At 42.2% G+C, this 72,089-nt stretch overlaps 3 protein-coding genes across 3 annotated transcripts; all 3 read left to right on the top strand.

Moving 5' to 3' along the window:
- The first annotated feature begins 21,993 nt into the window (after window positions 1-21,993).
- On the top strand, window positions 21,994-23,577 carry LOC108112994. The gene has a single exon (XM_041819483.1). The coding sequence runs from the start codon at window positions 21,994-21,996 to the stop codon at window positions 23,575-23,577; it is 1,584 nt and encodes a 527-aa protein (XP_041675417.1).
- Window positions 23,578-38,116: 14,539 nt separating this feature from the next.
- Window positions 38,117-38,885, top strand: LOC121530416. The gene is made up of 2 exons (XM_041819481.1): window positions 38,117-38,374; window positions 38,460-38,885. The coding sequence occupies exons 1-2, from the start codon at window positions 38,117-38,119 to the stop codon at window positions 38,883-38,885; spliced, it is 684 nt and encodes a 227-aa protein (XP_041675415.1).
- A 9,483-nt stretch (window positions 38,886-48,368) lies between these two features.
- Window positions 48,369-50,918, top strand: LOC108117582 (60S ribosomal protein L5). The gene is made up of 5 exons (XM_017230084.2): window positions 48,369-48,427; window positions 48,486-48,520; window positions 49,677-49,940; window positions 50,005-50,442; window positions 50,662-50,918. The coding sequence occupies exons 2-5, from the start codon at window positions 48,518-48,520 to the stop codon at window positions 50,851-50,853; spliced, it is 897 nt and encodes a 298-aa protein (XP_017085573.1). The 5' UTR covers window positions 48,369-48,427; window positions 48,486-48,517; the 3' UTR covers window positions 50,854-50,918.
- The last annotated feature ends 21,171 nt before the right edge of the window (window positions 50,919-72,089 follow it).

Genomic DNA, 72,089 nt, shown 5'->3' with positions numbered 1-72,089 from the left:
ACCATATAAATACCCTCAAAGTGTTGATGAAGAAGTTAACAGACAGATAAAAGAGATGATAGAACAGGGAATAATTCGTAAGTCTAAATCTCCTTACTGTTCACCCATCTTGGTTGTGCCCAAAAAAGCCAATGCTTCTGGCAAACAAAAATTCCGACTAGTTGTTGATTATCGAAATCTAAATGAGATAACGATCAATGACAAGTTCCCCATTCCGAGAATGGATGAAATATTAGATAAACTTGGCAGAAGTTAATATTTCGCAACAATTGATCTAGACAAAGGTTTTCATCAAATTCATATGGATAAACCCTCCATAGCTAAAACAGCATTCTCGACTAAGCATGGTCACATGCTCATGTCGCACCAGCGACATTTTAAAGATGTATGAATAATCTTTTAGAAGATTTAATCTAAAGACTGTTTAGTATATTTAGACGACATAATGATTTTTTCCACTTCATTGGAAGAACACATCTTGTCTCTAAAGAAACTTTTTGAAAAACTAAGTAATGCAAATTTAAAGCTACAATTGGATAAATGTCAATTCCTAAAAAAAGAAACAGAATTTTTAGGACATGTAACAACAAATGGTATTAAACCTAATCCTAATAAAACAAGTGCCATAACTAATTTTCTATTACCTAAGACCCCAAAACAAATAAAGTCATTTTTGGGAAAGTCATAGTCATTTCGCCAATGTAGAAAAACCAATGAAACTTAAATTAAAAAAAGGAGCAGTAATAGATAAAAAAATGTAAAAATTATGTAGAGTCCCTAAAAAAATTAAAAGTACTTATTTCTTCAGACCCAATATTTGTGTACCCCGATTTTAATATAACATTTTCTCTAACAACTGAAGCAAGTAATATAGCAATTGGAATCACAAACCACTATGTTATGCAAGTAGAACTTGAAATGAACATGAAATGAATTATGCCACGATAGAAAAGGAACTTTTAGCAATCGTTTGGGCACCAAAATATTTTAGATCCTTTTTATTCGGAAGACCTTTCGAAATACTTAGCGATCATAAACCCCTGGTTTGGTTAAATAACATTAAGGAACCAAATATGAAATTACAACGATGGAAAATAAAATTAAACAAATTTCATTACAAAACAAATACCCTTCTGGAAAAGAGAATTACGTAGCAGACGCCTTATCTCGGACTAGAATGGAAGAAAACATGTTTGGAGAAATAGGTAATGATTCCAACAATGCAACTATACACCGTGCTATGGAAGATAATTAGAAATAGAAATAGAATAGAAAAAATCACGAATTGGTTTAAAGAGAAATACTATTACCCCGATATCATGAAGCTAATTCGAATCATAATCAATGAATGCGAAATTTGTAACGTAGCAAAGACGGGACATAGGACTACAAAAATTTCATTCGAAACAACGCTCTAAATCAATACCGCAAGAGAACGTTACGTTCTAGATTTTTACATTGTCAGTAATCAACAGTTTTTGCCATTAATCGATATGTATTCCAAATTTGCCACATTAATTGAGGTAAAAGGAAGAGATTGGCTAGAAGCGAAAAGAGAATATCATGACGATATTTAATGACAAGGGAAAACCCCAAGAAAAAAAGGCAGACAAGGATTCAGCATTCATGTGCGCGGCCTTAGAAAACTGGTTAAAAACAGAAGGAGTAGAAATATCCATTACAACAAGTAAGAATGGAATATCAATCGTGGAAAGGCTACAAAAAACGATAAATGAAAAATTACGAAATATAAGCAATGTGTAAGACATTGAAAATAAGTATACCAAATTTAAAAAAATCCTGTATAATGCACAAAGCGTCTTTTGTGCTGCATAAGATATCAGGTTGGGGGGTGCATAAACTAATTGCAATCTAAAAACTCAGGCGAGAAAAAGACAACCGTTTTCCAAGATCTAACATCAGCAACTGCCTTTTATTAGCAGCGGCAAAATAACATAATGTTCTAACAGAGTAATTTACAGAGATTGGTTAATACATGTTAATGAGCTTTGTTTACATTTGTATAGGCAAAGAGAAACAGTATGTAAGACGAAAAATATTGTGAGTTTGACCGAACATCCCGGCCGCCTTGAAAGTATCATCTTTCAACAAGATTGAGAATCCGTGGGTAATACTGCCAGCTTATGCACTGGTCGGCAGCACCCCCCAATGCTGGTTCGAATGTGGGCCACTCGAACTAGCCCATCCTTTCCGGGAACAACGGTCTCGACGCGCCCGATCTTCCATCGCTGAGGAGGCAGATTGTCGTCGTGGATGATGACCATGGTGTTAGCCCTGATGTTGGCCGATGGTGTTGTCCATTTGGTGCGCGAGCGTAGTTCCTGTAGGTACTCAAGCGACCACCTTCGCCAAAACTGTTGTTTGCTCGCGGTCACGGCGTCGAATCGTTCCAGGCTGGACGCATGTGTTGATGACACAGTCCGTTCTGGAAGGGCACGAAGAGATTTCTCCACCAGGAAGTGGCCCGGAGTAAGTGCCCCAAAGTCGTTGGGATCTGGAGACAGCGGAGACAATGGGCGCGAGTTGAGAATCGCTTCGACTTCAGTGGTTATGGTGCAGAGCTCCTCGAAGGTGAATCTTGAATTCATCAGTGTTCTGTAGAGTAGACTCTTGGCGCTTTTTACCGCCGCCTCCCAAAGGCCTCCAAAGTGAGCAGCTCTAGGAGGGATGAAATGGAAAGTTATGAAATCAGTTGACAAATAAGACGAAATGACTTCTTGCGTGGCTTTGTCTTGAAGGAACGCTCGTAGTTCTTGAAGATGGTTGGCAGCTACGACGAAATTGGTTCCGTTGTCGCAGAAGATGTCGGTTGGAATTGACCGTCTAGCGATCATCCGTTTAAGTGCTGCAAGAAATGCCTTGGTTGACAAATCCGAGACGACTTCTATATGGACGGCCTTGGATGCCAAACAAATGAAGACGGCGAGGTAGGACTTTGTTGGACCCTTTCCTCTAATGCGAAGATATGTGTTAAACGGTCCGCAGAAGTCGACGCCACACCTTTGGAACGGCTGTTGCGGTAGCACTCGTTCTAGTGGTAGCGATCCCATGAGTTGGTTCTCCAGTTTGGGTCTGAACCGAACGCAGGCGATACAGAACGCACCACTCGACGAACCAGGTCCCTGGCGTTGATGATCCAGTATTCCAGACGGATTAGCGCGACTATAGCTTTCGGGCCTGCGTGACAATTCCTCAGATGCAAGTGTCGTACATAAATCCACGCAAAGTGCGATTTGCTAGGCAGTAGCAGCGGATGCCTTTCAGATTCAGGGATGTCGGCGTTCTGTAATCGTCCTCCAACCCTTATAAGAGCATGTCCTGATGAGCTGTCGAGAAAAGGCGTTAAATACTTTAGGTGACTTGTAAGCGGCTTAGCTTTCTGCAGCGAGTGAAAATCTTCAAGGAACGACTGTTGCTGAATATTGTAGACGATGCTGAACAATGCGCGGCGAAGTTCTTCCGATGTAAGCGATGGATTGACAATTTTGACTCCTCTTGATAAGGTGGCGAAGCGAAAGACGTATGCGATGGTTCGAATGCAGCGAGTGTATGAGCTGATGTGAATCAGCTGCTGGAGAACATGATTGCTGATCACAGCCGTGGTGAATGTGCTCCTTCGTTGCTCTGCTTTGACAATAGTTGGATCGATATCGATGATTTGCGGAGTGGTTGGCCACTGGGACGATGGTTGGGTCAAGAACTGTTGACCTGTGAACCACAGCGATGCTGCCAGCTCAGTTGTAGCAGCTCCGCGCGAAACTATGTCCGCCGGATTGCTCTCACCTGGTACAAATTTCCACTGGCCATCTGCGGTCCATTCTTGAATTTCGGAGATTCGGTTTCCAACGAATGCTGACAGTGTGACTGAGTGCTGTTTTAGCCAGTGAAGCACAATCTTCGAGTCCGTCCAGAAATAGACCGAGAATTTTCTGTCCGCTAATAGAGGCTTCAATTTCGCATACAGTTGGCCCAGCAAATGTGCTCCACACAATTCCAGTTTTGGAAGGGACTTTTTCTTCACAGGAGCCACTCTCGATTTTCCAGTCAATAGCTGCACTGCGACATCTCCCGTCGACGTTTCCGAGCGTAGATACACGCAGCAGCCGTACGCCCTGATTGATGCGTCACAAAATCCATGAAGTTGAAGTGATCGCATCTTGTGTTGGAGGCAATAGCGGGGAATCGATAAAATTGAGACTGTTTGGAATGATTCTAGGCATTTGCTCCAGGCCGTGTGTATGTTTTCTGGAACGCTCTCGTCCCATTGCAGGCCAGCGAGCCAAAGTTCTTGCAGAAGTATTTTTGCGACAACAACAAGCGGTGAGAGCAAACCAAGCGGGTCGAACAAGGCGGATGCGGTGGACAAAATACTTCTTTTGGTGATACGCGTTGCGTGGTTCCTTGGTATGAACTTGAAGAACAGTGTATCCTTGTGCTGGTTCCAGTTCACTCCAAGAGCACTGGCTAGTCCCTCGCCACAGGAACTGAGCTTCTTGGATGCATGATCTTCCATGAATCCAACGTAGTTGAAATGCCATTTGGTGAGTGGGAAATGCCCTCGACGAAGAATTTCTGTGACTTGATCCTTGATAATGTGAAGCGTCTCTAAGTCGTCTGCACCCGTGAGTAGGTCATCAACATAGAAAGACGACTTTATGATAGCGGCGCCGATTGGACAGCCAGCTTGATGAACATCAGCGAGGTGGTTGAGGCTACGTGTTGCCAAAAATGGGGCGGCTGCAGTGCCGTAGGTTACCGTATTCAATTGATACGTGCGCAGCGTGTCTTCTGGAAATGCTCTCCAAAGAATGTACTGGTATTTGCGATCAATAATGTCGAGATTTACTTGCCTATACATCTTGGTCACATCTGCAGTGATGGCGTAACGATGAAGCCTGAACTTTAGAAGCTGCAGGTACAAGTCCTCCTGGAGTGTTGGGCCAACGCATAGCAAGTCGTTGAGTGATAATTGATTTGACGTCCGGCAAGAGGCGTCAAACACCACCCTAAGCTTAGTAGACTCACTGCTGGGTTTGAGGACGCAGTGATGCGGGATGTAGTAGTGCGGCTCGTGCAGTTTAGGATGAATAACTGGGGACATGTGCCCCAATTTCTCATACTCTTCCATGAAGTCGCAGTATTGTTGACGAAGTGCTGGAGATTTCGATAGGCGACGTTCCATGCTTAGGAACCGACGGCGAGCGATATCAAATGAATCTCCCAACCGAGTTGGGTCAGCCTTGAATGGCAGTTTGACGACAATCCTACCAGTGCTGTCGAGACAAGTGGTCTTCTCGTACTGTTCCTCGCAAATAGCATGCTCCGGCTTCTGCAGAGGTGGCGAGTCGACTGCTTCCAGTTCCCACAGACGTTTGAGGTTGACTTCAATTGAACTTGCGTTTAAAGCCATGCAAGTGGAAACTTCTATTGGCGCGGTTTGCTGCAGTCGGCCGGTTACGACCCAGCCAAACTGAGTTTTCTGCAGCAGCGGAGTAGCAGATCGACGTGGCGTGATTGGTAGAATCTTTCATCAGCGAGCAGCGTATTTTCTGGCAGCTTCCAAGTCGAAACGTCGATGGCCAGATCGGGCTGGTATGAGATTTGTGGAATAATACAGAGATCTGCGGAGGGTACGAAAGATGAAATGCGAGATTTGACAGATGCAGTTGTGCAATATTTAATATCTGTTTGCGAATGGCCGATGCTTCGAATTTGGACTGCATGTCTTTCCCTCCGTAAGCGAAGCCGTTGTGCGAAGTCATCCGTCACGAAGTTCACTTGAGAGCAGGAGTCGAGAAGAGCTCTTCCAGGCCAGTAGGTTCCAAACGCATCCTTGACGAGAACCATAGCAGTGGCAAGCAACACCTGAGACTTCTGGCCAGAATGCGAGTGCGCGTGTGTTGCAGCTTCCAATGGCGGTGCGGTTGGATACGGTTGGTGCGAGCGAGATGAATCTAGCGAATGGTTGTTGTGCAACAGGGTATGATGTGCCTTGTTGCAGGTGCGACAGCGATTTCTCGATGGGCAGCTCGACAGTTGGTGACCTCTACACAGACAGTTAAAACACAGACGGTGTGTCTGACGACAGTTTAAAAATCGAGGCTAACGTTTCGACAAAGATTAGGGCAGGCTTGTCATACCGGTCCTTCAGCCGTTCCAGCGCCTTCGCATAATTTTCTCCAGTGACCGGGAAGGCTGCGACAGCTTCCAGTGCAGGTCCCTTTAAACAATTACGGAGATGATTAAATTTGTCTATATTAGATATTTGCTCACGATTGACCAGTGGCAGAAACGACGAGATGAAGTTCTTGTAATCCTTATGATTTCCATCAAAGCTAGGTAGTGCCAATCTTGGCAGTCGAGACGGCGCGCTGTAGCTTGGTGCAGAGATGTGGTCGAAAACTGTGTTGTGCAGATCCTCTCCAAGAAGTTGCTGAATTGCCAACTTTGTAGTTATGTAACTGTCCTCCAGGTCTGCACGTCCACTATCTGTGGATTCCATGGTCTCAATTTCTGATTGTACCGAAAGGGCTTGCTTAAAATATGACTCTAAGATTCCCAAACGGCACTGAAGTTCAGCCGGCGATTTCTGCTCTTCTTCTTCCTTGACATCGACCATTCCTCTTATGCGCGTAATGTTGCGCTTAATATTCGAGCGTTGCCGTTTGAGAGTTTCCAATATAGTCGTTTCCATTGCTGCGACGACGAATGCGAATGCGAGAACGAGAGTAAAGTTGCGGCAACAACAACGCGGAGCGACGAATGTGGCAATGCAATGAATTTAGTTCAAAGCGAAAGCGACTAGAACTCAAAAACTGTACCAGCGACTGCAGTTGGCGATGTAAACAAAACAACAACACTTTGCTGGCGGAATAACGGAGCAAAGGAGAATGAGCGATCGACGCCGAGCTTATAGAGCGGGCGGGCACACACACACAAGCGAAGAGATGTGCGAAGAAGAGCGCGAATAGTTCCGTTATACGAACGACACTTTGCCCTTAGAATTTTCGTGAATAGTTAATAACTTTATTTGTTTATTTATTATTCACTTTCGATGAATGCACTAGGGTTGAATGTTCACCTTTGTATGCGGTTATGACAATGTTGAGTTGCGATGAGCGGGTAGAGCGAATAATTGTTGCGGGCGATACTTCGACAATTGTTTATGAATTAATAAATTGTTAATAATTTGTTTAAACACTGCCCCACGTTGAGCGCCAAAATGTATAATGCACAAAGCGTCTTTTGTGCTGCATAAGATATCAGGTTGGGGGGTGCATAAACTAATTGCAATCTAAAAACTCAGGCGAGAAAAAGACAACCGTTTTCCAAGATCTAACATCAGCAACTGCCTTTTATTAGCAGCGGCAAAATAACATAATGTTCTAACAGAGTAATTTACAGAGATTGGTTAATACATGTTAATGAGCTTTGTTTACATTTGTATAGGCAAAGAGAAACAGTATGTAAGACGAAAAATATTGTGAGTTTGACCGAACAAATCCTATATACTTAAAATCATAATACGAAACATAATACCACCAAGAGAACACCAGCCGATATATTTCTATACGCACAAACACCAGATTTTAACACACAACAAAATAAAATCCGAAAGATTAATAAATTAAATGAACAAAGAAGTGACTACAAAATTGACACCAAGTATAGACAATCTCCTTTCTCTCTCTTTTAAAAGCTAAAATCACTAACCCATTTTGGAAAACTGGTAAAATTTAACAAATAGATGAAATCATTATGAAGAAACTAACAGAGGCAGAAAAATTATACCCTATAAGTCAAAATATAAGAAGAAAAATAAGTTTAATAATAGCAAATATGATAATTCCAGAAGAACTGAAGAAGAACCCGAATCTACTACATGTACTAATCCTAGTAATCAAGCTAACAACAATATCTAATGGACAAAATATGGAGATAAACCCCATCAAAGCGAATAACGGATATTTCATATTCAGATATATTATATGACATCAGATATATAACATAAGATATTCTTTTTATATATGGCATAAATTGAAAAATAAGCGTTGTATGTTAACAAAGTTACCTTTTTTCCTCACTACTACGAACACCCCAATTTCGTCGAATTACAGCTTGTCGTCAACGGACAGCCACAATCGACAGTGGCCTAAACAACCATCGATGTTACAAAGAACAATGAAAACATCAATGTATTGATGCAGGATACATATTCCAAACTGGAACCATAACAATCCCGACAGATTTCGAACATCACTACCAAAGCGTAAATCTAACAACGACACAAAGAACTTATGAAAACCTGTGAGAAGCAAAAACCTTTGAAAATATTCTTCAAATTAAGGACTTAGTTGAAAAATTAAATAGAGAGATAAATGGAATAAAAATAGTAAGACGAAGCAGAAGAGGTCTAATTTACGCAGTTGTCTCAGCTTACAAATATTTATTTGGTACAATAGATCAGGAAGACAGAGCCGACTTAGAAGACAAAATTAAAACTTTATCAGAAAATTCCATCCAAAGTAGCGACTTAAACATGGTATTTAATGTCATTAATAGCGGAATGAACATCATCAAAGAACAACAAGAGGAAACGATACCCGTTACTGTTTTACACAATTTTAAAGTATTCATTTTGCCACCTATTGTCGGCGAAAGCATGTCGAGTAACTGATAGTGACGTCACTGTCCATTTCTTCATAAATACCGAAAAAATGTTCCGATTTGAATAATCTTTGGTAAATCGATAGATATTAATAGAAATAAGTTACACAAGGTCAAACGAAGGCATTCATAATATTATTATAGAGAGTGGACGTGGCCGGATAGAAACTCGTGAGAAATTGCAGTGGCAACCCTAAAATACGTATTCTTGAGCCAAACTTTCTAGCTCTTTTAGTTCCCGACATTTTTGGTTTTTCGGGTTTTGTGGGCGTTAGGGTGAGCGTGGCTAGATGGAAAAAAATCAATTCATTAGAGCGGGCGTGCTGAAATAAACTTGCGCTGTCCCGGGACCTCAAGAATCTTCATGCTTAATCTCAACTTTGTAACTGTATCTATAGTTCCTGAGATCTCAGCGTTCATACGGACGGACGGACGGACGGACAGACGGACATGGCTCAATCGACTTCGTTATTGATCCTGATCAAGGATAGGGTCGGAAACGCTTCCTTTCAACGAATCTAGTATACCCTTTTACTCTACGAGTAACGGGTATAAAAAGAAAAGGATATTAATTTTCAATATCCAGCAATTCACAGAATACATCGAAGATATAGAACTACGAATGCAATTATCTCGTGTAGGTATATTTAACCCAAAACTACTATAACATGACTATTTAGATCACGTGAATTCAGAGAAATTACTTAAAGTAAAAACCTCAACACGGTTAAAATCAGACACAAATGAAATACTGATTATATTTCAAATTCCCAATAAATTTATTGAGACACAAATTTTTAAGATAATTCCATACCCCGACAGATTAGGAAATATATTAACAGAAGATACATCTAAAGAACTTTATATTCATGAAGGAAAAGTTTTTGGGAAAGAAACAGGAATAGAAACATTCGATAAATGCATAAGTGGAATAGTAAAACAGGAAGAAACAAAATGTAAATACACTAATACTAATAAAAATCAACAAATAAGTTAAGAACCGAATATAGTATTAACATGGAATTTACCAAAAACTTTTATAAATCAAAATTGTGTAAGCAATCAAATTTCTATTTACGGAAATAATTTGATTAAAATAGAAATTTGTACCATTCAACTAGATGAATTGATAATATCAAATCCCATAACCGACTATACACAAAGTATTTATGTAAGCAACAACATAACAAAAATTTGAACCAATTTCACACATACAAACAAAAGAAATAATAAAAACTCAGGTTAAATATTGTAGCGGTTGTTGTTAGCCAGATGGAAAATATGGTAAGCGCCATCTAGGAGTCGCTCTGCTGTATGGGAGGTGGCAAAAGAAAAGCGGCAAGGAGAGCAACAGACCTTTCTCTCAACTTTCCCTTTGGCCATCTCATCTATTCGTCTAGGGGGCTGTCCCAATCGTGGCGTCAAAGGTGCAAGTTGAGCTCGATGAAGGTATCATCTATTCCAAATTACAATTTTTTTGTGTGCAAGTTATCCCCGGCAACCCAGCGAACGAAACGCGAAGAACAGGTTTATTATCCAGCGCAGCGCTAAAACCTAGCTGGCTTGGCGCTTAAAAATCAATTGGGAAGCATCATACTTGAGTGGACATTGGCGAGCCAAAAACCGAGGAACGACGAAGTCCCGTAACAGCAAAGAAATCTCCAAAACGCCGCCCAGCTTGATTTTTTTTTTGGACTCGCGCAGCTGTCGCTTTCGAGGGCGTCTTAGTCTACGCGGGCGAAGATGACCGAGAACCGTTGAATTTCGTCAAGCAGAAAATTTTTAGTTAAGTTCTAGTTTTTAAAAGAAAAAAATCTTTAGTTTAGTTGTTACATCTAATTTAGTTGTGCAATGGCCATACTGTGAGGAAAAGAAGAGAAAAACGAAGCGCGATCAAAGTACGAAAATGATGATGAAAGGGCAGAGGCCATTTGAGTAATTTTTTTTAGCAAGAAAAATTTTGAGTGATTTTGTGATTTCTGTCCGGCGATTCGATCGCATTTTTTTCCTTGTGTTTTTCTTCTATCATAAATGTAGCAAAAGAGACTAAGTTCCGTGGGTCGTTTGGGCCAGAAAAAACATATTATCTAAATTTTTAGGTCTGCCCCGAGAAAGCGCTTTCCTCGAGGAGGACCCCAGCAGTTAATCGGTGGGCGAATAAAAATTCCGAATACTTGTATTCATATAAAAGATGATATTTAAAGGGTAGTTTAACAAAAGAAAAAAAAGCCCCAAGTAAAAAAATGCGACAGTGAGAATTTATATTTTTTTTTGTAGAGTGTAATTAACGGAAAAAGAATCCCAAGGAAAAATGAAAGCCGAAAATAGATAAGAAAAAGGGAAAAACATGAGTGGCAGAGAATCAATAATACAAGTAAAAAAAAATAAGAATATAACAAAATTTCTGTACGTTTTGCTGCTCAGGTTTATGGCTATGTGTTTGCTAAAGATATCTGGATTCGCTTTCTAAACTTGGTCGTTTTTTTTAATCCCATTATCCAAGATATTTAAATCCAATCTCATCGCATAAGAGCCCGCATGAATATTTATCCTGTTATATAAACTATATTTGCATTCTATATTTTTATAGCAATTTTATATTTACACTATATTTTTATATTTTTACACTGTTCTATTGTCCTATTTTTATATTTTTACTTTTCTTACTGGCCCTTCAGGAGAAGTAACAAAAACATACACCACTAGTCGACGAGCCAAGCCGAAGAATAAATTCGCGTGAGCGCTTCTCTTGGTGAACATCTTGGATTCCTTTTATATTCCAGATTATATGTATCACGACATTTGTAATCGTAATAATAAGCATCATGTTATTGTAAAGTATGTTAAGAAAAATGAAGAAAACAAAACCTGTGAGGAAATAATTCGACAAATAAGCACAGAAGAAAATACAACTTTATACCCAAATATTAACGTCTGAGGACAGACTTTATTCAAAGTGCGGGGGAGTGACATATCTGTAACCTCGTCACCTCCACTTTAACCATAAGTTAGACATAGAAAAATTATGTTTTTAAACTTAATCAAGAGTGGAAATTTTCCATACTTATATTCGTAAAGCCAATCGACAGTTGAAAATTCTAAAGTAAAGTTTCCCAGACTTTCAAAGTAAACACAGACGGATCGCAGTGCCCAAATTCTTTCCCATACTGCAGATTACCAGACTCTAGCTTAGACTAAACATTTATACCGAAATTTTCCACAACCGATCAAGGCCAGAGTAGGAGTCCTGTTACGGACATTTAGAAAGAGAAATCTTGTATTCAAGAGAAATTAACTTGAATACAAGAGAATTAAGCTTAGTTTTAAGAAAGTTCTCTCAGAGAACATAAGAAATGTAAAAGCTCAAAACCAAGGCTTCATTATAAATTGAGACTTAAAATCAGATCAGTTTACTACAGTTCACGTTCAAGAACAGTTTACTACAGTTCTTGTTCAACATCAGTTCTTAATTTAACTCAACTCAGTGGAGTTCAGGTTGAGACATACGACTTGTTAGTAATATGTCAGTGAATTCGAATTTAAGATATAATTCGTGTAAAATAGTGATAAAATAAATAAAAATAAAATAAAGTTTTTTTATTCTGAATCCATATACGAAATATCTCCTTATATATATAAATAATTAAAGGAAAAAATAAATTAATTAAAGGGTTACATCAGGTAGATTACATGTTTTGGGGTAAATTTATTAGTAAAATTTTTAATATTAAATTTAGAAATAAAAAACCTGGCGCCACCCAGATGTGTGTGGCAATACTGCTAATCTCTTGCTTTTTATCCTTTTCCTCGCAGACTTCCAGAATTTGAATGTGGCGCTTGAGTTCTTAGAAAATTAGCTGGTTCACGTCTACAGATCGCTCTCACTTGCCCTTTAATCGTCCTTATTGTAGTACAGAAGAAGTGTAAAGTTAATTACTTTTCGTAAGAGAGATTTCCGAATTTCAAATCGGTCTTGAGCCCACTATTTTCTCCGCTCCTCTAGGAACCAGCGCTATTCCGGAACCAGTTCCCCTTTCACGGTCGTCTCTGGTATCAGCATCTGCTGCTCCTCTCTACCTTCGGTACGCGGTCGTTTGTACCGTTTTGGTGTTGCCCATGTGTACTTTTTTTTTGGCAGACCATAACACTATAATTTAAAAAGGAGTTTCAAATTAGTGAGACGTGGCGACATCGTACTGAATATGACTGGCGGAACTATGATGAAGAAAACAGCGTTATCAGAATTGGTGTGAAGTTCGATTTGGAACTACGGGCAGAGCTACGAGACAGCACAATGGACAGGGACATTGGAACGTTGTCGTCAGCGAGCTGTTGCAGGACACGGATCGCATGGAACGGGGCACAATTGACACCGAAGGTGACCGTTTTTAATTCGTAGTCGCGGATCTCCCCATCGGGATTGCAAAACAAAATACGTTGGAGCGGAGTATACTGGGGTTCTACCCACATCTTCACGATGTCGGCGTTGAAGACAAACCTAAAGCATCGCCACTTTAGGATTTGAATCACCAGGTCGGATTGTAAGACCGGGCCCGCGTAAAGAATATCGTTCAGACTGGTCCCGTTTGCGGAAGGGCTCGAAGCATTGAAGACTACCCGCACCTTGGTGGTCGTGCTTTCGGGCTTGAAGACGGCATGATGTGGAAGATAGTAGGTAACGGAACTGCTCGTGGGAGAGACCTCGATGATGTGGCCTAAGTCGATGTATTCTCGGATCCCTCTTCAGGCGCTGCTCATTACGCAGGAGCTGAGCAAGAGCAAAGGACCGTGAAGCCGATACCTCGGAACCCTTATGCTCGGGGTCGCGTAAGGGGAGCGTCACACCGTACTTGCCACACTCGTCTCTTCGCCGCGGGTGAAGACAAGGAGACCCCTAAAAGGACGAGGGAACAATCCAGTCCATCAGAGCCCCAGAGAGCGACTCCAGCCAAGAGGACGAGAGCGTCAACAGGGCAGCCTTGCTCCAGCATGCTGGCGGAGTTAGAGGAGATATTGGAGGACATCATCCAGCAAACGCACGAGAAACAAGTGAGGAGCATCAATCTCAAAATGAAGAGGATGTTCTGCAGGATGAAGGAGCTACAGGAAGGCCTTAGCGGGATCCTCTCCAACCCCAGCGATGTAGGGACAACGGCGGTAGCGGCGGAGGTCGTCTGTGCGAGGTGCGGTCAGGCAGATATTGCGAAGACAGACCAGAGTACGCAAACCCTCCCAACCCGGCGTAGGGAAGCGGCAGCCCAGACCGACCAGTGGCGACGGCTTAGCCAGGACAGCGCGGCTCCACCACCAAGAGGCGCGCCACCGGCCTCGGCAAAGGCCCCGAAAATCCGAGCAAGAGAAGGGTCCACCCAGCGGACTTCAAGCCACCCCGACGCCAGGACAGCGGGAGTAGGGGGCCAGAGGATGGCCACACAGACCGCAGCGTCAGGACCAGGATGGGAAACAGTTTCACGGAGGAAGCCAAGGACGTCCACCCGACCCGACGCGCTAGTCGTGGAAGGCAAGGGAATGAAGTACAGCGAGGTGCTTGCCTTGGTCACCAGACGGCAGGACGGACAGCTGAAGGAATTCAGTCAAAATGTCCACAAAGTGCGCCGCACCGCTACTGGGAACCTGCTGCTCGAGCTGGCAAAAAACCGTACGGATAGCACGGACGCCATGAGGGAGAACCTCGAAAAGGTTCTACAAGGGGCTGCCGAAGTGCGGGCACTGTCTGAGGATAGCAAAATGAAGTACCTAGAGATCAGGGACCTCGATCCGCTAGCGACGGAGGTGGACATTCGGCTTGCACTGACCGAGCAGTTCGAAGTGGATGGGAAGGCGGTCAGGTTAAGGAGTCTTCGTGCAAAAACCTGGGACACACAGACCGCTATCATCGGTCTACCCAGCAAAATTGCGACTGTAGTTGCGAGCAAAGGCAGGGTGAGGATCGGATGGACAGTGTGTCGGATTCGGGAGAGGCAGAGTCAACCGAGGTGCTACCGATGCCTGGAAGTTGGCCACATAGCGAGCCAGTGTCGAAGCCCCACGGATAGGAGCGGATGCTGCATCCGCTGTGGCAAAAGCGGGCATAAGATCGCCAATTGCCCCAACGAGAGCACCTGCTTCGTTTGCGCAACAAAAGGCGAGAAGGAGGCAAAACACCTAGCAGGAAGTCGACGGTGTCCGCTTTCCATTGGTGCTGTTAAAGATAAGACAGGATGCAAGTGATCCAGCTGAACCTGAATCACTGTAGAGCGGCGCAGGATCTCCTGCGACACACGGTAGGCGAGGTGAATGCTGACATAGCTATTCTCAGCGAGCCGTACAGCGTCGGGCCAGGCGAAGAGTGGGCGACCAACAATCAGGGCAAGGCGGCCATCTGGATCTGCAACAGTTCCGCGGAAGGACCATGTCAAGTAAGGAGAGGCGAAGGGTTCGTGAGAATCCAGTGGGGAGGTACATGGGTGTACAGCTGCTACCTAGCCCCAAGCCTCTCACTCGATGCTTACTGCAAGGCTCTAGAGGAGCTTGCGGTCGATGCCAGAGGCAAGCACCCAGTGCTAATAGCGGGTGATTTTAATGCGTGGGCACAGGAGTGGGGGAGTACCACCACGAATGCTAGAGGTAGAGCCTTGCTGGAGATCCTAGCACCCCTGGACCTCGCACTTCTCAACGAGGGCAACCAGGAAACCTACAACAGAGCAGGCGCCGGTTCCATCATCGACCTGACCTTCGTCAGCAGTAGTCTGGCACGGACATCAACGTGGGAAATCGCCGACATCTTCACGGCCAGTGACCACGAGGCCATACTTTGCTCGCTTGGAACCAGCCAGGCGATCTCGAGCATTCCCCCCTGCGGCAAGGCGTTTCGGCAGGATACGCTAGTAGTCCAACAATTGGAAACCCATATGCGAACGGCGGAGCTTGATCTCCACGAGACAGCCAACGAATCAGCGGAGGCGCTTGCTACGGCCCTTGATGCGGCTTGCAAGGCAAGCATGAAGGAGCGCACGACCTTTGCTCGGCATCACAAGCCGGCCCCGTGGTGGACAGGCCAAGTCTCGTCTCTCCGCAAAGAGTGCCTAAGGTCTAGACGATCCCTGCAGCGAGCTCGAGGCACCGACGCGCAGGAGCAAAGGCACCTTGAGTTCAAGGCAGCTAGGAAAGCGCTGAAAACAGCCATTCGGGTCAGCAAGCGAGAGTTGTTTCTCAAGCTATGCGATGAAGCGGATCACGACCCATGGGGACAGGCGTACAGAATGGTGTCAAAAAAGGTCAAGGCGGGGAGCCAACCCCCCTCCGACCCGGTAGCACTGAGGGCGATAATCGACGTCCTGTTCCCAAGCAGTAGAGCGGAGGGAATCCGCCCGGCTATTGAGGATTTGGAAGACGAGCCGGTGGAAGCCGTCACAGCAGAGGAGGTGCTAGTGGCCGCTCGGAACCTAGCCTCTAAGAAAGCTCCTGGTCCGGACGCGGTGCCAAATCGAGCGCTAAAAGTGGTTCTGGCCCAAATACCAGAAAAGGTAGCAGCCATTTACAACCAGTGCCTGTATGAAGGATCCTTCCCGAAGGTGTGGAAGAAGCAGAGGCTCCTTCTGCTAATGAAGCCAGGTAAGCCACCAGGAGAGGCCGCATCTTACCGACCGATCTGCCTTCTAGACACGGTAGGCAAGGTACTGGAGAAGATCCTGGCCACAAGACTCCAGGCGGCGATAAGCAGGGAAGGTGGACTGGCAGACGAGCAGTACGGGTTCCGGAAAGGGAAGTCAACGGTGGAGGCCATTATGAGGGTAAAGAACCTGGCAGCAAGCGCCATCCAAGGCACCAGATGGAATGGGGGTGCCAAGCAATACTGCCTGGTTACCACCCTGGACGTGAAGAACGCCTTCAACACGGCGAGCTGGTCGCGGACTCTCCAAGCCCTGAAGGAGCTGAGGATCCCGGCATATCTGCTAAAGATGGTGGACAGCTACCTGCGCGAAAGAGTACTCCTGTACGATACGCGGGAAGGGCAGAAGGAGCGAGTGATCTCCGCGGGAGTGCCTCAGGGCTCTGTACTGGGGCCGCTCTTGTGGAACACCATGTACGATGGAGTCCTCCGATTACCTATGGGGGAGGGTACAACCATCGTAGGATTCGCCGACGATATAGCCCTTGTGGTGGTGGCGAAGACAGTTCGTGGGGTGGAAACCCTAACAAACTCCGCGGTGGTGAAAGTGGAGGCTTGGATGGCTAGCGCCGGCCTTCTCCTCGCCCCACATAAGACGGAAGCAGTGCTGATTTCGAGCCGGAAGAAGGTCGAGACTGCGACCGTACTTGTAGGAGGAGTGGCCGTTACCTCGAGGAGAGCCATAAAATACCTAGGGGTCTGGCTGGACACAAGGCTCTCGTTCCGGGAGCACCTTGAGTACGCCCACAGGAGGGCGAGCGAGACGACGAGAGCCCTATCGCGGATGCTCCTCAACATCAGAGGCCCGAGGCAGGAAAGGAGAAAGCTCATCACTAGCGTAGTGAGCTCCCAAATCCTCTACGCCGCCCCAGTGTGGGCCGAGGCGATGGGAGTAAGGTCCTATGCGCGGGGAGTCGAGGCAGACCACCGCCTCTGCGCGTTACGGATATCCTGCGCCTTTAGGACGGTATCGGACGACGCGGCCCTAGTGATCGCAGGGCTGATACCCATCAAAGAGCTGGTCCGAGAAAGGAAGGAGCTGGCCAACATGGCGCAGGACAGCCTTTCTTCAGTGTCGGTCAGGAGGAGGGAAGTGAGAGCCACAAGTCTGACAAACTGGCAGCGGCGATGGGAGGAATCTTCCAAGGGACGCTGGACGTTTCGGCTCATTCCGGACGTGGGTAAGTGGACTGATAGGAAGCATGGCCAGGTAGACTTCTACCTCACGCAGGCCCTTAGCGGCCATGGGTGCTTCCGAAGCTACTTAAAGCGCTTTGGCCACGAAAGCGAGGACTTTTGCCCGTCGTGCGGCAGTGGAGTCACAGAGGACCCTCTCCACGTCCTCTTTGAATGTAGGAGATTTGTGGAGGATCGCCTAACCATGGAGGAGATCCTGGAAGAGCCCTTCACACCCAGCAGCATGGTGCCGCTAATGCTGCAGACGCCGGCGAAGTGGGAAGCCATAGCCGTATATGTGGCCAAGACCATGATGGAGTTGAGAGCCCTGGAGAGGGCACGTAACGGGCGGGAGGAGTAGGGCGTCAGAGTTGTGCGAAGCATTGCTTCACGGCCGTACCGCACGACTTAGGTCCAAGCTCTTGCAGCCCAGTCAGGGAAAAGAAAAAATGTACAGTAGATCTATAAGATAGTTTGTAAGGAGCGAATAAATAATACACCGTGGAATATAAAAAAAAAAAAAACACTCGTCTCTTCTCGTCGTCTGGACAAAATGGTGCTCGCAAACTCAATCCGATTCCGAATTGATCTGTGTGGGCACATCCTCCACCTCCCAAAATTTGGTGAGGAGTCACCGAGGCTACGGGCAACTCGTGAGGAAAAAACGAAGCACACCTGCACATCCGACTGATCCTCTGAGCCGTTTGTGCTTCTGACAGTTTGTGCGGGTCGAGCTCTTGCTGGAGTAGGCAGACTTGGAGCGGTAGCGAACGGATTGCCGACGGTGCAGGAGGGCGTGGTGTCGGCTGTGGCATGTGAAGCAGGTATGGGCGCTCGCGCTGCTGGTGCCCTCGGGCAAAAGAGTTCAAGCATAACTGCTTCCTCTTAATGTAGTCGGAGCGCCCGCCCACGTTCATTTCTAGGAAACTCGGACATAAGCGGATAGGGTGGTTCTCCCTCGAACAGAGATCGCATCCCTTTTGGCCCGGAGCCACTCGAGGAAGTCCCGACCTAGGCGGAGATTGCCCGGAGCCACTAGGCCTGACGTAGTCGATGGCCTCCAGAGTGCGATGGCGCTCTGTCAGGAAGTTATCTAATTCCTTCCATGTTGGAATTTCGGCCTTATTATGTACGGATTGCTCCCACATAGAAAGTGTGACCTTGGGGAGCTTCGAGGAAATCATAAAAACCAGGAGACAATCCCAAGACTCAACATTGATGGCGGACATTTGTAGGGCTGTCAGACAACTCTGAATGGCGGCAGTTCCCTCAGAGCGACCCCGGACTCTGGAGAAATAGCCTGGAGGTTGAAAAGGATCTTCAACTGGCTATTGACCAATAGCCGCCGGTTCTCAAAACGGTCTGAGAGGCTTTTGCTTTGTTTTGGACAGCAAGTGGAACAACTTCTTTACCGGGGTGAGCCGCGAGTTTTGGATGTAAACGGCCGCAAACAAGTCTCTAAAGGTGGGCCCCCGAAGGTAATCACCCGCAAAGACCTCGGTATCCACTGGAGGTAACCGGCAGCCTGTAGACGCGGGCGTGTGGACATTGACGGAAGCCTGAGTGGATTGGGAGGCAATTTTCTCCCGAAGCTGGGCAATACACCTCGAATATACGGAGTAACAGTAGCTGTACTTCGATTCCAGCACTGCTGAGGTGGCCGAATTGTCGTCGGACACGGCTAGCAAATCGGAGCAGCTCTCATAGCACTTCTCCACCTTCTCCCAGAGTGCCCGAATTTGGTCTCGATGGACTTCGCACATGTATTGGGAGCCTATTTCCGTTTCTGGGGCGCCCGGGGTATTGATGTTGGCCTCAAATTGGCTAATTCGATCTGTTGTAGCGATGAACTTTTTCAGCGCCACTTCGACCGCACTTTGAGCCATTTTTACAACGGAGCGAGTCTGCCTCTGTGAAGGATCGGGGATTGTATTGACGTTTTCGCCACTCTTTGCCCTTGGAATGGCCCTGGTCGCTTTAGGCTTCAAAAGAGGCGTCCGCGGAGATGCGGATTGAGATCTGTCCAAACTGATGACTGTGGGCATTCTCAAAAATTAATTCGCTGGTCAGCGCTTGTCGACTGACTTGCGCAATAGGGGCCTCGTTCGAAGCGGTGGCTGGTCACACTAAAGTGATGAGAACGGTGAGATCGCGGATGGATTGCGATCACAAGGAACTAGTGGGCACTAGCGGCGCCGATGTCGAAAGGAAGATCGTGTGCGGCACAAATCGAATGTGAAAACAAAACTTCAGGAACCAAAAAAAAACAACCCAATAGTATACGAGGTTTGTTGAGATTGTAGGCGGATGTTGCCTGATGCGGAGTAGAAGCTGCGCTAAAGGCAGGGAGAATGGACAAGTAACGTTCGTAATTCCCCCCAAAAGAAAAAAAACAGCACCAAAAAAAACAACACGGCTACTGAGGCGGCGAGGTTGAGAACTTAGGCGACACAATCACGGATTTGTAGTGTAATGGCGGTTTTTTTTATTTTTAAAGAGATTTTATTTCAGTTCAATTTTGTCATGTATTTATTTCCTGAAATTGGAGGCAGAAAATATATGGCATGCATGCAAGTATGTATATATGTAAGTATATGTATGCACGTGAGGCCCAGGTTGGAACAGTGGACTGTGGACTGTATAAATGGAGGAACAGAAAGCTGTGTGGTGTAAAAAAAAACACTGATTGGGGAAAAAAATATTACGCCAGCGGCGGACTGTGAAATGAATTTAGGAATTTTTGGAAATAAATCACACCGGCTGGCCAATATTAATTATGTCTTATTTTTGTCACCACACAATTTCACTGTTCACTTGGTCCCTTGGGCTCCCGGACTTGCCTATATTTGGAGGGCAGCCCGAGTATTGGCCCATCTTTAATTGTGCATTTGTGGAGACGATCCAAGCGTACAACTGCACGGACCTGGAGAACAACCAGAGGCTGTTGAAGGCGCTGAAAGATGAAGCACGCGAGACAGTGAAGTCGCTGCTGATTCACCCTGCGAACGTCAGAGCCGTGATGGAGCAGTTGCGCTTTAGATTTGGCCGACCGGAGCAGCTTATACGCAGCCAGCTGAACAGCGTGCGAGAGGTGCCGCCGATTACGGAGCAGAACCTGGCGAGGATCGTTCCCTTCGCAACTAGAGTAAGTAACCTCACGGCCTTCTTGCAGTCGGCGAAGGCGAAGCAACATCTGGGAAACCCCACCCTCATGGAGGAGCTTGTTGCAAAGCTTCCCACCACCCAACGAGTGGATTGGGCCATGTTTCCAAAGGATATGCAAGGAAGCTGCAGCCGGATGAGGTCGCGGTGAAGAGCGACAAGCTGTGGTATTTGCCACATTTTGGTGTGGAAAACCCAAACAAGCCCGGTAAGGTCCGGCTTGTGATCGATGCTGCAGCCAAGGTTGGAGGAACCTCACTCGCTGGACAAAGTGCCACAGCACTACAAGCCCTTGCCAGCTGTGCTCTTCTACTTTACAGAAGGAGCAGACGGAGTCTGCGGGGACATCAAGGAGATGTTCCACTAAGTGCTGATCCGACCCGAGGATCGATGTTCCCAACGGTTCCTCTGGAGTGATGGCAACGACGATCGAGAGCCGGATATATACGTAATGAACGTAATGACTTTTGGAGCCTGCTCGCCGAGCACTGCGCACTACGTCAAGACGGTGAATGCCCTGAAGTTTCGGGATTCAGATCCGAGGGCAGTCAAAGCCATCATCGACCACCATTACGTCGATGACTACGTGGATAGTTTCGATACGGAGAGCGAAGCTATTGAGGTATCTACCCGAGTGAAGGAGATACACGCGGAGGCTGGATTCGAGCTATGCCAGTTCTTATCCAGCTCACCCATCGTGGAAGCGGCGTTGGGACCACCTGGACAAGTCAAGAGCGTCGGATAGGGTGAGTCTGAGCAGAAAATCCTTGGAATGCGTTGGCAGGTAGCAACGGATGACTTCAGATTCAACGTGGAGAATCATCGAGTGCCAAAAAGCGTCCTAAGTAGAGAACGAGTCCAACCAAATAGGGAGTTTTTGAGCCTGCTGATGTCAACGTTCGACCCACGGCTGGAGCTGCAGGCAACGGTCCTTGGAACCAGAGTGATGAACACTGTCAAGGAAGAACACAGTGTGGATATCAGCGAGACGGTTTTATGGACGGATTCAAAAACGGTGCTGAAATGGATCGGCAGCACCCACCGCCGGTATAAGCAGTTTGTTGGCAACCGAATGGCGGAGATTTTGGAGTCGTCGAAGGTTTCCCAGTGGAGATGGGTACCTACAGCTGACAACGCAGCGGATGATGCGACCCGGTCGCAGAGCAAGGCGAACCTTAGCCCGGAATCCCGGTGGCTAAGCGGTCCCGCATTTTTGAGGCAGCCAGCAAGCGGCTGGCCAACGCCTGTGGAGCATGAGGACCGAGCATGTTCCAGATGCACCTGATGAAGAGGAGATGCCCGGTGAGTTCGCATTGGTAGCATCAAATGAATTTGTCATCCTGTTCCAGAGATTCTCGAGCTTCAGTCGCCTGGTGAGGACCACCGCCTGGGTCCTGAGGTTTGCGCGACGGTGCCGCAAACAGAGAAGCGAGCTCGAGGAATATGGACTCACTGCAACGGAGTGTGAGGCCGCGGAGAACCTGTTAATCAGGCAGGCCCAATTGGAGTCGTTTCCCGCCGAGATGAGGTCGGCGGAACGCGGAAAGGACGTCGCCAACTCGATCGAGATTAGAAGTCTGGCGCCTTACGTGGACAAATATAGAGTTCTGCGAGTTTATGGCAGAGTCGATGCCGCGCTGTCCATGCCGTACAGTGCGAGGAGGCCTGTGATACTGTCACACAGGCACAGTCTTACGGAGATGGTAGTAAGACACTACCACGCCCAGATAAAGCATCAAAACGTGGATGCGACGATTGCCCAGATCCGGACGAGATTCTGGGTCACGAAGATAAGACGAGTGCTGAAGGAGGTAACTTCGTCGTGCAACAAATGCAAGCTACAACGGACGTGGCCGATGCCGCCGATAATGAGACCCCTTCCAGAGGATCGCTTGGAAGCTGGAGGATGGTCATTCAAGTACACAAGACTAGACTACTTTGGGCCACTGCTGGTGACTGTTGCTCGTCACAGAGATAAGCGTTGGGTCGCCTTGTTCACATGCTTGACGACAAGGGCGATTCATCTGGAGCTGGCGCATGACCTGTCAACGGATTCCTGTATAATAGCGATCAGGAACTTCGTCTGCCGTAGAGGACCAGTACGTAAACTGCGGAGTGACAACGGCAAGAACTTCGTGGGAGCTGACATGGAGGCCAGGCGATTTGGAGACGTGTTCGAGACGGAAAGGATACAGAGTGAGTTATCCAGCAGGAGCATTGAATGGCTCTTTAATTGCCCATCCAACCCGTCTGAGAGCGGAGTATGGGAGCGGATGGTGCAGTGCGTCAAGCGAGTGCTGCGCCATACCCTGAAGGAAGTCGCGCCGAGGGACCATGTTTTGGAGAGTCTCCTAATAGAGGCGGAAAACATAGTCAATTTGCGTCCGCTCACCCACTTGCCAGTGGATGCGGACCAAAAGGCACCGTTGACGTCAAACGAACTGCTCAAGGGAGCAGCTAACCTGCCCGATACGCCCGGATGGGATGTGGAGCGGCCCAAGGAGGGTTCTACGCGAAAGCAGTGGAGGATTGCCCGCATGCTACGGGACCGCTTCTGGAGGAGGTGGGTCATGGAGTACCTGCCTACGCTTGTGCGCCGCGAGAAGTGGTGCCGGAGAACGGAGCCCATCCGCCAGGGCGATATGGTCTTCGTCAGCGATCCTGCCTTGCCCAGACGAGAGTGGCGCAAGGGCATCGTGGAGGAGGTATACAGCGGAGTTGATGGAGTCGTCAGACGCGCCACTGTGCGCGTAAATAATAATGGACTATCTTGGACAATGTTGCGGCACGTCTCTAAACTTGCAGTTTTAGATTTGAGTGAAGCGGGTCTTCACGGGGTCGGGGATGTCGACGGTCAAAACATTGTTATCGATAGTTAACTCAGTATTAATAGGAAATTTAGTATTTGTTAAGTTATCCGATTTTTGGCCCATTGAAGTACGGGCTTATTAATCGCGGTTATATGAATGCCTCCGAAAAGTGCCTTTTCACTTTCTTGTGAATAGTAGTAGGGCACCCTGCGGTAAGAAAAAGAGCTATATTTGACATGTAAACTAATTTAATGAATTTACAGAATAAAACGTTCCGTACGCCATAGCCATAGGCCTTTGAAGTTCACCTTTCTTTGGACCTACGCGTGGGGGGAGCCGTTTAAGGCAACTCCGCACTTCACAAGACGACATGTATATTGAAACATTGATACAAAATTTGTTTTTTGTTTGTTTTTATTTACAAACTAAGAATAGGACTATATACCAAAGAAGTGGAACATGAATATCATGAACAGTTTTATTTTAATTGGCTTTTCTTTTCGTTTTTATTTAATAAGTGATTAATAAATTGGATATTTTTTGTTGAAAATTTGACTTTTAATTTTTAAATATTACAAATTCAAATAAAGTTCAAACACATTAAAATAACTGCACCAGAGAACGTCAAGGGTGTCTTTTTTCGGCACCCGAATCACACTCATACATTTCGAGTGTGTGTCGCACTCATGAACAGCAAGAAAAGAGCACACACCCGGAGTGCACAGATCGCTTTGTGCGTTTAGGGTGTTTGCGTTTTTGACACCCGCTCAATTCTAGGCACATGATCCTAATGCACAGACACCCGACACACTCATAGCAAATGAAGCGAGTGTCTGAGACACCCATGTTTTTGGGAAAAGTGAGTCGGGTGTCTTGAAAATGAGTCGAGTGTCTTGAAATGATTCGAGTGTCTTGAAATGAGTCGGGTGTTTCGGGTGTCTTCGACTGATCTGAGTGTTTCGGGTGTCTTCAGCTGTATTGCATGAGCAGGTCATTGAGGGTTGACCGAATAATTTTACATGAAAGGAAGGAAGGAAATCCCAATAATTTAATCTTAGAAAAGTATATTTCTAATAATACAAATTATTGCCGTCTTCAGTAACCAATATTAAAAAATAAGAGTTTATAATCATTACAAGTATTTAATGACAAAGTCTTAAAAAACCCAAAAAAACGTACATTGCATCAATATTTTAGGATTTTCCGTGTTGTTATCAAACCATCTACCTGCAAATGTATTCCCGTTTTTTGCAGATGCGTATAAGAATACAGATCATAAGTCAATTGCACTGCGAATAGCAGGTAGATGGCCTGACATGGCAAATCCTAAAATATTTGGCCTTTTTTAAGGGACCATTATTGGGATTTCCTTCCTTCCTTTCATGTAAAATTATTCGGTCAACCCTCAATGACCTGCTCATGCAATACAGCTGAAGACACCCGAAACACTCAGATCAGTCGAAGACACCCGAAACACCCGACTCATTTCAAGACACTCGACTCATTTTCAAGACACCCGACTCATTTCAAGACACTCGACTCATTTTCAAGACACCCGACTCACTTTTCCCAAAAACATGGGTGTCTCAAGACACTCGCTTCATTTGCTATGAGTGTGTCGGGTGTCTGTTGAAAAGAGTACTGGGTGCGCAAGTGCACATTCAAAATGAGCTTGTGCAAGGCACACACCCTTATTTTAGGGTGCCGATCACACTCTGAGTGCCGAAAAGGCACACATGATTCGAGTGCGCTCATTGTCTGGGTGTACCCTTGCCGTTCTCTGAACTGCACATTTATTTATTTAAATCATCGATGTTTCATCGATGTTTTCGCCAAACACATCGAAAAAATCAATGTCCGTGAACATCGATGTTTCTCCACCTCTATTGCACATCGCTGATACGAGGGCCGTTTTACTGGTATTACTCGACACCAAGAAGGCACCTCCGACGTTAACAGAAGAAGATATATTTATTCTTGAACCTATCGATTAATAAATTAAATATTTTTTGTTGAAAATTTGACTTTTAATTTTTAAATATTACAAATTCAAATAAAGTTCAAACACATTAAAATAACTGCACATTTTTTTATTTAAATCATCGATGTTTCATTGATGTTTTCGCCAAACACATCGAAAACATCAATGTCCGTGAACATCGATGTTTCTCCACCTCTATTGCACATCGCTGATACGAGGGCCGTTTTACTGGTAGTACTCGACACCAAGAAGGCACCTCCGACGTTAACAGAAAAAGAGATATTCATTCTTGAACCTATCGATTAATAAATTGGATATTTTTTGTTGAAAATTTGACTTTTAATTTTTAAATATTACAAATTCAAATAAAGTTCAAACACATTAAAATAACTGCACATTTTTTTATTTAAATCATCGATGTTTCATCGATGTTTTCGCCAAACACATCGAAAACATCAATGTACGTGAACATCGATGTTTCTCCACCTCTATTGCACATCGCTGATACGAGGGCCGTTTTACTGGTATTACTCGACACCAAGAAGGCACCTCCGACGTTAACAGAAGAAGAGATATTTATTCTTGAACCTATCGATGGAACAACCATACCACCAGGAAATACATACTAGAGGTGGAGAAACATCGATGCGAACATCGATGACATCGATGTTTTCGAAACATCGGCAACGTCAATGTTTACCGGAGGCAGATCGATGTTTTTCCTTTTCTAAGGCACATTGATTGATTGACGAATTGTAAGTACATATAAATTAGAATGAGTCCCCTGGCAGCTTTCGTTGTGTCGTCAGCGGGAGGGGGTGTGCCAGGCCGGTAGTGTTCTTCCTTCCTTCGTTAGGGGTTGTGTAGCGCACCAGGCAGGTACGCCTAGCGGTCTTCCTTCACTTGTTGAGAGTTATGTAGGGAGGAACTACCTCCGTTATCGTTGGCCCTTAAGGCACAACAACCAATAATAACAAAAGTAATTTTCTGTATGACGGTGCCGGAATTCAAACTCAAGAGCGATGGCTCTGTCTTTATTGAGATTTCAAAATGAACTGAACTTAAAGCTAACATAAAAAGAGAATCATAGCGGCCACTCCAATGGGTAGTGCTTGCCGGCTATGCACGGGCTTCCGGCCAGACGCTGTATCAGCAATTTGGCCGGAGCGAACTCTCGGACAATCGGTCATTGCCGTCGTCCGGTTGACATAGTTAACTACTCCCCCTCAGGGATTAGGGCCGCCCTCGGCCGACCCTATTTGGGCGATCATATCCGCTATTTGGGACGTAGCTCTCCTGGCCTGGATGACTCGCCGATAGGTAAAACCGACGCAGATCAACGCGCAGCATATTGCTCCTGCTACCAGTACTATCTGATGTAAATGATAGTTATTGATATTCTCCCCGACTATTCTCCCTGATGTGTTCCAGATTACGCTCACTTAAGCGGTGAAGGTACGGAAGACTGAGGATGTTGTGTTCCATAGTAATGTTCAGGGAGGGCGAGTTGGCTACTCCTGGGACCCTTGTTGGAGCAGTAGATTAAGTTTTATTGTAAGTTTTAAGGAAAGATGAAAAGAAATAATTATTTGAATACGCAGGCAAAATGTAAACAAACCACCTTAAAAACCAATGTACAAAAGCTTATCAGTTTCACTCAATCTTGAGCACATCCGAGTTGTTGTGATCTAACTGATAAGCTTTTCAGTTCGTGGCTATGCGAAGTGTTATGCTGCTCTCGGGAGAACATTAACCGATCGAACCTCGAAGCAGCTGGCAGCAATAAACTTTGGAACCAACTTCGTTTCGTTTGTCTCGCTTTTTTTGGAAATTCCCCAGCCGCTAGTCGCAAGTCTTTTTTTTTGTTTAAATTTTTGAAGTAATTTTTCCGGGAAAACTCTCCCGGATTTTCATGGCGCCCGAACAGGGACTACGGCTAGTTTTGTTATTAATTTTCGCGTCGGAAAAACAATAAAAAAACAGTGCACCTCTCGTCGTCTCGGCATCTGTTTAGTTTTTTTAAATTTGTTGGCGAAAATTCTTGCTGGTGGAATTCGGCGAAGCAGTGAAGTGTTGGCGAAAGCAGTTGGATGCGGAAGGAAAGTGCTTGGAAAATTATGCCTAACAACAACCAGGTATTCAGTGCCAAAAATTAAAATTTGTGAGCACTCCACTTTATGTGTGTATGCGTGCATTTTACATAGTATTAATTCTTGGCACCTTTATATTAAAAATATTATTACACCCCAAATATACCCTAACTTCCGAATAATAAAATAAAAAAGTGAACTGCCTTTGACAAAACTTACGGTGTTTTAAATTTTGCGAGAATTTGAAAATTTTATGTGCGTTATATACATACGCTGCAACTTGAAAAGTACAGCTATATCTACATACATATGTACAAACATACCAGCGTTTCGCCGCCAATTTCGGTTCCCTTTTGTGCATTTGCAGAGCAGTTATTTGTCTGCTATATATAAGTGTCAGTGGCTTCTATGCTGTACATATGTATGTACATATGTAAAACAATACATCGGTTAATTTTTAGCGCCAATTGCAGCGGCAGTGGTTTTCAAACTGTATATAGCCAAAAGTCCCTACAAAACTCGGCAGTGAATTTAAGCCCTGATCACAGTTTTATGTTTATATGTACATATTTGCCTGCATATTAATTCGGTAAATATTCAAAGATTCGGCCTGGAGAAAAAATTTAATACATTTGTTGGTTTTTTTTGCCGGTGGTTGTGGGCATCTTTAACCCGTATGGGATCCACTTAAATAGTTTGGACAATTTATTTGTCAAATGAAATTCAACATTTGTGCATTTTTCGGCTTTGGTTAAACGGCAAATACACATACAAACGTATTTTGTGCATTTTGGTGGTGCTTCTGCGCACATTTAACCCCTTATCCAACCCAATAAATTTTTTTTGGAGAAATTAATTTGTTTAATTTTTAAAATTTAAAATTTAGATATTGTTGGAAATTTATTAAGGAAGCATTTGAGCATTTTGGAAATAAATTTATTCAACCCTTGTGTCCGACTGGTTTTACTTGGAGTATTTTATTTTTTTTATATTAACCTAAAATGTCTGAGAAAGAAAAGGAATCATCGTCAAAGCCTAGTGCTAAACTAATAGTGGCTATGCAAAAACACGGCAGGGTAATGAGTGACATTCAACGTATGAGAACGTCATTCGAGGAAAAAACCATTTCATTCGATAGGTTTCAAATGGAATACCGAATGCAACTTCTCGAATCATATTGCGAGAAATTGATGGATATTCAAGGAGATATCGATGTACTAAATCCAGTGAATGATTTAAGAGCGTCTGTTGAGGAGATGTGCATAATTACAAAAGCGTTATATCGGTCCGCAATGAGAGAATGCGAGCCTCAGAGACTTAGTCAAAGTGATATAGGTGGTTATCGTCATTCGTCTCAGTTGCCAAAAATGAATCTACCGAAATTTAGTGGAAAACATTCCGACTATAAAAATTTTATAAGTCTTTTTGAGAGTTTAGTTCGTAACGACCCATCTCTAACAAAGATAGAGAAATTTAACCATTTGCTAACATGTCTAACAGATGATGCATTAGGTACTGTGAAAGCTTTTCAAATTTCGGATTTAAATTATGAGAAGGCATTGGCTAGTCTAAAAAACGTGTACGATAATAAATGTTTGATCTTTTTTGACACGATTTCTCAGCTGTTTGACCTCCCGCAAGTATCAAAGCCCTCTGCATCAGGCTTGAGGTCTCTTATAGATGAAATATCGGCCCTCTACGCATCGTTACAGTCCTTGGGTAGTGAAAAGGAAATAAACAACGCAATTTTTTATTCACATAGCAATGTCCAAAGTAGATCACACAACAAAATCCAAATTTGAGGAACAGCTAGATTATAATACTCTGCCTACATGGTCTGATTGTGCGACTCTGTTGAATCGGCGATATCAACATTTAGCTGCTGAAGAGTCAACCAAGAGTAAAGGGAAGCCTAACCAAGGTTCCAATAGAGGATATTCCAAATCTTCCTTCTCATGCACACAAACAGATCGCAGACCTGAATCAAAATGTCGATATTGCTCAGCGACAAACCATAGTTTAGGCAGTTGTCAACCTTTCATGGCTTTATCAGTGATCCAACGGTTCGATTTTACGAAACACAATAGGTTGTGTATCAATTGTCTGAATCCAGGTCATCCAGTCAAGAAGTGCAAAGCAGTAAAGTGTCGCGTTTGCTCCAAACCTCATAACACACTTCTTCACAGATACGGGGTAGAGCAGCAAACAACTTCTTCGGGATCACTTCCTCAAGCGCAAGCCCAAGCACCTTCAGTAGCATTTGATCATCCCAATCAAGCCCATTCTTGTCATGTTGCAACTAGTGACCAAGTTATTCTTGCTACGGCTGTCGTTAAGGTACGGGATAGATTTGGACAGTTTCAATTAGCACGAGCTCTGTTAGACTCAGGGTCTCAAATAAACTTTATGACCGAGGACTTAGCACAGCGTTTGCGGTTACGCAGGAAAGAATCCTATTTGAATATCACTACTGTAGGGAAGAACGACTCGTTACATTCCACATCAATGTATCCTCAGACCTGATAGTAGCACCACAAAGTTGCGAGTTGTTTTTGACGCTTCAAGTAAAACGTCAAACTCGATCTAATTAAATAAGACTCTAATGGTGGGTGCAACGATTCAGGGGGAGCTTTACGCTATTTTGGCAAGATTTCGATTACACAAATATACCTTGACTGCTGATATCTCGAAGATGTATGGGCAAGTTAACTTATCGTGTGGAGGGAAAAGTCGACGCAAGCTCTCCAAACCTATCGCCTCAACACTGTCACTGATGGAACAGCCTCTGCTCCATTTTTGGCCATTTGTGGCCTCTTTGAACTGGCAAAAATGTACTCTGAGTCACATCCTGTCGCATCAGAGGTAACTTGAAGTGACTTCTATGTAGACGATATGTTCACAGGAGCAAACAGTTTAGAAGAACTTTGGGAAGCTCTTCTGACTCAGATTCGTTCGTTTCTTTTGATTCCGAGTCAGGTGCAGTGTCAACTGCTATTGGAGTGTTTAGAACGGTTGGTAATGATATTTCTAAACTGAACTTTTGTTTAATAAATATTAAATTAGATCGTAGTCGTATTAAAAGTTTCGATACCTTTGACCAATGATCTTGATTTAGTCTTTCCCTATGATCATGTATTATCATACGTGCTTCATTAAAGCACTCTACTAATATTTCAACGTGCTTCCTAACCTTGTTCTTTTGAATGGGTCTATTCTGAGTTAGAGACTTGTACGATCTGTCAAAATTATTTTTAATTATTGATAACTCCTCGTACAATTTGTCCCAATTCATGCCTTTAGTTTAGCCATACTTTTGTAAAGAGAATTACGTAATATATTTTAATATTTATTTTCTGTTATTTAATTTTCTTAGATTTTAGGTGTTTACATTTGTGTATAATAATTTTTGTTTTTTCTGGGTTTTTTATTTTAGATTTTGTCCAGGTCATTTGCTTGACTCTGGAATTTTTTCGTTAAACATTTGTTGTGTAATTTATATAATTTTATCAATACGCTTGCTAACATTATAACAACGATTATCATCAACAATATTGTAATTGTTTGAAGTTCGATTTTTTCGGATTCAATTTTATTAACGACATTTGCCGTGGAATCTACAACTTTTGTGTCTACTAAACCCATTTTAGATGTTGTATATATTTTTTTTTTCAATTTCTATTTCATTCGGGATCGAATACTCTCCGAGTCAAGACGTGCCTGAATTCTACGCGGAAGCTACGCTTAAGCTATCAAAAACAAACGAAAACAAAATAAAATAAAAACATAACGGTGTTATCTGATAAGCACCATAAAAGTGTTGTTGTCAACATGAGCGACGAAGAAGACGATACCTCAGTTTGGAGCTGGCAGAGAATAAAACCTAAGCCAAAGGGAATAAAGAGACAAAATCAAGTTTCACCGATTCTCCTAAAGAAAAAACTTGCCCTGGACACCGAACCCAGCATTAGCTCCAATAAATTTTCTATCTTAGCGGAACGCTCAACAACTGAAAAAGGTAACGATGCAGACGAAAACGAAGCCCTGGACATGATAACTGAAGATAACATTGCTGAACCTGCCAAGCCGCCTCCCATCTTCTTATCGGATGTTAGTGATATAAGTAGTATGCTAGCCTACCTCGAAAAGAAAATTAAAAAGAAAATTTCCATTATAAAACTCAACGAGATGGCCAAGTGAGAATTATGGTTAAGTCAATTGATGAATATAGGTCCCTTGTTAAAATTCTTGCTAGTGATTTTGTTAAGTTTCATACATACCAGCTTAAACATGAAAGAGCATTAAAGGTCGTTATAAAGAATTTGCACTTCTCTACGGATATTGAGGTCATTAAACGAGACGTGGAGTCCAAAGGTCACTCAGTCAGGAACATAAATAACATTAAAAGACGTGGAACCAAAGAGCCCTTAAATCTATTCTTTCTTGACATAGAGCCCAACAATAATAACAAAGATATATACGAAGTGAAGCACATTGATAACGCGATTGTCAAAATAGAACCCCCTCGTAAAGCAAAAGACATTGTTCAGTGCCACCGTTGTCAGGAATTCGGGCACACAAAATCCTATTGCTCCAAAACTCATAGGTGCGTAAAATGCTCTCGTAAGCATCCCAGCAACCTATGTACAAAAGATAAAGAACAACCGGCAAAATGTGCGAACTGCAACGAAAATCACGCTGCTAGTTACAAAGGGTGTAGGGTCTATAAAGAGCTCATAACAAAAAAAATTAACTACGGCTGGAAAACAGATGCACTACAAGGACCATACTAAAAATGTTTCTGAAATATCTCAAACACCTATAGTGCCGACGCAACAACCTAAAAACTATCAATCTTACGCCCAAGTTGCTGCAGGAAATAATGCTACTAGTACGAATACCTCTCGACATCATGCTTTTTTCTGAAAAGCATTTCTCCAGTAAATCATTTTTTAGAGAAGTCGGATATGACACAATAAGAGCTGATCATCCGTCTGATAGAGCCCATAGGGGCGCAGCAATTATTGTTAAGAAGGGTCTAAAATTTAAAATCATGGACAGCATGCACGCAGATGTTTCAACCTCAGCAATTTACCTCCCACCAAGATTCACAATAAAAGAGCTCGATTTCAAAAACTTTTTTCAAGGACTGGGGACAAAGTTTATTGTTGGAGGCGACTTCAATGCCAAACACCCATACTGGGGCTCCAGACTCATTAACCCAAAGGGATCCGAGTTGTACAAATGCATACGAAACAATAATATATCAACTCTCTCTACTGGTAAGCCTACATACTGGCCAACGGATATGCGAAAAACTCCAGACTTGATTGATTCTTAGTATTTTCTGGTATCCCTCAAACACACATGCGCCTAATGGAAAGTTTTGATCTTAACTCAGATCACTCGCCGATAATAGCGACATATAGCACAATAGCTCAAATGCTCGACAAGCCCTATAGAGTCATCTCTGCTTCCACAGACATTCTCGGGTTTAAAAGTTACCTAGAAGAAGCCATAAACGTAGACATTTCGTTAAATACAGGAGAGGACATAGATTATGCTGTGGAGTTTTTCACAACTGCAATTCACAAAGCGAGCTACTTAAATACGAATCACAGCCAAAGAAACCAACAATCAAACCAATTGTATTTTCAACTGAAATTCGGAAAAAGATTAAACTCAAAAGGGACCTGAGGAAACGTTGGCAAGAAACTCGCTATCCTGCTGACAAAAGATTATATAATAGAGCGGCATCTGAGCTTAAACAATTATTGTCTAACCTAAGAAATGAATCGCTAGCGGCATATCTGAGAAATTTAGACCCCAATTCTAGCAACAAAGAGTACAATCTGTGGAGAGCCACTAAATATCTGAAGAGACCATGCAAAAGAAACACAATCATCCGCAAAAACAATGGAACTTGGTGTAGATCCGATGATGAACAAGCTGAGGCATTTGCACAACACCTGCACTCTGTGTTCCAGCCTAACGACATTTCCAATCCTACAACGGAAGCTGAAGTAGAAAACTTTCTTGGGTCACCCTGTCAAATGAGCTTGCCAATTAAAAGAATCCATTTTGACGAAGTCGTGACAGAAATTAAATGCTTGAGTAATAAAAAATCGCCAGGCCCGGACAAGATAGACGGCATCACTCTCAAAAATCTACCATTAAATTGTATACGGTTTCTTACGCTAGTGTTTAACGCCATGCTCAGGTTAGACCATTTCCCAAGTCAATGGAAATGTGCAGAAATCATCATGATCCTCAAGCCAAATAAGACAGAATCAGAACTATCATCTTACCGTCCCATTAGTCTGTTGACAATATTCTCGAAAGTGTTTGAAAAAATACTATTGAAGAGGATGTTGCCAATTTTGGACGAACTTTCCATCATTCCTGAATACCAATTCGGATTCAGAAAAGGTCACGGCACCACTGAGCAATGTCATAGGGTCACCAATGAAATTGTATCTGCGCTTGAGAACAAAAAATATTGTACTGCTGCGTTCCTAGATGTTCAACAAGCGTTTGATCGTGTTTGGCACAAGGGATTACTCTACAAGATTAAGAAATGGTTACCTGCCCCATATTATCTATTACTGAAATCCTATTTGTCCAAAAGATGCTTCTACGTGCAGCAGAGAAATGAAACGTCAACACTAATTCTCATAAACGCAGGCGTTCCACAAGGGAGTGTATAAGGACCAGTCCTTTACACCCTATACACGGCAGATATGCCAGTAACAAATAATTGCACCATTGCAACATATGCTGACGATACATCTATCCTGGCAACAAGTTCATGTCGAGACGAAGCTTCTCAACTGTTGCAAAGTGAGCTCAATATTATTGCATATTGGTTTCTTCGCTGGAAAATTAAAATCAACTCCCTGAAGTCTGTCCAAATAACATTTGCATTAAGACCAGGAAACTGCCCAAACGTGACACTTTACGGCTCAGCCATTCCACAAGATTCATGTGTGAAGTATCTTGGCATGCACCTCGACCGCAGACTAACATGGAAACCCCACATAAAAGCGAAATGTCAACAGCTCAGAATAAAAACACTGAAAATGTCCTGGCTACTTAATAAAAAATCTGCAGCCTCTTTGGAAAATAAAATTCTCCTCTACAAAACCATTCTGAAGCCTGTTTGGACCTACGCTATCCAGCTCTGGGGAACAGCTAGCAACTCAAATATCGATATACTTCAGCGCTACCAGTCGAAAACATTGCGAAAAATTGACGATGCTCCATTTTATGTAAGCAATGCAAACATCCACAGAGACCTAAACATTCCAACAATAAAAGAAGAAATTAACAAATACAGTAGGAAATATACAGACAGACTTCACAATCATATGAATAATTTAGCCCTAGGCTAATTTTGTAATGTTACTTAATTTTTCTGGGAAGTAATAGTCAGAATCATTAATTTGATCTGTTTTACTTATGCTATTACTTCTCATTAAATTAAAATTTTTAATCTGAGTTTTTATCTAACATCTTTTCCTACCTATTATTTGTACAGCTATACGGGCCATACTTTCAAATTGGGCAAAAGAGGTTCCGCTCAATTTTTCAAAGAAATATTATATTATATAAAAAAATATGCATCGCAGTGCAATCAAAAAAATTATGCAAAGCAGTGCATGGGTTAAAAAAAAATTTTTCTGCTCAGTTGATTTCCCTTTTTTTTCCACGTCAGCTGGTCGTCGCCGGTTTGGCTACGCTGACGTTCCCTCAGTGGCGCAGGAGGTGGCGTATTCCCGCACTCTATTTTCTGCTGCTGCTGTCCGGGGCATTTTGGACTCAGGCGTTACCGGTGCCGGTCCTCGCACAGGTGTGGTTGCAGTGGGGGCTGTCCAGTGGTCCAGGGCAATCCTTCGGGCACGTCTTTTTTAGTTTCGGTAATGGCTTGGGTGATGGAGGTTTTGTTATTATTTTTTCATTAATTTTCCTTATCGGTACTGAGTGAGTGGCGGCAATCTTTGGGCATTTATTTTTGTTACTCATTAATTTTCTTTCAGAAAATCTAGTTCTGATTGAAGTTTTTGGGCTGTAGCCCACGCGGGAGGTGGAATGTTTACGTAGAGTAGCCACTTTCGGTGTGCTACTCTTTTTTTTTATTTTTTTTCGCAACTCCTCCGCGATTTCCCATTGCTTTCACTCTACTCACTCAAATTTTTTTTTCGCATTTTCCAGTTCATGTTTTTTTGTAGTTTTTCTTTTTATCCTCCTGGGTATATCCTTCTCGGTGTATCCTTCTAGTCCCTCGATGTCCTTCGATGTCCTTCCATCGCTGTCACGGTCGCCATGTGATAAAAAGGATTAAACCCAAGGGTTAAGTTTGGTTTGTCTTTATTTGGGTGGAGCAGCTGAGGTGCCGCTCCAACGATCAAAATGCCTCTGTTCTTTTACAATATTTCTTAAGTCTATGTAAGGCTAAGTCTCGTAGCTGCGCTGCTCGCAGGCGGCGGCAGAGAGACTGCTATGTACTTATGTATAAAAAAATATAATAATATACGTTGTTATGCGCTCCCAAGTGGAGGAGCGAGGGGTATGCATATGCTGACCGTTTGTTACGATTATGCTGACACTAGCACTGTGTGCGGGCTAAGCCAGAACGATCGGTTCGTGTTCCGGCCACTTAGGGTTTATGACCGGAACTTTGGATTATGTAAACACTGCAACAAAGTGTTATAGTGCGCACCCTTTAAGTACTCTCGGTACAGTGGGTATTCAATATATGTGCATACTACAGTTGGAAGTCATTCGCAAAGAAGTGTTCAAGGTGTTAGATTCGGGGGTTTCCAGCTGGCCAAATGGGCAACAAATCACCCAAGTTTGATGACTAACCAGGGATCAGAAAAATCGCTTATGTTCAACACTTCCGAGTCTGTGAAAACGCTTGGGATGAGATGGAACCCTCAGAGAGATGCTTTTCATTATAGTTTGGAGGATTCATTTCAGTCCCTAACACCAACTAAACGCAACATTTTATCCGTCACAGCCCGTTTGTTTGATCCCTTGGGATTGTTGTGCTCGCTGATCATGAGAGCTAAAATCTTGCTTCAGGAACTGTGGCGACAAAAACTGGATTGGGACGAATCGGTTCCCATAAATTTGCATACCAGTTGGAATGAATTCAAACAGAATTTACTAGAAATTGACCGGATATCCATTCCTCGATACATTTGTTTGTCTTCCTATGACAGTGTTCAAATCCACGGACTTGCTGATGCATCGAGCCACGCCTATGGCTGTTGCATTTATGACCGCCAAGTCGAGAGTGTCCCCCCTCAAAACCAAATCGATTCAAAGGCTCGAGCTGTGTGCAGCGTATCTGCTTGCCAAATTATGGGCTCAAGAATTTCCCTTGCTTAACAAATTAGAGTTTGAAAGCATCAACTTCTGGTCGGATTCCCAAGTCACTTTATACTGGCTAAAGAGGGATCCGTCCACTCTAGCTACATTTGTTGCGAATAGAGTTTCTGAAATTCAAGAGCTCTCAGAGAATGTTGTCTGGCGGCATGTGCCCACGGTAGATAATCCAGCCGATTTAGTATCACGTGAAACAGATATAGAGGGTTTAAAATGTACGCTATGGGAAAATGGACCAGAATTTTTACTCCGACATCCTAACGAGTGGCCTCGTTCTCATCAGACTGAGCTTTCACCGGAGTTACATTTGTCCGAGAACAAGAAAAGCGTGGCAGTATGTTCCGTCACAACAAATCAACCGAATGTCTTCATTGAGCTTGTTAGAAGATGTTCGTCATTCAATAAACTCCTGCGGATTATCGCATATGTAAATCGGTTAATTCAAGGGAAGAAAAATAATCGCGATAAGGTTATTTCGGCTAACGAACTTAAGTTATCGTTTCTAAGAATGGTCCAAGTATATCAAAGAGCTGATTTTGGTTTAGAATATGTCAAGCTAGAGAAATCTGAAACTTTAAGCCCACAGCTTCAACGTCTAAATCCTTTCTTACACACTAGCGAACTAGAAGGCGTAACACTTCAATTAATCCGAGTTGGGGGAAGGTTGTTAAATGCACAAATTCCGTATGATGCCAAATTTCCAATATTACTGTCCTCAAAATCAGAATTTGTTTCGCTATTTCTTCGAGACCTGCATCGTACTCATTACCATGCTGGCGCCAAGGTGATGGTATCACTTTCGAAACAGCAGATATGGCTAATCAATGCGCGAGAAGCGTGCACGAAAGTTGTCCGTAGCTGTGTCCACTGTTTCAAATACAAACCAGTGCTAATGGGTCAGATAATGGGCAATTTGCCAGCCGATAGGGTCAAGTTAGCACGCCCTTTTTTGGTTTGCGGGGTAGATTTTTGCGGACCATTTTATGTGTCACTAAAGATCCGCGGTAAGCCTCCTATCAAGACTTATGTTGCCGTTTTCGTGTGTTTTTCGTCAAAGGCTGTTCACCTTGAGCTCGTTGTAGATTTATCCACTGACAGCTTCTTATCTGTTTTTAAAAGGTTCGTCGGGAGGAGAGGGCTGCCGCAGAAGATGTACAGCGACAACGCCACGAACTTCGTGGGAGCGAGCAACGTGCTCAAGGATCTGAGCGCAGCGTTTCACCGCAGTCAGGAACAGTTGAGAGGATACGCGGCTCACAGAGGCGTCGAGTGGTATTTCATACCGCCGAGGTCACCACACTTCGGAGGACTGTGGGAGGCAGCAGTCAAGGCCGCCAAACACCGGCTGCTGCGAGGAGTCGGCAACGCCAAGCTGACAGCGGACGAGCTCAGCACCCACCTGGTCGAGGTAGAAGCGCTGCTCAATTCTCGACCAATCGCGTCGCCAGGCAACGATCCCAACGATGACTCCAGGACATCTGCTTATCGGACAGCCTCTAATCACGCTGCCGCAAGAGTCCGGCACAGGCGGAATCTCCAGAAAGGCCAGTTGCGGATATTTGAGGCGGTGGCGAATGCTGTCCGATCTCAAGCAGCAGTTTTGGGCCAGCTGGTCCAAGGACTACATCGCCAGCCTGCAGCATCGCAACAAGTGGTGCGTCGAGGGCCGCGCTCTGGAGGTCGGGTGTCTGGTGCTCGTGCACGAGGACAACATGCCCCCGCAAAGGTGGCTTACAGGCCGCGTGGTGGCAACAACAGTCGGTGAGGACGGAAGAGTGCGTGTGGCGGAGGTACGGACGTCAGGAGGCGTCATCAAGCGCGCCATCCACAAGCTGGCATTGCTGCCAGTAAGCAACGCTCCTAACGAGGAGGTTAAAGCGCCGGAGGCCTTCAACGGGGCCGGAATGTTGGAGCAGTAGATTAAGTTTTATTGTTAGTTTTAAGGAAAGATGAAAAGAAATAATTATTTCAATACGCAGGCAAAATGTAAACAAACCACCTTAAAAACCAATGTACAAAAGCTTATCAGTTTCACTCAATCTTGAGCACAGCCGAGTTGTTGTGATCTAACTGATAAGCTTTTCAGTTCGTGGCTATGCGAAGTGTTATGCTGCTCTCGGGAGAACATTAACCGATCGAACCTCGAAGCAGCTGGCAGCAATAAACTTTGGAACCAACTTCGTTTCGTTTGTCTCGCTTTTTTTGGAAATTCCCCAGCCGCTAGTCGCAAGTCTTTTTTTTTGTTTAAATTTTTAAAGTAATTTTTCCGGGAAAACTCTTCCGGATTTTCAACCCTCTTTTGGGCTCTGTCATTGTTGACATATCGGGTTTCATTAACCATGGCACTCTCAGTAAAGGTAATGAGATGCGTGCCTCGTACATGGATGTAAGTGCCATTATCCACACTCAGACGTGCCGGACGATCGTTCACGATTATGATGCTTTCATCTACGTGAGTGACTGGGTGTAGATCGCTGTGCTGGATGTCACAGTGTGCTATGCCTCCAGCGTGGAGCTCTTGTCCGCACGACCTTCTTGACGCCAGCTGGCAAAATGTTGCTCCAGGTGTTGTGGAGCAATTGTCGACCGTGTGAATCGCTCCATTGCAATCAGCTATTAATCTGTCCTCCAGCCTGAGCATCGTGTCATGATGGGACACGGGAAAAACAGTGATTTTAATACATGACGATTTGATTATTGGAAATTTAATGACAAAATGCAAAAGGTTAGCGGATTGTAATATTTTAACGGAAGCAACGGACAATAAGTCTTTGATGGGGGTATTTGTGGGCTCTTCTATCCATATATCTTCTAGGTCTGCATGATCTAATATAGTAGGGCTCACAATGTTGGCCTTGGCTAGAGCTATCGCTAGTAATAAATTTTGCAGCTCCATACTAATCATTCTATTTCGGGATAACAACATCTCATAAAGATGCCCCGTGTCGATTTGGGTTCCCTTGGCTGACCTCAGAAGTTGATTGACAGTGGTAGTAATACTATTGATTTGGTCTTGTACTTTACTATTGATATTTATCTGCCTATTGTTTGCATTTATTAATTGAAATTCATTGAGTTTAATTTTTTCAAAATCCTCTGCGTCTGGCGTTCCTGCCACTACCTTTAACACGGCTCCTAGGAAATCAAAACTCCTAGCTACTCTGTGGTGAATGCTCAACGAGTCGAGCAGGTCACGCAGATGAGCGATATCGACACTCAAAAGTTTCTGCATGTGTGACTGGGGAAACATGCTGGTCATGCCATCCGTTTCTTCCACCACACGCCTATATTCGGAGAGATTCGCCGAGTGTGTTACGAACGCGAATTCTTCCCCAACTAAAATTCTACCATCAATGATGGGAATATATTTGGCCTGCGAGTAGTCCGAGACATGCCCCGATGTTACGGTAAGCAGGACTAACAGGGATACGATTGCGAACCTGTAATATTTGATGTGTTGTAGTGTTTGTTTAAAATATTGTAGCCCTCCACCAAAGCATAAAGAAGAAAACACAATTATAACAAAAATTTATACCAAGTGAACAGGGGTGAGAAAATATGGAAAAAACTTATGCCAAGTGGCTAGGGGTGAAAAAATATGGAAAAAAACTTATGCCAAGTGGCTAGGTGTAAGCATTAGAAAAAATGAATTATTATCTAAGGTTGTCCTTGTGGACCACCCTCCCCTTAATGAGGACCGTGGTCCCCAGGTCTGCTTCAACAGCTTTTTCCTCACACAGTGGTGTGAGTTTATTGCCAAGCCTTCGGTTTGACTTGACCAAAACTTTTTCGCCGACTTCGAATGTTCTACATTGTCGGGAGGCATTTTCCCTGGCCCTGAGCAAATTGTGTGCCCTAACGATCTTATTCTGGACGTCCGTCTGTGGGTCGTCTGGGTGCTTTTGCACGATGTCGACTGGCCGTTTGTCAACGACAGAGTGAATTGATTTATTATATTTGGCGGTTGACAATAAAATAATTTCCACAGTATCGGTTATCCTATTGTCGATTTTCAGGCAACGAGCAAGCTCCAAGAGGGTGCTGTGAAAGCGCTTTACCTGCCCGTTTGAGACGCTATGAAGTGGTGGGGCATTTGCCAACACCAAAATGGTTGTTAAGCATGGCTGGTTTAAGATCCTCGATTGAACTAGAGTGGACATGTTGTACAACTGCAAACTTCGAAAACTTGTCTATGCAAGTGAGGAAGTATTTCTTGTCTGTGGAAAAGATGTCGATGTGAAGCAGTTCTCCCACATGAGAGGGGATCGGAGTCTCGCCTAGCTCAGGCTTCTTTGGGTGCCTATCGTACTTGGCTTTCGCACATGTTTTGCAGTTAGCTACAATTTCGGTGTCTAGCTTGGCCATTTTTGGAAAGTAGTACTCGGAGAGTATCTGCTTAACATTTTCCTGGGCCGATCTGTGGGCCCTGTTGTGTTCGACGGTGAGGATTTCCCGTCTCTCAGGAACTGCAAAAATATTCGTTACGCGGTTTTTGCAATGCCAAAATTTGGTGGCTGGAAACTGCCGAACCAATTCGTCCTGTATCATTGCCAGCGTGTGCAAGTCACAATGAATGGCGTTTACGCCTTTAGGAACGATTACATCTGCGAGTTCATCAAGTAATGACTCTTTGCAGGAAAAATTAATTACATGCCGTCTCTTGTTTCCAAAGAGGACAAAGCTGCGTTTTAACGGAAATCGTGCCTCCTCCAGAGTTATCTGGTTCTGGAAGCAATTCAAAGGCTTGTCCGTGGTTTCAATGGTGTAGGTTAGCGACAGCTCACTGTGAATTGTGGCCGCGCTAGAAAAAGCCTCTTCCTCTTCCACAACGTTAAGTTGCTGTCTTGAGAGGGCATCCGCAACAAGGTTATCTTTGCCGGGCTTGTAAAAAATTTTAGCGCCGGACTCGTCGATGCGGGCTTTCCACCTCTTGATTTTCGCATTCGGATTGGATTCCGACACTGCGAAGGTCAACGGTTGGTGGTCAGTTAAGATATTTATATCTTTGACTGCATATAAATAGTGGCGTAATTTGGCCAATGCCCAAACTATAGCTAATAGCTCCCTTTCATTGGTAGCGTAATTAACTTCCCTGTCCTTTATGGTCCTAGAGATCATTGTTATGGGTCTCCCTTCTTGGGATAGCACTGCGCCAATGCCGTACGCTGAGGCATCTGTCGTTAGATCAAATGCCTTCTGGTAGTCGGGGTATCTGAGGATGACATCCTCAGAAGCCAGAATGTTACGCAGTTTTTGGAAAGCCAGCCGTTGGGGCTCGTTGAACTGCACCTGGATGTTCCTGGATCTGTGTCTACTGACACTTCCAAGTTCCCCTTTCAAAAGATCAGTGATGGGCCGAGCTATGGACGCAAAATCTTTTATGAAGCATCTATAATAGCTGGCCAAGCCAAGGAATGATCTGACCTCGAATATGTTCTTAGGCTCTGGGAATTCCTGAATGGCCTTTATTTTTTCTGGGTCTGTGGTAGCCCCGTTATTGGTGACTATAAACCCTAAAAAGCTAACGCTTTTCTTGAAAAATCTTGACTTTTCTGTTGATACCCTCATATTTGCATCGTGTAGGCTCTTGAGGACCCAATCTACGTGCCGGATGTGGGAGTTTTCGTCCTCTGAAAAGACGATAACATCATCAACATAGACATAGCAAAATTTGCCAATCTGCTCTCGCAGTATGTCGTCAATTGTTCCTTGGAAAATGCTGGCCGCATTTTTTAATCCAAATGGCATTCTGCTAAACTCGTACTTTCCCCCGTTAACGGAAAAGGAAGTCTTTTCACGGTCGCATTCTGCCAGCGTGATCTGATGATAACCGGACTTCAAGTCCAGGGTTGTGAAGTACTTGGCCTTGCCTAAGTTTCCTAATATCATCGAGATGTTCGGCATGGGGTATCGATCGGGAATTGTTTTCTCGTTTAGTTTGCTAAAATCCAATACCAAACGCATTTTCCGCCTGCCAGTTTCGTCGGTGCCCTTTTTGTCTACGACCCATATTGGGTTATTGTAGGGGGATTTCGACTTTTGGATGATGCCATTTTTTAGCAGATCTTGGATTTCGCTATTTACAAAATCAGCTGCCCCCATTGGATATGGGTAAAGTCTGGCATAAATGGGAGTCTCATCAATGGTTCTGATGGTGGCAACCACCGACGTATTGTAGGACAAGGCCTCATTGGGGTCTGCGAAGGTTTTTTTCCTGTCGCTGAGCAAAAAAAATGCTTTTCTGGCCAAAGGTGGTGCATCAGAGCAGTCCACCTCAGTAAAATTTACATCAGGACATGTATGAAAGTCGATGCTCTCTACTTCCGTGCCCCATTTGAGCTGACCGGAGGCCAGACAAAGTGACACCCCTGCCTGTTTTAAAAGGTCAAGTCCGATGATTCCATCAAAAGAGGACAAATCTGGTAAAATGAAGAATGAGGCCTTCAAGTTGAAAATTGACACGAAACATTTCTTCGTGATGTTGGTGACTCCATGGATCGAATGAACCTTGAATGGAGATTCTACCGGGCGGACGCCTTTCAATCCTTCGTATGGTCGGATGAAATTTTTGGCCGCGCCCGTATCAACTAGAAATTTCATGTCAATCCCCGCTACTCTTCGTCTGATGACGGGTAGCAGGGATCTTCCCCTAAAAAATTTATGGCATCCGAGTCATACTCGTTTATGGCGTCGTCGTCGATTTCTTGTGCCGCGCTAGAGGCCACTGTGGTGTACGTATCACCAGCTCTGTCAGCGCTCTGGGCAATGTGGTTTACCCTTTCCATGGGTTCTGGAGTGTGTCCCCGGTGCCTATCGCTGCGTGGAGCAAGGTGCACTTGTGCCACTATGTTGGGAATTAGCCTGAGGGGCAGCCTGCTGACGCTCTTGCGCCTTGGGAAATTGTTTTTTCTCCCTATCTTCCTGGCTTCTTGCAAATGATGATGCAAAGGTATACCTATCATGGTTCGCCTCCACCTCTTGAGCCAAGGCAAGTGCCGATGGCATGTCCTTGGGCTTCGCCGCGAAGAGGACGTCAGTGAGGTTGCGTTTTAATCCAGAGATAAATACGCGAAGGGCATCATCCCGGAATTTTTCGCACAAAACCTGCGCAGCCGAGGCTTCATATGACATGGTCGCCTTGTTGGTGAGGAGGGTGAGTTTCCTTTCAACCTCGTCATAATACTGTAGAAGCGAGAGATTTCCCTGTCTGAGGGTGCCCATCTCCTGCTCTATGACATGCATTGTCCGCTTATCACTATAAGTAAAGTCGAGTCGATTTATGATCGCGTCGAAATTAAGCGCTGTGCCAAATTAGGATAGTACTGCATCGGCCGGGCCCCTTATTTTGCTCCTAATTATAATAACTGCCTGATAGTGGCGTGAACTACCTACAAAATTCTTAAAAATATAGTATGCGCCTACTGCCGCCTGTCGCCAGGAGACGTATGTTTCCTGGGCACCCGAAAATTCGGGCAGGCATTTGACGGCGTCTAGTGGTTCATTACAAATGACGGTGTTATTAATATCTATGGGTGTATAAACCTTAATTTGAGGAGCTACTGTTGGGGCGGGTGCGACCTGTATTGCCGCCACTTGGTTGGCCAGCTGTTGAATAGTCTGGCGCAACTCATTTTCTCTGCGCTGGCTGTCAATGGCCGCTTCTTGTAGGGCATGATTGACGGCAGCCTCCACTACCGCTTTTATTTGATCTGGGTTAAATGCCATGTTTCTGGCTGAGGGAGTGCCGACGTTTACACTTTTCGGTGTAGAAGTTCTTGCCGGCCCTTCGGTTTCAGATTCAGAGTCGCTGGGGACCTGCCTGTTGTTCCTGTATTGTTGGAATGGGTTGCTCATATGGAGCTGAGCAAGCTAACTCGGCCCAGCGATTTAATGCATGCTCAAGCGGACTTGTCCATGGGCATGGCGGGGGGTCCGCGGGGGCTGAGATGTCGCTTGGTAACGATGGCCGAGAGCTCGTTGAAAAATTGAACTGTTGTTGCCAAGCAATGACAAGGGGAAGGGGGTTGCGGGGACTGGGTCTCCGCTATGGCACACAGAAATATAAACAACAGAAATTGTCACAGCAAAGAATCGTGGTGGCTAAGTTGCCGTTCCGAAAGACAAAAAAAGCGAAGTTAACAAAATCGGAATACAAACGTCGCGGTGTCGAGTTCGAGTGTCGTAGTGGGGTGGGTAAGCGATGGAAACGAAAACAAACCCAAGATTGTTGCGAAGCTAACACAAAGAATTTAGGCGTAAGCAAAAAGACGACGACATATAAGGGATAAATTAAATGTACAATTAATAAATTTATATTCCAGCGGCGCCTTTGCGTCTAGGCTGGGTATTAAATATGTGGTCTGGTAGTTATATTGGCGCTAATATTCGGCACCAAGATATTTATTGAAAGATTTAAAAAATGCAAACAATGAAAAACATAAATAATATCACTTGTGATTACACCAATAAAATTGTCAAACAATTAGTGAGTACGTTTATTTATAAAAGTGTTAGCACGAAACTCTAATATAGAGCTGCAGAAAATATAGCGTATTGAAATATTTTACTAATGCAGATGCCGGAAAATTTTTGGAACAGAAGTGCTCACTTACATGATTTCCCCGACTTAGATGGGTAATTTTAACGTGGGCGCCAATTAGAATGAGTCCCCTGGCAGCTTTCGTTGTGTCGTCAGCGGGAGGGGGTGTGCCAGGCCGGTAGACCTAGTGTTCTTCCTTCCTTCGTTAGGGGTTGTGTAGCGCACCAGGCAGGTACGCCTAGCGGTCTTCTTTCACTTGTTGAGAGTTATGTAGGGAGGAACTACCTCCGTTATCGTTGGCCCTTAAGGCACAACAACCAATAATAACAAAAGTAATTTTCTGTATGACGGCGGTGCCGGAATTCAAATTCAAGAGCGATGGCTCTGTCTTTATTGAGATTTGAAAATGAACTGAACTTAAAGCTAACATAAAAAGAGAATCATAGCGTCCACTCCAATGGGTAGTGCTTGCCGGCTATGCACGGGCTTCCGGCCAGACGCTGTGTCAGCAATTTGGCCGGAGCGAACTCTCGGACAATCGGTCATTGCCGTCGCCCGGTTGACTTAGTTAACTTATATAACTTAATTTAATGGCGACGCTTTTAAAACGTTAGCTTAATAATACTTCTGCAATCCGGCATCTTCGTGCGAATCTCAGTAAAGCTGGACAACTTATAAGTGAACGTCGCACGCGGCTATCATCGACCGTTGTCGATAAGCTCCTCTTTTTAAACAAAAACAAACATGTAAGTAATATGCAAATATACATATCAGAGAACGTCAAGGGTGTCTTTTTTCGGCACCCGAATCACACTCATACATTTCGAGTGTTTGTCGCACTCATGAACAGCAAGAAAAGAGCACACACCCGGAGTGCACAGATCGCTTTGTGCGTTTTGGGTGTTTGCGTTTTTGACACCCGCTCAATTCTATGCACATGATCCTAATGCACAGACACCCGACACACTCATAGCAAATGAAGCGAGTGTCTGAGACACCCATGTTTTTGGGAAAAGTGAGTCGGGTGTCTTGAAAATGAGTCGAGTGTCTTGAAATGAGTCGGGTGTCTTGAAATGATTCGAGTGTCTTGAAATGAGTCGGGTGTTTCGGGTGTCTTCGACTGATCTGAGTGTTTCGGGTGTCTTCAGCTGTATTGCATGAGCAGGTCATTGAGGGTTGACCGAATAATTTTACATGAAAGGAAGGATGGAAATCCCAATAATATAATCTTAGAAAAGTATATTTCTAATAATACAAATTATTGTCGTCTTCAGTAACTAATATTAAAAAATAAGAGTTTATAATCATTACAAGTATTCAATGACAAAGTCTTAAAAAAAAAAAAAAAAACGTTCATTGCATCAATATTTTAGGATTTTCCGTGTAGTCATCAAACAATCCACCTGCAAATGTATTCCCGTTTTTTGCAGATGCGTATAAAAATACAGATCATAAGTCAATTGCACTGCGAATAGCAGGTAGATGGCCTGACATGGAAAATCCTAAAATATTTGGCCTTTTTTAAGGGGCCATTAATGGGATTTCCTTCCTTTCATGTAAAATTATTCGGTCAACCCTCAATGACCTGCTCATGCAATACAGCTGAAGACACCCGAAACACTCAGATCAGTCGAAGACACCCGAAACACCCGACTCATTTCAAGACACTCGAATCATTTCAAGACACCCGACTCATTTCAAGACACTCGACTCATTTTCAAGACACCCGACTCACTTTTCCCAAAAACATGGGTGTCTCAGACACTCGCTTCATTTGCTATGAGTGTGTCGGGTGTCTGTTGAAAAGAGTACTGGGTGCGCAAGTGCACATTCGAAATGAGCTTGTGCAAGGCACACACCCTTATTTTAGGGTGCCCATCACACTCTGAGTGCAGAAAAGGCACACATGATTCGAGTGCACTCATTGTCTGGGTGTACCCTTGCCGTTCTCTGATACATATATAGTAGAGTTCGGAATAGTAAGTATAGTAGGAATATCACAATATCCAAAAAAACTATTATTTTCTTTGGACCATGTATATATTGAAACATTGATATAAAATTTGTTTTTTTTTTGTTATTATTTACAAACTAAGAATATGACAATATACCAAAGAAGTACAACATGAATATCATGAACAGTTTTATTTTAATTTGTTTTTCTTTTCGTTTTTATTTAATAAGTGATTAATAAATTGGATATTTTTTGTTGAAAATTTTACTTATAGTTTTTAAACATTACAAATTAAAATAAAGTTCAAATACATTAAAAAAAACTGCACATTTTTTGACATTTGACATTTTGATACATTTTGACATTTACGTTTGAAATGATCTCTTTGATGCCGTTTTTGCCTAAAGCACCATTTAGAAAATCCCCAAACATATCAAAGTTAGTAATAAGCTATTCCCACAGACAACTTCGAATTTAGGAGTTCACAATTGTCCACCCTCCTAGATAATTCACATATCCAGTTCTATGAGATAAGCAACCTAATTTTTCAATATTAAACTCCAATTTTTGCCGAAAAACATTAAGCGAATTTAATTATCTTTGTTTATTATACAGTTCTATTATATAAGAAACTTAATTTTTCAATATGACACTCCAATATATGCCGAAAAACATAATGCAAATTTAATTATATATTTAGCAGAAGGATTTATCATCAGAAGGTAAATCAACTAGATTAAAAGTTAAGAATACCCTGACAGATATATGTTTTTAAAACAAATCTATTTAAGAACAATTGTTTATGTTAAAACAAGTCAATGTTTCTTATTTAACCGTTTCATTATAATATTTAACCAACTGTTGGTGATGTCCCTCACATTATAACCAGAGAGGTATTTTTTTGGTATTTTTTAAGACTGGCAAATAGCCACATTTTTTCTTCCTTTTTGCTAGCTATTTCCGGCGAGGTGTGTGTGAAAAACGTGTGCTCTGCGAATTAATTTTAAAAATGTTTTACCTTTTCAGTGTTTATACATAATTTAAATCGAGAAGATATAATGGTGGGTCTCAATAATATTACATTTTATTTAACTTTCCAAAATGTTTTAATAAATTGCATAACGCTTCACCACGTGCAAATTCCGCAATCAGAATTTCAGTTACGGTTTACAACATAAATATTTTAACTTGAAACGCAAAGAAATTGTTCGTAAATTAGTACCATAGGAAGCAAATTTAGAAATAGTACAGAAAAGCTTAAATTGTTACCTTTCCATATGTGTACAGTGTTTCACAGTTGCATTCTTAAAAAAAAAAGATAACTCAAATTTATACGCAGTAATGTGAAGAATATCGCATATTATTAAAATAATAACAAGCTTTTACTAATTTTAAAAACAATCGAATTTTTCATACAAAAACTAAAAAATAAGGCAATTTTGACGCACAAGCTTGTTTCGTGCAAGCACTTTAATGGTAAATAACTCTAAACCACGACTTTTAAATCAATTTTTTTTTTCTTAATATTTGTATAAATATATTAACAAAAGCATAATTATAAGCTGGGGCACCTAAAAATTACGGTTTAAACGGGGATTTTCAACTATGGCGCCACGAACAACTATTGAGCAATGCGAATTAATCCATTCTAAGGATGGGAAAACTCAGGAAATGGTTGCCTAAAGCCCTTGTACAGTACAGTTTTTTGACATCTCTGCTAGTTTGGTAGCGGTGTCAAATTTAAACTTTTATTTATTCTTGCGCGAAGTAAGCTTGGAGCCACTGTATTTTGTGGAGTTCATTTATGCCTATTTTTAGTTTAATAAACATGTTACTATTCCCAGTTAAAAAACTGCGTTTAAACTTTTTTGTTATATTTTTCAGTTTAGCAGGAATAACGACTCAAACTTTTTTTTTTAAGTTGACTGCACGAAATAAGCTGCAAGCCACTGTATAACACAAAAACGAAAAAAAAAAAAGATAAACTAGATATTATGTATAGTTACGTAAGGAAAACCCGAGTATTAATGTAACGCAAATCTATAGTTTTGTCTTACTTTGATTTCTCTTTTAATCTTAAATGAAGTACAAATGTAGTTACTTGTTTACATTTTCTTTGCGGTTTAAGAGGTGAAAAACAGAATAGCAATGCTATTCACTGTATTTCGGTTGGTTAATTTTTATTATTTATATATTTTACCACTTATATTTTTGCAGGGTTTCGTTAAGGTAGTTAAGAACAAGCAGTACTTCAAGAGGTACCAGGTGAAGTTCCGTAGGCGCCGGGAAGGCAAGACTGATTACTACGCCCGGAAACGCTTAACGTTTCAAGACAAAAATAAGTATAATACTCCAAAGTACCGTTTAATCGTGCGTCTGTCCAATAAGGATATTACTGTGCAGATCGCCTACGCTCGAATCGAGGGTGATCGAGTAGTTTGCGCCGCGTATTCTCATGAACTTCCTAAGTATGGAATCCAGGTGTGTTACAGCATTGTTTAATTTTCTAAAAACCTAAATATGCAGCGTTCAAATTTATTCCTAGGTTGGTTTGACAAATTATGCTGCTGCTTATTGCACGGGATTACTGGTCGCCCGCCGTGTTCTTAACAAGTTGGGTCTGGACAGTCTCTATGCCGGTTGCACAGAAGTAACAGGTGAAGAGTTCAACGTGGAGCCAGTTGATGACGGCCCAGGCGCTTTCCGTTGCTTCTTAGATGTTGGCCTGGCTCGCACAACAACTGGAGCTCGTGTGTTCGGTGCAATGAAGGGTGCTGTTGATGGTGGTTTGAACATCCCCCACTCAGTGAAACGATTTCCCGGATACTCGGCAGAGACGAAGAGCTTTAATGCCGATGTGCATCGCGCTCATATCTTTGGACAGCATGTTGCTGACTACATGCGCACTCTGGAGGAGGAGGACGAAGAGAGCTTTAAACGCCAGTTTAGCCGATACATAAAGTTGGGTATTCGCGCTGAAGATGTGAGTATAGGTCTGCTTTCATTCATCGTCCACTTTTAAAATTACTGCTGCGTTTTGAACCAACAACGCTGGCTGTGCCAAAAGTGGGCCACATTAAAGTAACCTGTTCGATGTTCGATGTTCGGCATTCAATTAACCCAACTTCCTGTTATGGTTACACATTCCATCAATATTTTAAATTTTTTCATTGCTTAAATGTCGATATATTTCTGTTTGCAGCTTGAAGATATCTATAAAAAAGCCCACCAAGCCATTCGTAACGACCCCTCCCATAAGGTCACCGACAAGAAGGCTTCTGGAGTTACGAAGAGGTGGAATGCTAAGAAACTCACAAACGAGCAACGCAAAGCCAAGATTGCGGCTCACAAAGCCGCTTACGTGTCAAAGCTTCAGTCGGAGACCGAAGCGTAACAGTGCTTTTCCAGCGTTGCAGTTTAAATTGGTATAAACATAAATAAAGAGTTGTAATGACATAAGCGCCGACTGTGTTAATACAGTTAGTCAAAAACGTATTCGTTGCGAGGGTTCCAGAAAAAAATTGCTGTTTTTAAATGGTTTTAAATTTCAAAATGGGTAAAATCTGTATGCGTCTCGAAAGATACATATTTTGTCTACTAAAATGTATTCTAAAACCAACGAAAAGTTTTCTAAAGAATGTTATCGACAGAAATGTAAAACAGCTCCAAAAAGTATTATAATTTTATAATTGGTTTTTTAGTTTGTTTATACCCGTTACTCGTAGAGTAAAAGGGTATATATATATATTCTTGATCAGGATCAACAGCTGACACGATTGAGCCATGTCCGTCCGTATGAACGCTAAGATCTCAGGAACTATAAGAGATAAGGAGTTGAGATTAAGCATGAAGATTCTTGAGGTCCAATCCAAAAATGCAAAAATCTCGGGATCTACAAGAGCTAGAAAGTTTGGCTTAAGAATATTTAAGAGATGCCACTGCAACTTGCCACGAGTTTTCATCCGACCACGCCGACAAACTTCGGAAAACTGTCGCGTCCAGAAAATTATGAATGCCTTCGTCTGACCGTGTATAACTTATTTCTGAATATCTATCGATGTACCAAAGATTTTTCAAACTGGTACATTATTTTGCTATTTATGAAGAAAAGGTTATAAGGCCTTACATGGGCAACACACTTTCTTCGACAATAGGTGGCGCTTTGGGAATTTTCACTAGCAAAAGTAATAACGGGTATCTTATAGACGCGGGACTCGACTATAGCGTTTCTTCTTGTTTTTGTCTATTAGTTGTATTTTTGGTTAATTTTGGTTGTGTTATTATTTTAAAGATTTAATTCTAGAAATCCAAAACAATTTTGGGGGCATTCTTGGTCTTCAGTGGCTTGCAGCTTATTTCGTGCAGTTACCTAAAAAAAGACCTAGTTCTAGTTGTTATTCCTGCTAAATTAGAAAAGCTAACAGACAAATGTAAACGTAGTATTTTAATCGGAAATATTAACATGTTTATTGAACGAAACCGATTTTCTTAATATAAAAACAAGAATTGTTAAATAAAAACAAAATGCACAGGCTATTTCCATGCCTCAGCTTATTTCGTGCAGCAGATTCTACTTAACTTATTAATTGTAATTTAACAGCTAATATTTTGTATGACTTTTCTATTCCAGGTCAGCTTTAATACGTTTTCCCATTGAGAAAACTAATTTCTTTGTGGATACCACTGAAAATTTTAACACTTTGATAAAAACGTTTCCCGCTCATTTTTTGTTTGAAATCTTCCTCTTCCTTACAGTGATGTCCAATATTTCCAATAAATTTTTGATGACATTTAAATTTTATGACTGGGCTGTAGAGCTGTAAACAATTAGATTTTTAAATCGATTTAATCGAAAAAAATTTAAGTAAGCGAAAAAAATATTTTAAAGTATATACCTCAAGTAACCTAATAAGAATTTATCACTTCCAAAATCAGTGTGTGTTAGTGTTGAGGAAAAAAATGAGAGATGGATAATTATGTTCGTTTTCCAAATATGTATATAATGTAGATTGTTGTTCGAGCTGGATGCAGTCACCGACCGCAGGACGTCCTTGAAATCCAAAAACGTAGACAAGTTTGTACTCACAATTAAAAGCCCTGGGTTTTAAAAAATCAGGGGTGCTCAATATCGTCTTATGGCAGGACATTTACTAACACAAATACAAGAAAGCGTACACATATTTAGTGGGGCTTTTGTGTTGGTTTTGCAGCTGTGCACTAAGCAAAAGAAAAACACCTTCTTTTTTCTAACCAATTCATCTCTCATTTCCACACTCACGTCGATGGTCCACTGCGAAACAAACTCCATAACGCGGAATGAGACGAAAAGAGGAAAACGAAAATGGAAAATTGTTAGTGTAAAATCGCCGCACGCGCTCTAAGCTTATGGGCGAGCAAGTCCCTATGCTCCGAGCATTTACAAAAACAAATGAGCACTCAGAGCATAGGCGTTGAGCACCCCTGAAATAAATAAACAGAAACATTGATTTTTTAATTAAAGAAGAATTTTACTTTTGTTTGCAACTGTAAATTTGGTGTTTTCCTTACCATTTTTAAACAAAATGTGCCTTTTTTGTAAACTCACTACAGCCATGGCCATAGGCCCTTGAAGTTTAATAGGGAGACGCAAGGGTAACTTGCGCTGGAGGACGGCTTGTTGACCAGCTAGAGAGTTACCAGGAGCATGTGCCGTACCAGTAGAGGAGTCGCAGCCAGCGACATAGAGGGACGCAGACAGCGCCCAACACTGGCTACGGACGGAATCGCAGCAAGCGGCCGGAAGACGCAGCCAGCGTCAGTTAAGGAGACCATAGCTAACGGTCAGGAGGCGAAAGAAGCGCCAGCTTTGGCGCCGCAGCCAGCGGCCAGAAGGCATGGGTATCGCCATTTTGGAGGGCGCTGAGACAGCGCCATATTTTGACCTGGCCACGGCGGTGGCCATTTCTAGCCCAGCCACTACGGTGACTACAGTAGCGTCCCAACCGAGAAGCACTGCTGTCACAGCTGTAAGTTCAGACCTTCAGATGAGCCAGCCCCTCACATCCTACCTTTTGAAGAAGATTGCGGCGTTGGAGGAGGAGATCAAGTAGGTTGAAACCCTGAACAGAGCGAGTACCGCCAATCGCAGTTGGCCCTAGCGCAGATGGCGCCAACAGTACAGCTTTGGGGCTACCGCCATTTTGGAGCGGACCGCCATTAGCCACATCTAACGGTGAGGCTCGAACTACGATTTTGGACGTCGAGGGAAAGGAGCAAAGGCGTCGAGTTCTGCATGCGAGCATCGACCAGAACCGATACGACCAACAAAATGATCGGCGGGGAGGTTGTCCAATCTATGGAGGTGCGACGAGCTGCAGGGAGTTCATTGGAGCTTCGCCCCCGGGCAGGTTGAGCATGGTGAACAGACATGAGCTCTGCTTCACATGCTTACGGAGTGGACATACGACCAGATCCTGCGATGTGCATGGTGAGTGCCAGATCAACGGATGCCTCAGGTTGCATCACCGTCTGCTATATGGTGCGGAAGAAGAGCGAAGATGGCCGGCGAAGAAAACCAGCAGTCAGCAGTTTCCAGGCGCAGCCCGGACAGGAGGTCTTCGCCACGAAGTTGTTACTTAAGACGAGGCGGTTTTCCAGAGAGGGACCGAATGCGATCGCAACCGATCTTGGACAGTGTATCTACACGAGTGAAGGAGATACATATGGAGGCTGGATTCGAATTATGCCTGTGGCATTGGGTACCTACAGCTGACATCGCAGCGGATGATGCGCCGCGGTCGTAGAATAAGGCAGACTTTATCTCGGAATCACGTTGACTAAGCGGGCCCGCATTTTCGAGGCAGCCACCGAGCGGCTTGTCGGCGCCTGAGGAGGGAACCGACCAGGTTCCTGATACACCTGGATTGGATGGGGAGCTTCTCGCATTGCTTGCATTCTGCCTGACCGTTTCTGGAGGAGGTGAATCCTGAAGTACCTGCCTACGCTTATACGCCGCGGGATGCCTAGACGAGAGTGGCGCAAGGCCATCGTGGGGGAGGTCTACACCGGAGCTGATGGAGTCGTCAAACGCGCCACTGTGCGCGTGAACAACAATGGTCTATCTCGGACAATTTTGCTCCAAACTTGCAGTTTTGGATTTGAGTGAAGCGGTTCTTTACGGGGTCGGATGTCGACGGTCAAACATTGTAAACAATAGGTAAAATACGTATTGTAAGGAAAATCTAGTATTTGTTAAGTTATCTGATCTCGTATGGATTTCTTGGGGCTACTAGTAACGGTACTGTGGATGCCGCCAAAAATGTGCTTTACATTGTCTTGTGAATTGTAGGAGGGCACACTGCGGTAAGATGAGGTTAGTTTGAAATGTGTGAGGCTAACTTTAATTATTCCCAGAGTAAAACGCACTCACTACAGCCACGGCCATACACCCTTGAAGTTACTCCTCTGTTCAAAAAGGACACTAATTGTCATAAATTTAAGATTTTACGAGCTCTGTTCATGTCAATATGTAAATCTATCTAGAGCCGTAAATAATGATCTGTAACATAAAACCTACAAGGGTGCAGCGCCGAACAGTTGTAATCTTAAGTACAGGCCACTTGAGCCTGACAATAAATATAGTTCTCACGCTGTACAAAGGGTCGCCTTGCGGGGGACCGTTGATAAGGCTCCCGCTCAGGCAAACAGATGTGGTCTCTGCGTAGACCATAGATAAGTATATTATAAAAATATTATGTTAGCTACGTAAGCGAAGACTTAGAAAAATAAAATCAGTTTTTATACAGAACTCAACGGTGAAAGTTCTTTTCCTGGTTATAGGATTCCTTTCATTTTGGTCAATCGAGCCTTTTTGATTCCTTGCGGAACAATTGGACAGACCTCTCTGCAGTTTTCTCAGAGATTTTCTGCACCTTAAAGATTCTGCTAAGTGCTAGACGCTTGCAGCTAAAGGTAGCAAATGGATTCACTCGATTGTTTTCCCCTACCAAAGGTAAGAGACAAAAGTGTTGAACTAAATAAAAGCAAAAGGACAAGCAAAGGGTCTTTTTTTGTTTTTTAAAGCACATTAAAGATTCTGTTTTTTTTTTTTTTTAAAACAGCTAAAGGTCGCTAACCATTGAGCGTTTCCGCGGCCATAACATCGGAAAAATAAAACATAAAAAGTGTGTGTTTTTTAAACCAAAAATAAAAATACATTTTTTTTGGTGGTAAGGCGTGTTTGAGGCCAACATCAGACAAAATAAAAAAAAATTATAATTTGTGAAAAATGAATAGCAAATTAACACTTGTGAAAATAAAAATAGACAAGTGAACCAATAAAATTCTAAAAAATCCAAAAAGTTGGATTTAAATAGAAAAAGTGCCTACAAATGCTAAAAGCCAAGGAGCTAAGCAAATAAAGTGCCCACAAATGCTAAAAGCCAAGAGCTAAGCAAAATAAAGTGCCTACAATGCTAAAAAAGCATTAAAACGTTAGAAATCCAAAGCCAACAAAAACAAAAATTACAACTCGAAAACAAAATTGAAAAATTACAACACAAAAACAAACAAAAAATAAATTAAAACAACAACGAAATCAACTCTAAAAAAAAGAAGAAAAGACCCAGCAGGACGACTTCAGCACCAAGCATCACCAAGCATCACCAGGATCAAGCAACAAGCAACCAACATCTTCAACATCAAGCATCGCTCCTACCATCGACGTCTACGGCGGCATAACAGAAAAAATTTAGATAAGAAATACAAATTTATTCCTAAATTTAAATAACTTAACTTAAAAAAAAAAATTATAAATAAATTAAAAAAATGTCGTCCGAAAAGACCATTGAGCTCTTAAAGAAGCAGTCCGAGCTAACACAGCAAATAAGAATTTTAGAGGCAAAAGTGCACTTAACGCTTCCGGAATTTTAAAAAACTTTGGACATACAAAAGGTGTTTGTTTACAATCATAGTGCTTTACTAAAGGTAGGACCAGTTGAGCACGAGTATTTTACATTAAAACATTATGATGCAATGATGATGGTACTTGAAAAACTCTAGATTCAGTTTGAGAAAGACTCGGGTAAGGCAGCAGGAAGCGGTGATCAAAAAGTTGCAGAAATATGCGAAATTAGGCACGCATCGAGAGCTGATATGTTGAAGGAAGAATTTAACATAAATGCTGGGTGTTTAAGGAATTATTTAAATGAATCCATTAATTATCTAACGTCCTATCTCTTTTCCCTGGGGGTGAGAAAAAATAAAATTCAATTTTGGAAAACTAAGATTTTTGGTTTAATTGAGGAAGTAAGAAGTTGTTTTAAAAGCAAGGAATTTGAAATGATAGTTAGCGAATTAGAATTCGATGTCGGAAACATTATAGACGCTATAGATAAAAGACTTAGCAAGGAACAAGATATTGTTAAGGAATCTATAACTGTAAAGGCAGAGGAATTACCTAAGCTACCAAAAATACAGATACCCACATTCTTCGGTGATACTAAAGAATGGGATCTATTTAATGAGCTGTTTTTGGAACTCATTCATACAAGAGAGGACCTAAAAACTGCCGTTAAATTTAGTTATCTCAAATCAGCGTTAAAAGGAGAAGCCAAAAACGTGGTTTCACATTTACTGCTAGGCACTGGGGATAACTATGAAGCCGCTTGGGAGTTGCTAACCAAGCGGTATGAGAACAGAAGAAAAATTTTCTCTGATCATATGAATAGGCTTATGGATTTACCCAATTTAAATTTGGAATCAAATAAGCAAATTAAAACATTTATTGACACAATTAATGAGTCAATATATATTATAAAATCAAAGGCACAATTATCCGAAGATATGGATGCAGTATTTGCCCACATAATACTTCGAAAATTTAACAAGGATTCTTTAAATTTATATGAGAGCCATGTAAAAAAGACAAAAGAAATTCAGGCACTTTCTGATGTCATGGAGTTCTTAGAGCAAAGACTCAGCTTCATTTCCTCTTTTCCACAGGAGAATAAACCTTTTAGAAAAGAGTTTCAAAACAAAAGCAGAAAAGAAAATTGCGCTTGTTGTAATTTACCAACCCATAATATAACACAATGTTATAAATTTAAACGTATGGAACCAGCAGAAAGAAATGACTGGGTTAGAAAAAGGCACATTTGTTTTAAGTGTCTGAAGCATTCAAGCAATAAAAAGTGCACGAATGAAATTCTTTGCTTGAATTGCAAGAAACCGCACCACACGCTTCTTCACATTTATAATAATAAAGAAAAAGTGAATACGTGTAGGACGACGGAACAAGCCCTATTGGTCACAGCATTGATTCATGTGAAATCAGCTAGTAGAGGCTTTGAAAAACTCAAAGCATAAAATAAAACTAAACATTAAATATTGATAAAACGAGGTGGCAAAACTACCCGTTAGCCGATCCCGAATTTAACAAGCCAGGTCGAGTGGACTTATAGGAGCCGATTTATATGCTAGAATTCTTCAAAAAGGAGTAATGAAGATAAACGGTCTTCTTGATCAAAACACAGACTTTGGTTGGATAGTTTCTGGATGCACCAAATCAAAAGGAAGTAACACGGTAGTTGCGACCACGATAGAGTGCAAGGATTTAGAAAGATTTTGGGAATTGGAGGAAGAAAGTAAAGAGGATTTAGAATCCGAGTTATGTGAAGAAAATTTCACGAAAACAACATTTGGGAATTGGAGGAAGAAAGTAAAGAGGATTTAGAATCCGAGTTATGTGAAGAAAATTTCACGAAAACAACACACATAGACTCTTCAGGACGATATGTTGTGAAGATGCCCTTTAAGGAAGAACAAACCTTAGGGGAATCTAAAGGCCAAGCCATGGCAAGATTTTTAAATTTAGAGAAAAAACTAATAAAAAATCAAAACCTAAAAGAACAATACTGACAGAATACATGTCTTTAGGGCATATGGTTGAGGCAAACTCAGAAGGTAAATATTATTTACCCCATCAAGCCGTAATTAGAGATGCGAGCTTAACAACAAAATTAAGGGTTGTTTTTGATGCGTCGGCAAAAACAACTAATAGTAAATGTCTAAATGATATTATATATATTGGACCTACAGTTCAAAAAGATATTTTCGACATCATTTTAAAGTGGCGCAGATGGCAGTATGTAGTTTCAGCGGACATTGAAAAAATGTACCGTCAAATAAATATAGCAGAATGCGATCAAGAATTTTTGCATGTCTTGTGGAGGGATTCTCCAAAAAATAAAATTAAAAACTATAAATTAACTACAGTTACCTATGGTACTGCTTCGGCTCCGTATTTAGCTAAAAGAGTGCTAGCGGATATAGGAGATAAATGTAAAGATCCACTAATAAGTGGAATTATAAAAAATGATTTCTATATGGATGATTTGATGACAGGATCAGACAGCATTAAATAATCAAAAGAAATTGTTAAACAGGTCTCATTGGAGCTAGAAAAAGTAGGGATGAATTTGAGGAAATGGATTTCGAATCATCAAGAAATTATTGAAAATGTAGAGAATGCTGGAGAAAAAAAACATTAAGCATTGAAGAGAATGAGTCCCGTGAAGGCTTTAGGGCTGCAGTGGGAACCTTTTAATGATGAATTTAAGTTTTGCGTATATTGTCGAACCTAGCAAAAATATACGATCCATTAGGATGGCTATCACCAGTTACTATTGTTGGGAAACTATTTATGCAAAGACTGTGGTTACAGGAAATAAATTGGTATCAAGAACTAGATGTGAATGATTTAAAAGAGTGGAAGGTGTGCGAAGAAAATTTAAAATTTTTGGAAGACATTAGGACTTCGAGATGGATAAAGACACATATAAATTTTCCGGTTCAGCTTCACGGTTTTGCAGATGCTTCTGAAAAAGCGTACGCGGCGGTTGTATATGCAAAGGTAGAAGATTCGGTCACGTTAATAGCTAGTAAAAGTAAAGTAAATCCTAAGAAAAACAGAAAGACTATTCCTAAGTTAAAGCTTTGCGCAGCCCATCTTTTAAGTAAGTTAATGCTGGGAAAGGAATCAAAGGAATCAATTTCTAACATAGCAGAAAGGATAAATTTATTAGATGATATAAAAAAACTAATGGATACAGAATGGAGTCATGTGAAGTGGGAAGATAACCCTGCTGACATTGCCTCCAGAGGTATTTGCGCCACCAAATTAAAAGAGTGCTCAATTTGGTGGAATGGGCCAAATTGGCTTTCGATGTCTAAAGACCATTGACCAAAGTTTCAATTGGATCAGAAAGAAGAAATAGTTGTTAGTACCGTAATCACGAGTACAGAAAACAACATATTTAAGTTACTGGAAAGATACTCAAGTTTTGAAAAATTCGAGTTGTAGCTTTGGTGCTAAGATTTATTAGTGTTAAAGTTAAAAAGGCTTCATATCCAGCTTTTCTGACAGTTGATGAATTAAGAAGCGCTAGAATACTGATTGTTAAAAAACAACAGGGCTTCAATTTATGTCAGAAATAATTTGCTTGAGAGACGGTAAAGAAATCGAATCCAAGAGTAAAATATTAGGGTTGCACACATTCTTAGACACAGATGGAGTTCTTAGAGTGGGTGGAAGGCTGCAAAATAGCAATATGCGATTTGATGTCAAGCACCCAATAATATTAGATAAATGCCACCTATCTTATTTGATAATTAAAAAGGCTCATGCTGAGACCTTACATGGCGGAATTAACCTAATGAGAAATCAAATACAAAGGGTATATTAGATATTTAGGTTAAGAGACTCCCTCAAGAAAATTTTACGAGAATGTGTTACTTGTGCGAGGTATCGACAATGTACAGGTAAACAATTAATGGGTAATTTACCAAATTACAGGTTAAATGCTTCATATCCCTTCCTTAATACAGGAATAGACTATGCGGGACCACATCACCTAAAATGCTCCAAAATCGCGGGCAAAAGACATTTAAAGGTTATATTTCAGTTTTTGTGTGTATGGCTACTAAAGCCATTCACTTAGAAGCTGTTAGTGACTTAACGTCCGATGCATTAAAAAGATTTATATCTAGAAGAGGAAAATGTACTAACATTTATTCAGATAATGGTACTAATTTCGTAGGTGCTGCTCGGAAGTTGGATGAAGAATTTCTAGAAGCCATTAAACATAATAGTAGAGTAGCTTCAGAAATTAAAAATGACAAAATTAATTGGCATTTTATCCCGCCGGCAGGATCTCACTTCGGAGGTATTTGGGAAGCAGGTGTTAAATCCGTTAAATATCATTTAAAACGGGTAATTGGGGATACTATTTTGACATATGAAGATATGGCAACTCTGTTATGTAAAATAGAAGCGGTGCTGAATTCAAGACCGTTGTATACTACGGGGGATGATATTGAAAATAATGAAGTTCTAACACCAGGCCACTTTTTAGTAGGTAGACCGCCATTAGATGTGGTTGAGTCAATTAAAGAGAATGAGAAGATTGGTAACCTCGATAGGTGGAAACTGATTCAAAAAATGAAGAGAGATTTTTGGATGAAGTGGAAGGGCGAAATCTTTACACACTGCAGCAGAGATATAAATGGAAAAAGTGAGTTCCAAATATAGAAAAAGGGCAGGTTGTGCTCTTAAAAGATGAAAATTGTCACCCAGCCAGATGGCCAATGGGAAAAGTAGAGGAGGTTCACAAGAGCAAAGATGATAAAGTTCGAGTTGTAAAAGTTAAGACCCAAGAGGCTTCATTTACTAGACCTATAACAAAAATTTGTCCTCTAATTGGTGTAAAACAAGTAGAGAATTTTATAGAAAAGGCAGTTGAAAACAAAAAGAGAGTTTCAGCCAGATTTTCGAAACTAAGTACCGTATTGGTAATGCTATTGCTTACATTGTTCTGTCAAGTCTCACAAGCAGCAACAATGAAAGGCGAGAATAAATCATTTAGCATTCAAAATATAAATAAGACGGCTGCCATTTATTTAGATCCACTAGGAGATGTAGAAATTATAAGCGCATCATGGAATCTAGTGATTTACTAAAATATGGATGCCTATTTTCACGTAATTAGAAAAAGTAATGTGCTGATACAGAAAATGAGAATTGTTTGCGGTAAGCTTCATAGTTTCGAGGATCAATGCAATATCGTGTTGGATAATATGGAAAATCAGATAATAGAACTAAAAGAAAATAATAATCTATTTATGATGCAAAAGAGATCAAGAAGCAACGAGCTCCTTTCGAATTCATGGGTTCATTATATCACATTTTATATTGGATAATGGATGAAGAGGATAGGAAGCAGCTAGAAGAAAACATGAGAAATCTATTAGACAATCAGCACAATTTACAGGAATTAGTCCAAAAACAAACTTCAGTGGTAGATTCCACTACAAATTTGTTAAAGAAAACGACTGAAGATATTAACGATAATTTTAGGTCTATGCATACAAGAATAGAAAATATGACAGAAGTCCTAAAAGAAAGTTACTATGTTTATAAGGAGTCGATTAATTTCTTTATGATAACAAAACAATAAACTCATTGATTGAAGAAAGTGAAAGGGTGCATGCAGCGATCATAAGTTTGTTAATTGACATTAATCATGGTAGATTAAACACAAACATCCTTAAGCCAAATCAATTACAAAATGAGATATTCAAAATTTAAAGTAGTATTTCCGAAACATTAGTTCTCCTAGGGAAAAGGACAGGTACTGAGCTTAAGGAGATCTATACGCTATTGACTGCTAGGGGATCATTGAAATTGAACTCTATTAATCATACTGTTGAGATTGTACGCCTAGATAAGGAAATCAAATATTTAATAGAAAATCATATTAAATTAAAAGATTTGCATTTTCATCACATTTCTGGACATGCTTCTTTAGGACTCGGATTAATAATAATAATAATCATGGTCATATATGCCATAAGAAAATGTGCTACAAGGCAAAGATTGCAAGCTATTACTTTCGCCGGACCATTGCACGGCGTCGTATAATAAGTTAAAGCAAATAAATAAATATATCGAATAAAAGAAAAAACAGTCCACTAATTTTATGTTTGCATTGTTAACGTAAAGAGTTTACAACTTAATATCCTGTACACCTCACCTTGCCGGTCCTTGGCAAAATGTTCAAAAAGAACACTTATTGTCATAAATTTAAGATTTTACGAGCTCTGTTCATGTCAATATGTAAATCTATCTAGAGCCGTAAATAATGATCTGTAACATAAAACCTACAAGGGTGCAGCGCCGAACAGTTGTAATCTTAAGTACAGGCCACTTGAGCCTGACAATAAATATAGTTCTCACGCTGTACAAAGGGTCGCCTTGCGGGGGACCGTTGATAAGGCTCCCGCTCAGGCAAACAGATGTGGTCTCTGCGTAGACCATAGATAAGTATATTATAAGAATTTCATGTTAGCTGCGTAAGCCTTCGCTTAGAAAAATAAAATCAGTTTTTATACAGAACTCAACGGTGAAAGTTCTTTTCCTGGTTATAGGATTCCTTTCACCTCTCTTCGGACCTACGCGTGTGGGGTAGTTATTAAAGGCAACTCCATACGATGTAAGATACCATAAAGAAAGTGATCGACTCTTTTTTTCAATACCTGAGTAATATTCATACATTTAAAATTTTAATTTACTTTCTCCGTTGGTAGTTTAGTGATATTTAGTGTTGACTTTAGTCCTGACTCTTTAGTATTGCGCTGATTGTCTAACAGATTTTTCATGTTACCTTCTAAGTTTTCCTTGTATTTAGCGTGCATTATCCCAAACACTATGTCATAGAGAGAACCCATAAACTCAAAAAGAGCTGGCCTATTTCTTTTCCTATCCTGAGTCATAAAGAGTTTCATACTTTCTTCTAAATCGGATATCTGTCGTTGAGTGTTTTAAAGAACTGTATTACATTGATCTGCAAATCCATGAAGTTGCCATTTGGAATCTTATATCTTTTAATCATGTCAAAACAAGGATCTATGTTATAATACAAGATGGCGCTATGATTTCGACGGCTCCCATTGGATCTAAATAAATGAATGCAGTGTTGTCCAATATTTATTCGCCCACACTTGACACACTGGCATCAAGAAGAGCATAATTGTCATTACTCCAAATCGGTCGATTCTAGGGCAGGATCGAGTAGTCGAGGTCTCGGAGGAATAGGATTTTCGCTTTCTTCAGCCTCAATTCCATTGGGAGGGCAAATAATTATTATTATATACAAATAGTTAGTTGGTCTCAAAATTAAATTTTTTTGAAGCTTTACTCCGACTTGGTCGTCTTTTTCCTTTATGTTCTTCTTCATCTAGCGGGGTAAAAATTCTCATTTTGTAATAAAAATAATTGGCCCTTGTTAATACATATTTTGATTTCCTATTTTCCCTTTGTTTCTTTCTTGAAGAGTTTTAAAATAATCATTCTTTCGTTTAAGCCAAAATTCCCTTTCCATTTTCGGAAATATTTTCCATCTATCTAAATTTTTAAGCTTTTCCTCGGAATTTATTTCAATAGGTCCTATAGTTGGCCTTCCAACAGGAAGTGTCCTGGGATTATTATTTCCTAAATTATTGAGGTCCGTACTGGGTGTATATAAAGGTCTTGAATTTAATACAGCTTCAATTTGGCTTAATAGAGTAGACATCTCCTCATAAGATTAATTATTATCCCCTTTTATCTTTATAAGGTGATATTTCACAGAATTTACCCCCGCCTATATACCCTTTTACGACTTTTATAACTGCTGCAGTGTCGATCGATCTACGTGGCAACCGCGAACGAGGGTGCGATAGGTAAGAGGGGTTGGCAGCGCTCATGAGCAGTCGGACTGTAGGTCTTCGTTTCGTGCATGGAAATACATTTACATAGTCTGGCAACATAGTTTTTTCCTAATTTTGTCGACGAATAGTTCGGAAGTGTCACTATTTTAAAATGAGAGTGGATTGTGTAGTGTGAGTGAGGCTACGCACGCCAGCTGTCTGTCAGGACCGGAACTAACAGGGAGCAGCTTTCGGAAAGAAAGAGGCAACAGAGGCATCTGTCAGCCAGCGGGGACGGAAGTCGGATTTGGCAAGGAGAGCGGAAACAGAAAGGTTTCAAGAGCAATTTGAGAAGGAAAATTGGAAGCAGCACTATATCCGCCAGGGTTTGGCGCTTAAACCCAAGATAAATTTTAGCTGGTTAGGAAACTCCTGAAACTCGCGGTGCGCTTAGTGGAAAAGTGGCGCCTCAGATGGCAAAAATTCCGGAAAACCATTTTTTTTTTCTCGACTCCCGTTGCTTAACGTGCAACCCACCTCCCGCCCAACCGACCGAGGGGCGCTGCCGTCTATCGTACTGCTCGGAACACGGGGATAGTACCGAGTGGAAAATTAAATAAATAAATAAATTAAATATGAGCTAAGTAGTTTAGTAAGACGATTTTTATGTTAGTAGGAGAAGTATTGGATATAATGTTGTAGAGGGTATTGTAACTCGAACATAATATCCTAAATGGTTCATGAAGGGCAAAGTTCGAGCCGCAATGTCTCAAAGATAAGGGAATATAGTTTCTAGTGGGTCTAGCGGGCACATTGATGTTTAAGCGACCTATTAGGGCTTGGCTATCAATGTCCCCACTAATAAGATTGTTAATAAAAACAACGCCAAGCATTGTCCTACGGTTAGCAAGGGTAGGTAAGTTTATTAGTAATAGTCTGCTTTTATAGGAGGGAAGATGTAAGTTTGCATCCCAATTTTGGCCACGAAGAGCAAATAAGAGAAAGCTTTTTTGAATTGATTCTATACGGTATTGGTGGACCGCGTACTGGGGGGTTCCAGACGCTAGATCCATACTCTAAGATCGGACGAACGAGAGAGACAAATAAAGATTTGGTTACGTAAGGGTCATTAAATTCTTTCGACCATCTTTTTATAAAACCTAACACACCTCTGGCTTTGTTAACCATGGAAAAAATGTGGTCGGAAAATGTAAGTTTGGCATCCAATAGTTTCCAAAGTTTCACATCATCTGCGTACGTTAAAATAAAAGAATTTGTTAAATCGATTGGAAGGTCATTTATGAATAATGTGAAAAATAGCGGACCTAAATGGCTTACCTAAGGGACACCGGATGAAGCATAAATCGGACCAGACAAAACATCTTTAAATAAAACACGTTGCGTTCTACTGGTCAGATAACTTTCAACCCACCTAAGAAGATCGCATGGGAATCCGATTAAGTCAAGTTTGTGAACTAAGAGTGAGTGATTTATAGAGTCAAATGCTTTACTAAAGTCAGTGTAGATGACATCTGTCTGAAGACTTTTTCGGAACCCAGTGATGACATAAGAGGTAAATTCAAGTAAGTTTGTAGTTGTAGACCGTCGAGTCATAAAACCATGTTGATATGGAGATATTACTGATCTACACTGGTGTTGCAAATGGGGCACAATAATTTTCTCAAAGAGTTTAGGAATTGCTGATAATTTAGAGATACCTCTATAATTACCAGCATCCGAAGTTTTCCCTTTCTTGTGTAAAGGAATGATGAAAGATTCTTTCCAAATAGGGGGAAACGTAGTCGTTTCAAGCGAGAGGTTAAACAGTTTGAGAAGAGGATTGCAAATGGAAGACGCGCAGTACCTGAGCAGACAGCCGGGAACGCCGTCGGGGCCCGGAGATTAGGTCGGCTTAATACTCTGAAGATCCTTAAGAATACCACTCTTATATAGAAAAGGTCGCGTGACGAGGTTCGACTGCGGAACACCGTAGACATAAGGCTGCCTAGCGGTTGTTGGTTTAAAAAAACTTGGCGAACATATCGGCTATTGCCTGATCAGTTCTCGCTGTGGAGTTTTCAAACGTTAGTGGTGAAGGAAACGTTTTAGGTCTACGCTTAGTCTTAACGAAATTATAAAACTGCTTCAGATCCTGTGTAAATTGGGTCCTACAACGAGCTAAATAATGTTTATAACACTGAGCGTTAAGCACGGTAAAATTTGACCGAACAATTAAGTATTGAGAGTAACTAAGCGGAGTTATAGTTTTTAAGTATTTGTTCTTAAGCCTGAACTTTATAAATAAATCATCTTTTACCTCAATGTCACCAGAGGGTTTTAAGGAAGGTTGGTGTGTAGAAGTCAGTCCGTTTTCTGTATTGTGTAGAACCAGTTTAGCCTTAGTAATTTATTTGCTGCAGCACTCGAAATCTTTTGTTTAAGATAGAAAATGAAAAGAGGCAGGGGTAAAAGGACAAGACCACCACACAACATAGCTAACGAAGAGCAGCTGGACATTCGCGCGTGCGTCGTAAACACCTCCCACATCCATCATGGCCTCGTAGTTCGTTACAGTAATAATTATTATAATTTTCATAATTAATCTGGAGCCCCACAATGCAGTCAAAACCGGTTTCATGGTGTCTAAATACTCTTTTTATCTTTTCTTTCTCGATATCGATTACAAGATCAGTTGAATAGGATATATAGCCGGATGACTTCTAAGTTACTCTCTTTCTCCGTCTCATTTTAATTTCAAGATCAGATGAGTAGGATGTACTTGTCCGCAAGCTCTGATCTACCCACGGCTGATGGGTCTATGTAAATGTCTGCTGATTAGGTCTGAGTTTGATTTTAATAACCCCTGTTGCCGTTTTTGCAAAGCATTGCCGATTATCTCAGCATAAGCAGCAAATTCCTTTTTATTGTTTTTCATCTCTCTTCACTCTATCTTTGCAAGGTTGCTGGGAAGGTTATAACAAAGAGGAAACCCACGAAAAAAGGCAAGCATTATTTACGAATTCCGGCATCTTTTGATATATTTATAACCGTTACTCGTAGAGTAAAAGGGTATGCTAGCTTCGTTGAAATGTATGTATGCTACAAGGAAGCGTTGTCGACTCTATAAAGTATATATATTCTTGATCAGGATCAATAGCGAAGACGATTGAGCCATGTCCGTCTGTCCATCTGTCAGTCGGTACCCCTGTCCGTCTGTCCGTATGAACGCTGAGATCTCAGGAACTATAAAAGAAAGGAAATTGAGATTAAGCATGAAGATTCTTGAGGAATATACGCAGCGCAATGGTAAGAAGAGTAAGAAAGTTGAAATTCAGTATGTATAATCTTGGGATGCCAGCGCATCCTATGGTAATACCATTATCCGGCCACACCGACCATTACGCCCACCAAGCTCGAAAGACGGTTTTTGCATTTTGTAGAAAAGCTGATATCTCAGTAACTATAAGGGATAGAAAGTTCGGATTAAGCATGTAGGTTTTAATGATGCCCGAAATGCGAATTGTTTTTTCCCATCTGGCCTACCCTAATGCGCACAAATCCTGGAAAACAAAAGAATGAAAAAATTTCGGGACCTATAAGGGCTAGAAAGTTAGGCTTAAGAATACGTATATACGTACGCCCACAAACTTCGGAAAACTGTGGCGTCCATAATATTATTATGAATGCCTTCGTCTGACCGTGTATAACTTATTCTGTCAATATCTATCGATTTACCAAAGATTTTTTTAAATCGGAATATTATTGACGTCACTATCAGTTACTCAACACACTTTCTTCGGCAATAGGTGGCGCTTTGGGAATTTTCACTAGCAAAAGGAAGATTTTGAAATTGTGTAATGTAGTAACGGGTATCTTATAGACGCGGGACTCGACTATAGCGTTTCTTCTTGTTTTTGTCTATTAGTTGTAATTTTGGCTAATTTTGGTTGTGTTATTATTTTAAAGATTTAATTCTAGAAATCCAAAACAATTTTGCGGGGATTCTTGGTCTTCAGTGGCTTGCAGCTTATTTCGTGCAGTTACCTAAAAAAAGACCTAGTTCCAGTCGTTATTCCTGCTAAATTATAAAAGCTAACAGACAAATGTAAACGTAGTATTTTAATAGGAAATATTAACATGTTTATTGAACGAAACCGATTTTCTTAATATAAAAACAAGAATTGTTAAATAAAAACAAAATGCACTGGCGATTTCCATGCCTCAGCTTATTTCGTGCAGCAGATTCTACTTAACTTATTAATTGCAATTTAACAGCTAATATTTTGTATGACTTTTCTATTCCAGGTCAGCTTTAATACGTTACGTGGATACCCCTGAAAATTTTTGACACTTCCATAAAAACGTTTCCCGCTCTTTTTATACCCGTTACTCGTAGAATAAAAGGGTATACTACATTCGTTGAAAAGTATGTAACAGATAGAAGGAAGAGTTTGCGACCCTATAAAGTATATATATTCATGATCAGGATCAATAGCGAAGTCGATTGAGCCATATCCGTCTGTCCGTCCGTCCGTATAAACGCTGAGATCTCAGGAACTATAACAGATACAAAGTTGAGATTAACCATGAAGATTCTTGAGGTCCCGGGACAGCGCAAGTTTATTACAGCATCCTGCCACGCCCATTCTAACGCCCACAAATCGCAAAAAAACTAAAATTGCTGAAATCTCAGGAACTATTGGAGCTAGAAAGTTGAAATTCAGAAAGTATAATCTTTAGATGGCAGCGCATCCATACGCCCACAAGGCTCAAAAGACGGTATTCGGATTTTCTAGAAAAGCTGATATCTCCGTAACTATAAGAGATAGAAAGTTCGGATTAACCATGTAGGTTTTTATGATGCTCCCAATGCGAATTGTTTTTTCAAGCCACGCCCACTCTAACGCCCACAAAACCCGAAAAACCAAAAATTTAAAAATCTCGAAAACTATATGAGCTACAAAATTTTGCTTAGAAAAACGTATTTATGAAATGCCTCTGCAACTTGCCACGAAGTAGCATCCGGCCACGCCTACTCTAACGTCCACAAGCCGCGGAAAACTATTATTATGAATGCCTTCGTTTGACCTTGTATTACTTATTTCTGTTAATATCTATCGATTTAACAAAGATTTTTCAAATCGGAACATTATTTCGCTATTTATAAAGAAATTAAGGTTATAAGGCCTCACATGGGCAGTGACGTCACTATAAGCATACTCAACATACTTCCTCTGACAATAGGTGGCGCTTTGTGAATTTCCACCAGCAAAATAATATTTTAAAATTTTGTAAAACAGTAACGGGTATCTTATAGTCGCGGCATTCGACTATAGCGTTTCCTCTTGTTTTGTTTGAAATCTTCCTCTTCCTTACAGTGATGTCCAATATTTCCCATTCATTTTTGATCAAATTTAAATCTTATGACTGTGCTGTAGAGCTGTAAACAATTCGATTTTTAAATCGATTTAATCGATCTTTTTGGATGAGCGAAAAAATCGATTCTTTATTTTGGGAAGCGATGCATCGACAAGTTTGGACACCAAAAAAAAATTTAAGTAAGCGAAAAAATTATTTTAAATTAATATACCTCAAGTAACCTAATAAAAATGTATCACTTCCAAAATCAGTGTGCGTTAGTGTTGAGGAAAAATATGAGAGATGGATAACTATGTTCCTTTTCCAAATATGTATTTAATGTAGATTACTATCCGCGCTGGATTCAGTTTTTCTAACCAATTCATCTCTCATTTCCACACTCACGTCGATGGTCCACTGCGAAAAAAAATTCCAAAGTGTATACAGAATTGTGTATACACAAAGAATGAATTCCAGTGCAGGTGCTCGCAGATGTTCTCAAAAAAAAAGAGAACAACATATATTGGAGTTAGCCGCGGAACGAGACGAAAAGAGGAAAACGAAAACGGAAAATTGTTAGTGTAAAATCGCCGCACGCGCTCGAAGCTTATGGGCGAGCAAGTCCCTATGCTCCGAGCATTTACAAAAACAAATGAGCACTAAGAGCATAGGCGTTGAGCGCCCCTGAAATAAATAAACAGAAACATTGATTTTTTAATTAAAGAAGAATTTTACTTTTGTTTGCAACTGTAAATTTGGTGTTTTCCTTACCATTTTTAAACAAAATGTGCCTTTTTTGTAAACTCACTACAGCCATGGCCATAGGCCCTTGAAGTTTAATAGGGAGACGCAAGGGTAACTTGCGCTGGAGGACGGCTTGTCGACCAGCTAGAGAGTTACCAGGAGCATGTGCCGTACCAGTAAAGGAGTCGCAGCCTGCGACACAGAGGGACGCAGCCAGCGCCCAACACTGGCTACGGACGGAATCGCAGCCAGCGGCAGGAAGACGCAGCCAGCGTCAGTTAAGGAGACCATAGCTAGCGGTCAGGAGGCGAAAGAAGCGCCAGCTTTGGCGCCGCAGCCAGCGGCCAGAAGGCATGGGTATCGCCATTTTGGAGGGCGCTGAGGCAGCGCCATATTTTGACCTGGCCACGGCGGTGGCCATTTCTAGCCCAGCCACTACGGTGACTACAGTAGCGTCCCAACCCAGAAGCACTGCTGTCACAGCTGTAAGTTCAGACCTTCAGATGAGCCAGCCCCTCACATCGTACCTTTTGAAGAGGATTGCGGCGTTGGAGGAGGAGCTCATGTAGGTTGAAACCCTGAACAGAGCGAGTACCGCCAATCGCAGTTGGCCCTAGCGCAGATGGCGCCAACAGTACAGCTTTTGGGCTACCGCTGTCTTGGCGCGGACCGCCATTAGCCACATCTAACGGTGAGGCTCCGACTACGATTTTGGACGTCGAGGGAAGAGAGCAAAGGCGTCGAGTTCTGCATGCGAGCATCGACCAGAGCCGATACGATCAACAATATACGACCAGATCCTGCGATGTGCATGGTGAGTGCCAGATCAACGGATACCTCAGGTTGCATCACCGTCTGCTATATGGTGCGGAAGAAGAGCGAAGATGGCCGGCGGAGAAAACCAGCAGTCAGCAGTTTCCAGGCGCAGCCCGGACAGGAGGTCTTCGCCATGAAGTTGTTACTTAAGACGAGGCGGTTTTCCAGAGAGGGACCGTATGCGATCGCAACCGATCTTGGACAGTGTATCTACCCGAGTGAAGGAGATACATACGGAGGCTGGATTCGAATTATGCCTGTGGCATTGGGTACCTACAGCTGTCATCGCAGCGAATGATGCGCCGCGGTCGTAGAATAAGGCAGACCTTATCCCGGAATCACGTTGACTAACCCGCATTTTCGGCGCCTGAGGAGGGAACCGACCGGGTTCCAGATACACCTGGATTGGATGGAGAGCTTCTCGCATTGCTTGCATGCTGCCTGACCGTTTCTGGAGGAGGTGGATCCTGAAGTACCTGCCTACGCTTATACGCCCCGAGAGGTGGTGCCGGGGAACGGAGCCCATGCTTTGCCTAGACGAGAGTGGCGCAATGCCATCGTGGGGGAGGTCTACACCGGAGCTGATGGAGTCGTCAAACGCGCCACTGTGCGCGTGAACAACAATGGTCTATCTCGGACAATTTTGCTCCAAACTTGCAGTTTTGGATTTGAGTGAAGCGGTTCTTTACGGGGTCGGGGATGTCGACGGTCAAACATTGTAAACAATAGGTAAAATACGTATTGTAAGGAAAATCTAGTATTTGTTAAGTTATCTGATCTCGTAAGGATTTCTTGGCCCTTGAAGTGCGGGGCTACTAGTAACGGTACTGTGGATGCCGCCAAAAATGTGCTTTACATTGTCTTGTGAATTGTAGGAGGGCACACTGCGGTAAGATGAGGTTAGTTTGAAATGTGTGAGGCTAACTTTAATTATTCCCAGAGTAAAACGCACTCACTACAGCCACGGCCATACACCCTTGAAGTTACTCC

The sequence above is a fragment of the Drosophila eugracilis genome, unplaced genomic scaffold (genome assembly GCF_018153835.1).
Source record: "Drosophila eugracilis isolate 14026-0451.02 unplaced genomic scaffold, ASM1815383v1 contig_1497, whole genome shotgun sequence".
Lineage (NCBI taxonomy): Eukaryota > Metazoa > Arthropoda > Insecta > Diptera > Drosophilidae > Drosophila > Drosophila eugracilis.
This window is presented reverse-complemented; position numbering and strand designations above follow the sequence as displayed.

Excerpts from the sequence above, each read along its gene's own strand:
- LOC108112994 (XM_041819483.1), top strand. The coding sequence starts at position 21,994 with ATGCCCGGTGAGTTCGCATTGGTAGCATCAAATGAATTTGTCATCCTG.
- LOC121530416 (XM_041819481.1), top strand. The coding sequence starts at position 38,117 with ATGTACAGCGACAACGCCACGAACTTCGTGGGAGCGAGCAACGTGCTC. Across the intron at positions 38,375-38,459 it reads TCAGCACCCACCTGGTCGAG|CCTCTAATCACGCTGCCGCA; the intron begins GTAGAAGCGCTG and ends CTTATCGGACAG.
- LOC108117582 (XM_017230084.2), top strand. Across the intron at positions 49,941-50,004 it reads TTCCTAAGTATGGAATCCAG|GTTGGTTTGACAAATTATGC; the intron begins GTGTGTTACAGC and ends ATTTATTCCTAG. Across the intron at positions 50,443-50,661 it reads TGGGTATTCGCGCTGAAGAT|CTTGAAGATATCTATAAAAA; the intron begins GTGAGTATAGGT and ends TTCTGTTTGCAG.